The 72,089-nt window shown below is 35.8% G+C and overlaps 3 protein-coding genes and 1 long non-coding RNA gene across 9 annotated transcripts; 2 read left to right on the forward strand and 2 right to left on the reverse strand.

Annotated features, from left to right (window-relative positions):
- Positions 1-4,558: 4,558 nt before the first annotated feature.
- Positions 4,559-7,786, forward strand: LOC137488963 (uncharacterized). 4 transcript variants are annotated; one of them, XM_073937494.1, is made up of 3 exons: positions 4,559-4,742; positions 4,900-5,587; positions 5,690-7,786. In XM_073937494.1, exons 2-3 carry the CDS (start codon positions 4,911-4,913, stop codon positions 5,775-5,777), a joined length of 765 nt encoding a protein of 254 aa, XP_073793595.1. In that variant the 5' UTR covers positions 4,559-4,742; positions 4,900-4,910; the 3' UTR covers positions 5,778-7,786. The 4 variants fall into 4 exon arrangements, with proteins under 4 accessions (XP_073793595.1, XP_068072573.1, XP_068072574.2 ...); XM_068216472.2 differs by having other exon boundaries at positions 4,900-7,786; XM_068216473.2 differs by lacking the exon at positions 4,559-4,742 and having other exon boundaries at positions 4,762-5,587.
- A 21,485-nt stretch (positions 7,787-29,271) lies between these two features.
- Positions 29,272-33,166, reverse strand: jagn1b (jagunal homolog 1b). Of its 2 annotated transcripts, none has more exons than NM_001003584.2 (3): positions 33,047-33,152; positions 31,837-31,948; positions 29,272-30,713 (listed from the first exon to the last, which is right to left on the reverse strand). In NM_001003584.2, the coding sequence occupies exons 2-3, from the start codon at positions 31,923-31,925 to the stop codon at positions 30,251-30,253; spliced, it is 552 nt and encodes a 183-aa protein (NP_001003584.2). In that variant the 5' UTR covers positions 31,926-31,948; positions 33,047-33,152; the 3' UTR covers positions 29,272-30,250. The 2 variants fall into 2 exon arrangements, with proteins under 2 accessions (NP_001003584.2, XP_009294715.3); XM_009296440.5 differs by having other exon boundaries at positions 29,844-30,713; positions 33,079-33,166.
- On the forward strand, positions 31,897-38,734 carry LOC141380214 (uncharacterized). Its single transcript, XR_012397853.1, has 3 exons — positions 31,897-32,099; positions 32,417-32,458; positions 35,318-38,734. It is a non-coding gene; the product is annotated as an uncharacterized lncRNA (long non-coding RNA).
- On the reverse strand, positions 34,561-60,547 carry col8a1b (collagen, type VIII, alpha 1b). Of its 2 annotated transcripts, XM_005161783.6 has the most exons (4): positions 60,520-60,547; positions 55,823-55,973; positions 37,588-37,882; positions 34,561-37,219 (listed from the first exon to the last, which is right to left on the reverse strand). In XM_005161783.6, the coding sequence occupies exons 3-4, from the start codon at positions 37,877-37,879 to the stop codon at positions 35,310-35,312; spliced, it is 2,202 nt and encodes a 733-aa protein (XP_005161840.1). In that variant the 5' UTR covers positions 37,880-37,882; positions 55,823-55,973; positions 60,520-60,547; the 3' UTR covers positions 34,561-35,309. The 2 variants fall into 2 exon arrangements, with proteins under 2 accessions (XP_005161840.1, XP_690914.3); XM_685822.11 differs by lacking the exons at positions 55,823-55,973; positions 60,520-60,547 and adding an exon at positions 39,571-39,913.
- Positions 60,548-72,089: the final 11,542 nt, after the last annotated feature.

The following is a 72,089-nucleotide window of genomic DNA, read 5'->3' on the forward strand; positions in this document are numbered from 1 at the left end:
ATAATTTATATTTAGTTAATGTTAAATGCATTAACTTACATTAACTAATGGACCATTATCCTAAATTGTAACCATCAAGATAAAAAAAAAAATAGCAATAATATAAGTGGAAATTATAAAAATGCATTTTAATTTTCCAAATTTTAAAATTAAAATGTTTATAATATATCCTAAATTGTTCAATTAATTTAAAATTAAATCTAAAGTGTCATGAGTTTTAATATCAGTTTAAATGTACCCCAGCCGGCTATCATGGCGATGGTGTGGAAAGCTCGAGGTGGACCATTGAGGGCATTTCTAATGAGGAAAAACACATGAGCTGCATATAAGATGTTCCAGACAAATGTGGCCAGCAGGAAGTACTGCAGCAGGGCTGTGATTGCGGTACAAGGACCCTGATCAACCATCACTTGCAAATCTGTAGAAGGAATAACGTTCTGCTTTGAAACAGAAGCCTTTGAGTTCGGCTCTGGGTTGTTGATCCCAAAAATGAAGAGCAGGTAGTAGGTGGTCATGCAGACACAGATGTTCACTAACAGCATAGTGGAGTTGGCTCCTCTTCTTTTCCTGGTTTTATGAGTTTATTTAGACAAGAAATCAAGAGGATTACATTTTTGCAGGTTTTGTAATCATTATAGAGACAAAACTTATCAAATTTACTTTAGAAAATACTGATAATTAGGAAAGAAATTGTAGCATAGTGATATTTTAGTATTCTTTCACTTTAATTCAAAGAAAATGGGTACATTTCGTAAAATTCAATAAAATCACCAGTCTATTTTTTGTTTGTTCACTTTTAATGTAATTTACAAATTGTCAGGAGTACAACTGCAAGTGGTCTTCCTCATGAGTATGAGTGTACAGTAAAAAACTATCCTAGAGCACCATCTGCTGTTAAAAACTAGTATATAGTGATACAAAAGTAGCTTAGAGCATCATCTGCTGTTAAAAAACTAGCCTAGAGCGCCAACTACTGTCAAAAGCTAGCCTAGAGCGCCATCTGCAGTAAAAACTAGCCTAGAGAACCAACTACTGTTAAAAATTAGCCTACAGCGCCATCTGCAGTAAAAACTAGCCTAGAGCGCCAACTACTGTCAAAAACTAGCCTAAAGTGCCATCTGCAATAAAAATAGCATAGAACGCCATCTGCAGTAGAAACTTGCCTAGAGCGCCAACTACTGTCAAAAACTAGCTTAGAGCAGGGGTTTTCAAACTTTTCAGCCTGCAGCCCCTAAAATAACAACTCGAGTGCCTTGTGACCCCCACTATGTTTGGAGGTGGTAATAAGCATATAAATATTGCACATAATGATGCACACACACAACAATAGAAACTATATAAACATAAGCATATTGGCAACAAAAAAAAGTGCAACAGTCTTACAACCATATATTTTTATAATCATTATTCATTTGTTTAATTTAATATTAACCTTACTTAATGAGAATGGTGAGCACAATTTTTATAGCACAAGACTATTCTTGGTTTACTTTTGAAGACTTAGAGCCACAAGGAGATCATCCTTCTTGTTCAGTTGTGGCTTTAATTTTTAATGTATGTGAGTGGCATAAAAGTGTCAAAGTACTGCTGTGATGTTAATCCAGCATAAAAACCCCAGGGGTCACAAATAAAATATAATGATTAATAAATTATGATTATTCTAATAGTTTAATAAAATATATGAGATTTTTGGAAATCACAAAGCGACCTACTCTCATTGCCTTTATACCCCCACCCCCCATGGAGTCCCTACCTCGACTTTGAGAACTACTGGCTTAGAGCATAATCTGTTGTTAAAAACTAGCTTAGAGCATCATCTGCTGTTAAAAACTAGCTTAGAGCATTGTCTGCTATTAAAAACTAGCTTAGAGTGTCATCTGCTGCTGTTTAAAACTAGCTCAGAGCACTATATGCTGTTAAAAACTAGCCTAGAGCACTGTCAGCTGTTAAAAACTAACCTAGAGCACCATCTACTGTTAAACACTAGCCTAGAGCGCCATCTGCTGTAAAAACTAGACTAAAACACCATCTGCTGTTCTTAAAAACTAGCTTAGAGCATTATCTGCTGTCGTTAAAAACTAGCTTAGAGCATCATCTACTATTAAAAACTAGCCTAGAGCATCATCTGCTGTTAAAAACTAGCTTAGAGCGCAATTTGCTGTTAGAAGTAGCCTAGAGCACCACCTGCAGTTGTTAAAAACTAGCTTAAAGCATCATCTGCTGTTAAAAACTAGCCTAAAGTGCCATCTGCTAATAAAAGCTAGCCTAAAGCACCATATACTGTTAAAAACTACCCTACAGTGGCATCTGCTGTTAAAAACTAGTCTAGAACAAAGTCAGCTGTTAAAAACTAGCCCCATCTGCTGTTAAAAACTAGCCTAAAGAGCTGTCAGCTATTATAAACTATCCTAGAGCACCATCTGCTGTTAAAAATTAGCTGAGAGCATCATCAGCTGTTATAAACTAGCCCCATTTGTTGTTAAAATCTAGCCTAAAGTGATGTCTGCTGTATAAAAACTAGCCTAGGGTGCCATCTACTTTTAAAAGCTCAGAATTTCAAGAGAAAAACCACGCATTTTTAAAATCCCAGAATCTATGCAGAATCAATCTCTCAAATGATTTTTTTCAGCTCTGTGTATGTACTATAGATATGACATTATAATACAGTAAATGCTCATATATATTTAAAATGTATTCATGTTCTTTTTTTGAACGTACCTTGTTTTAATTTGATACATTGTTGTAAGGACCAAGCCCACAATGGATAAACTGCATCCCACAATGCTAATCCAGTTTAAAGCCTCAGAATAACTGTAATCTGCTCTGAAGCTCTACAGAAACAGAGAAACCTTAATGATTGATAAACATGCATCAGGAAATATTCAACTTAATACCACAGTAGGTAAATTGGCATAACCAACTTGAGCTGCGTCCCAAATGGCACACTGCACTTATGCACTATGTAGTTCTGTACACACTCAACAGCATAGTATATGAATCTAGTGTAGTCCCAAATGGAACACTATTGTTGTTGTTTTTTTTTTTTCAAATTCAAACCATTTCCCTGATAACGTTTGACCATTGCCAAATTAGTGAAATAAATGACCAAACTACCAAATAATACCTGCTATAAAAATAACTGCATTCACCATCGGATGGCGATATAATCACTCTTGTAGGAGATTTTTGCTTTCACAATCCATCATCCATCACAGTGCATCCTACGTGTATTTAAAGTGCACTTATTTTATTTAGAATAAAACAAATATTTCCGTGTGAACCGTGAACTGTACCTACACTATTTATACTACAAAATGGCATAAAAAGTGCATAAGTATGCGATTCGTCCTTATGTTAGCTTAGCATCATGCTAATGCCAGATTTCACTGATCTATGAGCTTTGTCTCTTGTGGTATTATTTACGAAGTAGCATTATTTACAGCACATATAAGCTGCGTCCCAAATTGCATACTTATGCACTATTCTACACCATTTAATAGTATAAATACTGCATTCACACTGAAAACTATAAAAAAATATATATTAAGTGCACTTTAATTACCTGGATGATGCACTTATTCAGCCGGTAAAATGAGGTGTGGAATGTTGGACACTTCACACTCGATTCAAACGGGGCTTCAGTCAATGCTTGACAGAGGGCGTGTCTGAAGTTGGGGCTTACACGATCATCATAGCAGCGTCAGCCAATGAAATTAGTCCACAATTGGCTACTGTCTAAACTGGTTTATTTGCATAAAATGATCTGATTGGCTGAAGTGTCCATTGGCGCTTGAAAAGTTGAGAAATACCCAACTTCTGCAGCGAGCAATGCCACTGAAGCGGCACCAACGGATCCACAATGCAGTTTGGCAATGCTTGATGTTAACCATTCAAAATGAATGGGAAGCGTTGATGCTGATGCCCCATGTGAATGGAGCGTTACACACTTAACGGACGCTTGCAGCTTTGCTCATGTAGTGGAAGGAGCAGAGCTTTCAGGCACTGATGTTAGATTACTTTGTTTATTTTGGATTGTGGAAGCAAAAGTGTGTGTGAATGTTTCGCAGAGATGGGTTGCGGCTGGAAGGGCATCTGCTGTGTAAAAATGTGCTGGATAAGTTGGCGGTTCATTCCGCTGTGGCAACCCCGCATTAATAAAGTTACTAAGCCAAAAAGAAAATGAATGAACGAATGAATGAATGGTCACTTGGTACTTTGGTCACTAATTTGGCAACCATCAAACATCATCTGGGAAATGGTTTTAATTCCTGCTAAGTAAAAAACAAAACATTAGTGATAATCTTTTAGACAGCTAAAAGATTTTATAGCAAGATGTCTGTCAAACTCACCACCAAAATTGCAAAGTTGGTGGTATGGTTGCATTTACAGTTGACACCAGAGTGATCTAGAACTTTGACACAGCCCTCTGTTCTCCAATCTCTCTTATTATAGTCCCAAAACACACATGCAAAGTCAAAGAGTGTCAGGCCGGATATATTCTGAAAACACAAACATAAAATCTAAATGAATTTTTACATTTAATGTATTATGCTCGAGTGACGTCACTGGCGTCACTGTCTCCGTTCGGTCACACACTGTGTGCTTGAAGTTTGGACTTGCTATTTACTCGCAATTTAAATCTTAATCATTAAATTCTTCCTCATTCGCTAAGTATTTGTCTCTCCTACTTAGGGTGACCAAACCCTTAATACATTTATACAAACAAAGCTGCTTTAAAAACGGTCTGTCCCTCGAGCATCCGCCTGTTGTTTGTAGCTTTAGCCTGCTAGCGCCGCTGGTCAGCTAAAGCTACCGACCTCTTTAACCATACACTTTTGACTTACTGGCTTTGCTCTTTACCCCGTAAAATGTCGCTTCCGTCTCTGTCCTTGTGTGCAGGAGAAGCATCGATGGAGGCGTTGGAGCTGGAGCTGGAAGAAGTGGAGTCCCAGATCCGCGCGCTGGTGGTAAGACGGTCGCGGCTACGGGAACGGCTTCTCGCCGTACCTAATGCTAAGGCCGTCTCATCACCTAAGGTACGTGGAAATTACAACCACATCATTCCCTCTACCTCAACCCCGCGTCCTTCTCTGTCCAGGCCCAGCGCACCCGGGGCGCGGCTCAGCCAGGCGTCGTTCACGCCGACACCCGGCTACCACGGCGCCTGGGTGCAGCCGCGCAAGGTGCTTCCCAGATCCCGGGGCAGAACGTCTCCGCCTGTGTTCGAGATCTCCACGGAGAACCGCTTCTCCCCTCTCCGCGAGTCGGGTCCCGATGTGGCCATCATCGGTGACTCGATCGTTCGTCACGTCCGTGCCGCCTCCTCAAAAGGTAATAAAGTACGTACTTTCTGCTTTCCTGGTGCCCGTGTGAAAAATATTTCTACACAGATTCCAACCATCCTGGGCGCTGCCGAGAGCCCTGGTGCCGTTGTCCTCCACGTGGGGACAAACGACACCGGGCTCCGGCAGTCGGAGATCCTGAAGAAGGACTTCAGGAGCCTGATCGAGACGGTTCGACGCACCTCGCCCGCCACGCAGATCATCGTTTCTGGGCCGCTTCCTACCTACCGCCGAGGAAATGAAAGGTTCAGTAGACTTTTAGCTTTGAATGAATGGCTAATAACATGGTGTAAAGAACAGAAATTGCTCTTTGCTAATAACTGGAATCTTTTCTGGGAGCGTCCTAGGCTCTTCCGTCCTGACGGCCTGCACCCCAGTCGAGCCGGAGCTGAACTCCTGTCGGACAACATCTCCAGACTACTTCGCACCATCTGACTAGCAGGTAAAAATTCACAAAATTCACACTATAGCCACCTAGACTCTTGTTCACCCCACTTAAACATCAGTAACGCATATCTGGCGAATCCTATAGAGACTGTGTCTGTTCCTCGTATTACTAGATTAAGAAATAAACGTACTGTGTGCTCCAGGAAAAATCTAGTAAGAATCAAACCAGAAAAACCAGTAGAAAGTGAAAATACAAATTTCGTAAAACTTGGTCTCCTAAACATCAGGTCACTTGCACCTAAAGCACTTATCATTAATGAAATAATAACAGAAAACAATCTTAATGCACTCTGTCTCACTGAAACCTGGCTGAAACAAAATGACTATATTAGCTTAAATGAAGCAACTCCTCCAGGATTCTTATATAAACATGAGGCTCGTCAAACTGGTCGTGGTGGTGGAGTTGCATCAATCTTTAGTGATTTCCTTAATATTAAACAGAGAAACGGACTTATGTTTAGCTCCTTTGAAGTATTATCGCTTAATGTTCAGCTTCCAGATACTATACAAAAACCTATGTTATCTCTCGCTTTAATCACCATATATAGACCCCCAGGACCCTATGTCAAATTTCTAAAAGAATTTTCTGATTTTATTTCTGACTTACTAGTCAAAACTGATAAAATGCTAATTGTAGGTGACTTTAACATCCACATAGATGACGCTAATGATACATTAGGGCTCGCGTTTATGGATTTAATACACTCACTTGGGATAAAGCAAAACGTTGTGGGTCCAACCCATCGCTTAAAGCATACATTAGATCTAATTCTGTCTTATGGAATCGAGGTTATAGACGTAGACATTATACCACAAAGTGATGATATTACAGATCACTACCTCTTACTATATAAGCTGTGTTTACCTGAAATCAGCAAACCCGCTCCAATACTCCGCCCTAGTAGAACTATTGTTCCGTCAACTAAAGATGAATTTATAAATAACTTACCTGATCTCTCTCTATTTCGTAATGCACCCGCAAACTCAAATGATCTTGATGTAGTAACCAGCAGTATGGATGCCATCTTTACTAGCACACTAAATACTGTGGCACCCATCAAATTAAAAAAGGCTAGAGAGATTAAAACTGTACCATGGTATAATAGTCATACTCGTGCGCTCAAAACAGCAACCCGCGCCCTGGAACGTAAATGGAAAAAAACTAATTTAGAGGTCTTTAGAATTGCGTACAAAGACAGTATGTCCAGCTATAGGAGGGCTCTAAAATCTGCCAGGACCGAGCACCTGCGCAAACTGATAGAAAATAATCATAACAATCCTAGATTTTTATTTAACACCATCTCTAAATTAGCAAATAATCGGTCATCCTTGGAACAAACTACTCCACCGCAAATTAGTAGTGATGACTTCATGAATTTTTTCAGTAATAAAATAGAAGGCTTTAGACAGAAAATAGGAGATGCCAAACTTTCTGCACCGGCTTATACTCCAAATCCTGTAAATATTTCATTAAATCATAATAATAACCTACACTGCTTCAAAATCATAGAACATGAAGAGTTAGTAAAAATTATAAATAGCTCTAAACCAGCTACGTGTATGCTGGACTCAATTCCAACAAAATTACTGAAAGAGCTGCTACCTGCTATAGGAGAACCTCTTCTTAACATTATCAACTCTTCTTTATCTATAGGCCATGTTCCAAACTCTTACAAGCTAGCTGTTATTAAGCCTATTATTAAGAAACCGCAACTAGACACCAACAACTTAGCTAACTATAGGCCTATTTCAAATCTTCCATTTATGTCTAAAATACTAGAAAAAGTTGTTTCCACTCAATTATGCTCTTATCTGCAGACGTACAATATTTTTGAAGTGTTTCAGTCAGGTTTCAGGGCTCACCACAGTACAGAAACCGCCTTAGTGAAAATAACCAACGATTTACTCTTAGCTGCTGACCGAGGGTGCGTCTCGCTATTAGTTTTACTCGATCTTAGTGCGGCATTTGATACCATTGACCACAATATCCTCATAAATCGTTTAAAGTCTACAGGTGTCCAGGGACAGGCTCTACAATGGTTTAAGTCATACTTAACTGACCGCTACCAGTTTGTAAATCTTAATGGACAGCCTTCACAAATCTGCCCAGTAAAGTATGGGGTGCCTCAAGGATCAGTTTTAGGCCCTTTACTGTTTACAATTTACATGCTACCTCTGGGAGACATTATTAGAAGACATGGGATCAGCTTTCACTGCTATGCAGATGATACTCAATTATATATTTCCACTAAACCTGACGAGACGTCTGAACTTTCTAAACTAACTGAGTGTATCAAAGACATCAAAGACTGGATGACCAACAATTTTCTTCTCTTAAACTCAGACAAAACAGAATTATTACTTATTGGGCCTAAATCTTGCACACAGCAGATCTCGCAACTCAATTTACAATTAGAGGGATACAAAGTTAGCTTTAGCGCTACTATAAAAGATCTGGGTGTCATATTAGACAGCAATCTAACTTTTAAAAACCATATATCCCATGTCACAAAAACTGCCTTCTTTCATCTGAGAAATATCGCTAAATTACGAAATATGCTATCCATCTCAGATGCAGAAAAGCTAGTCCATGCTTTTATGACTTCGAGACTGGATTACTGTAATGCTCTATTTGCTGGCTGCCCAGCATCCTCTATTAACAAACTTCAATTAGTACAAAATGCAGCAGCCAGAGTTCTGACCAGGTCTAGAAAATATGATCATATAACCCCAATTTTATCCTCCTTACACTGGCTGCCTGTTAAATTTCGTATTGAATTTAAAATATTACTTCTCACCTATAAAGCTCTAAATAATCTAGCTCCTGTTTATCTAACCAACCTTCTGTCTCGCTACGAACCAACTCGCTCCTTAAGATCTCAAAATTCAGGGCTTCTGGTAGTACCTAGAATAGCAAAATCAAGTAAAGGAGGTCGAGCCTTCTCTTTCATGGCTCCTACACTCTGGAATAGCCTTCCTGGTAATGTCCGAGGCTCAGACACACTCTCCCAGTTCAAAACTAGATTAAAGACCTATCTGTTTAGTAAAGCATACACTCAGTGCATCACCTAGCAGGTTCCACACTGGCTTCTACATCTTGCTTATATACACCATGAACAGCAGCTACGCTAATTATTCTCTTTATTCTCTATTTTCACCTGGGGATACTCATCCCGAGGTCCTCAGATTAGGCGGAGTCAATGATTGGATCCAAGACCAGCGACGTGATGATCCCAAGGATTCCATATCCGGGACCAGGCCATATCCTGAGCTGCTGCTGCGCTGATGGTCGTGGGGAGTGGAGAACATGAGTCTGATTCCAGCGACGCTCCAGGGACAGACGAGTCTTCATTGAGGCCATCTTCCAGCATAAACCACGGCGAATGAAGTTCTGCACTAGACTTTTGGCCAGCGGAGAAATTAAAATGGTCGTGCCCAACTGAGTCTGGTTCTCTCAAGGTTTTTTTTCTTCACTCCCATCAGGTGAAGTTTTTTTTCCCTCTCCGCTGTCGCCACTGCCTCGCATGGTTCAGGATTGGTAGAGCTACGCATCGATGAATTTGCTCTTCAGTGTTTGAACTCTCAGTAATGATTAAATCACACTGAACAGAGCTAAACTGAACTGAACTGAACTTAAACACTAAAACCTGAACCACACTGTTCCAGTTACTATGACCATTTATGTGAAGCTGCTTTGACACAATCTACATTGTAAAAGCGCTATACAAATAAAGCTGAATTGAATTGAATTGAATTATGTGTCTGCAATATGCTTGGATATATATATATATATATATATATATATATATATATATATATATATATATATATATATATATATATATATATATATATACCTTAATATTTGAATAGAGTTGTCTTAATTGAAACTGGTGGTATATACAGTACACTCACTGGCCACTTTATTAAGGACACCTTACTAGTACATGGCTGGACCTGCTTTTGTCTTCAGAACTGCCTTAATCTTTCATGACATAGATTCAGTGATGTAAAGTAACTAATTACAAACACTCAATTAACTGTAATTGAGTAGTTTTTGTTAAAAATGTAATTCCCTAAGAAATTGTACTTTTACTTTTCCTTGAGTACATTTTTGGTGCTGTATCTGTACTTTTACTTTACTACTTTCCTTCAACCTGCAGTCAGCACACTGCAGTAAATCACACATAGAATGTAAATTGCATCATAATGAACTACCTCAAGGCATGTGCACTTTACATTGCAGCAAACTGTTTGATGCATTAAAAGTGTAAAAGAAGAAATTCAAAATCTTTACACGCATTGACCCAGAGACTGTTTAGATCAGGGATCCCCAAACACAGTCCTGGAGGGCTGATATCCTGCAGATTTTAGCTCCAACTTGCCTCAACACACCTGCACAGATGTTTCTTGAAAGCCTAGTATGAGATTGATTAGAGAGCCCATGTGCGTCTGATTGAGATTGGAACTAAACTTTGCAGGACACCGGCCCTCCAGGGCCGAGTATGGGCACCCCTGGTTTAAATGCATGTCACCGATGAGAAGATGATGAAAATTTGCAGTATGATAACCAAAATGGCCTTAAACACCCAGCAGGCACAAGACGTCAACATGCCGTCAGATTGAAATTGTGCCCTAACATCGTGGAGATGCTGCATTTTGTTTGTAAATGAAAATCTGTAATCTGTGGTTTAGATCAGAACTCAATGTTAGCCCGATGTCAATGTCCAACGTCCAACCTAAAACCAACCAAATATCAACGTCTAATGATGTTACAGCTTAACGTTGTGTCGATGTTACCACTATGACACCTACAGTATCAGACGTTGAATTTTGGTTGCCATAACGGATTAATAAATGTCAGTATTAGACATCAGTAGGATGTTGGTTTAAGATGTTAGCTCGAAATTGGATTTTGGTCATTTTCTAACAACCTAAAATCAACCAAATATCAACATTATTTTATGTCACTATTGGACATCAATATAATGTTGTCCTTAGACGCTGGCTAGGCATTGAATTTAGGTCACCTGACATCAAAACCTAAACCTAACCTAATATTAACGTCTTAAAACAATGTGTGCCTGCTGGGCAATAACTAAATGCATTACAGAATGTTAGGTTAACACACACATCCACAAATTACATGTAAATGCATCAACTTTTAACAGCATAATACTCACTTCTCACTACTAATGAGTACTTTTAAAAGGGTTGCTTTTTACCCCTACTTTTAGTAATATTTACAACAGGTACTTTTACTCTACTCACACTACATCTTTAGGCAAGTAAGGGTACTTTTACTTAAGTATGCTTTTTTAGTACTCTTTCCACCACTGCATAGATTCAACAATATACTTTAAATAGATTTTGGTCAATGTTGACATGATAGCATCCCGCAGTTGCGGCAGATTTGTCGGCTGCACATCCATATTGCTAATCTGGTGATTGTGGAGGTCATTTGAGTACAGTCATGTTTAGGAAACCAGTACGAGATTATTCATGCTTTATGGCATGGCGAGTTTTCCTGCTGGAAGTAGCCGTCAGAAGATGGGTACATTGTGGTCATAAAGAGATGATCGGCAATAATTCTCAGGTAGGCTGTGGCATTGACATGATGCTCAATTGGTACTAATGGGCCCAAAGAGAGCAAGAAAATATCCCCCTGCTATTACACCACCACCAACACCACCATGATGAACCATTGATACAAGGCAGGATGGATCCATGCTTTCATGTTGTTGACGCCAATTCTGACTCCCTACTATCCGAAATCAGAAATTGAGACTTATCAGACCAGGCAATGTTTGTCCAATCTTCTATTGGCCAATTTTCACCTTTGTTCTGCATTCTGATGCTCGGTTTGAACAGCAGCAGATCTTCTTGATCATTCTTACATGCCTAAATGCATTGAGTTGCTGTCATGTGGTTGGCTGATTAGAAATTTGCAATAACGAGTAGTTAGATAGGTGTGGTTAATAAAGTGGCCGGTGTGTGTATACTCTTAGTATAATAGTAATTGTGCAAATGTGTCCAACATTGGTATTAATAACAATTTTCTCTTAGACATTAAATAATCATATTTGAAGGATTTTTAAAAGATCATGTGACACTGGAAACTGGACTAATGATGCTGAAAATGTAGTTGTAATCACAGAAATACATGGTTTATGAGTCAGTCATATTTCAAACTTATTTTAAACCGTGGTTTCATATGATTTTGACTAGTATTAAGATCTTTCTTTTCATACTTTTTCCAGTGTTCTAAACAACACTTTATTATCTTTTTTTATTCAAATTGTAATAAACAAAACTGGTCATTCCTGATCCTCACCACCCTGACAAGGTTTATTTTATGCTAACAACTCTATCGTTATTTCACATGTAGGTGTTGTATTGACTAATAACATGAATGATTCAGAATCTGCTTATTTTATGTAATAATAATGAATTTATGTTTGTTTACTGTACCTGAGGCCTGATGGCAAACTCCACGTTCTCAAGCATGTGTTTGTCTGTAAGGCTGGCAGAAACCACCCTTGTGGTTGTGTTTAGTTTGCTATCAAACTGTTTTGAATTGAAAAAATTATCGTTTTCATAAACCACCACTCCAATGCTGAGATTTCTGCTGTCTACAGAGAAAGAGAGATCAGACTCAATTTTAATCCTCAAAACCAAAACAACCACCTAAATATATAAACCTACCACGGTCATTCTGGGAATCGTTTTGCAGTTTGACCGTTAGCAAGAGATCGACGGGGTGTCCTAAAGAGGACGTCATGCTAGCAGCATCTCCGCCAAGACCGATTCTTTCAGGAGCTTTATCTGACAGTCCTGGTGAAAACTGCCTCCATTACAGTCTTTCTGTTATAAACAAATTAAATTTATAATTGGATTGGCTCTTTTCTGACCTGTTTGAGAGTAGAACTTCACTTGTGGGGTCCAGCTTGACAATTTGATGTTTTGAAGAGCAATGTTTGGTTGCACCAGTGGAGTCGTGCTTGTCATGGACAAAACAAAATCCTCCAAAGTCTTTGTGACACTGCAGATATAATACACATACAAAAGTGTAACATACGAACATGTTAGCCGAAAAACAACTAATACGTTTCAAAATAAAATGCATAAAATAACCAAATAAAAAAAAAAACACACACACATGTACACACAAATACTAAAATGAGTTTTATTTATGAGGGCTCTACAAAGATAAAATATCTTTATACTGTAAAACGATTATTATATGGCCTTACCCTATCCTTTATACCTAAACCCAACTCTCACAGGAAACATGAGGCAACAATGTAATGCCATAAATCCCTGTTAAGCATGATTTTCAAGCATTTTGTATTACAAGGACACAAAGCATGTCCTCGTAAACCAACTTAACATTGTCGTACCAACATCATACCATGTCATTATCCATTATATATAAAGTGTACACACACACACACACGACAGATTTTGTCATGGTTGTTTTTAAAATGTTTGTGAATAGCTGGAAAATTCTATTGTTCACAAAAAAAAAGTAAGCAGTAGAATCCATTTTAATAATAATGATTTAAAAAAAATTGTTGTTTAATTAAAATACACTCATTGAGTTTTATGTTTTGCTGTAAATTATTATTACATAAGTGGTGTTTATGTATTATGCAAATTATATATTATTTCTCATTGAAAAGATACCAAATCCTACACTGTAAAAAATGTGTTGCTCACTTAAATTTGTAAGTTGAATAAATTTAACTTCACAAGTCATTTTAACTTGCATCAATTAAGCTGACTTAAGTTGAAACATTTTCTAAACTTTCTAAATTAAATTGATTTGAAAACATGCACTCTAAAAAATGATCTTTGCTGTTTGTTTAAACTACTTATTTAAATTTAGGAGGGAGGGTGTTGGGGGAAGACCCATGCCAACAAGAGGAGAACATGCAAACTCCACACAGAAATGCCAACTGGCCCAGCCGGGACCCTAACTCAAACTAGCAACCTTCTTGCTGTGAAGCGACAGTGCTAATCACTAAGCCACTTTGCCAATCTTGTGACAACGTAATTGTTTTAAGTTCAATCCACTTAAATTAGTAAAAACTAATAAGTTACAAAATTCCTTCTTGTTGTACTAAAACAAATTGATTGTGTGGAACCAGCATTTCTTACAGTATAGGTTGTTTTATTATGTGATTTCTTTTTTAACAGTGTATGTAAAAATACCTCTGAAGAGCGTCATAAGTGTTTCCAGAGTGCTGCTGTTGATCAGTCTTCATGAGCTGACTGATGGTGGCCACCGCTGAGACGGCAACTGACTGCACAGATACAACAAACCTCAAAAACATCTCAGCGCTTTCATACATCAGTCAAACGCTCACATTATGCTGGATTCATTACATGTACCTTGGATTGATTACAAAGTACACATTTTATTCAGAGTGCTCTATTTTAATGATCTAGGTGCAAAGTATGAAGCGAATGGCGCAAAAGCAGCAGGATTTGTTCAAATCCACTTTTGCTATTTTAAAGAGGGAAAAATATGGTTTGTGCTTTGGCACATGGTCTAACAGTCTTGTGCTTATTCTCTTAGTGGGTTATGGTGTGTTTTGAGCATAACGTGCATTGAACCAATCAGAATCTCATCTCAGATCTGAATCTCAGATCATTTTGTCTTTTAGATCTGAACTCTTCACTAGCGAGAAAACAGTTAAACAAACCATCTGCAGCACAAGGATAAAGAACAAGCCTCCTCCATTCAGCCTCTTTACTTTCTCTTTACTTTTATTCTTTACTTTACTCCTTTACTTTCATGGATGAGGAAACGGTGTTGTACACACTCCACTGAAGACATCTATTAGCCTACATATTTAATTTTGTTTGTTAATCGCAAAGATTTGTTTCAAATTCATTTCTTTAATTTATTTCTAAATTCAGTTTTAATTTCCAGCAAACAAATAAATGAACAATAATAAAGAAGTGTGATCAAAAACAGTTATAGCCAATGTCCTACTTATGCCCAATGTGGTGATGCATATACTCCAAAAGTCTCCAAAATCTGACAGTTGGACAAATCAGAACTTGTTTTCATTAAAACAAGTATAAATAAGCTCATGATAAATAATACTGCTAATATTATTAAAATTGTACAAAAACTGCAAATTTTCACAAAAAACAAACAAAAAAACCCTTGCCATGAAGGCAGGGAGGAAATGTTTTTTTTTTATACTTATGTAGAAAATAATCATGTTTGTGTCATTTTAATCCTTAAAATGTATTTCATATGTAAATATATCTCTGAATTGCTGTACATCATGTGTAATAAGCGATGTGTATGTGTTTTGGACCTGCATAGGTGCATAACTAACATGCTCTGCGCTAGACTTGAGGCCAGCTTTTATTTGGTCAATGGCTCGGTCTATTTCAGTTCCTCAAAATAGCAACGTGCCAACAATGCATCTTAAAACACCTACTTTCTAGTCCAACACACCAAAAAGTCCACAAAGTTGTGCAAATGGATTTGCTATTTAAACAATGCGCAAAACATGAAAATTACTGTTGCAGTGGTTTCAAAATAGCAACAAATTGTGCCAAACACGTCTTGCACCTTATTGTGTCAGGTGTATAACAGAGCCCAGAAAAAGCAGGAAAAGAATTTTGGGAGAGTTATTACAACCCAACAGACACCTCCTGCTCACCATTTCTGTTTGTCATTAAAACTGACAACTGGAAGGGCGTGGTTAATTATGTTAGCCAAGTCCAATACCCTAGATAGACAAAATCTGAGAATTAAACTGAAAACAAACAGAATCTGGATTTTCAGGTTTAAATTTTAGATTTCAAGGGCAAACTTCTTTTTTTTTTCTTAATGACATGCTGAATTGTTCAAAAAATAGCATTGTGGCTAACAAATTAACAAAGCTAACAAATTTATGTGGTTAGTTTTGATTTCATTTGTATCTTAAAAGTACTGAAGGATACAGAATCTCAAAGTTAGACGAATAAATACATGTTTACTTTTAAGCTAGAATGACGGTAATCATTTAGACATGTCTTAGACACAACACATTTGCATTTTCTCATGATTTCACAGAAGCGTTTTCATGTCAAAAAATGGAAAAAAAAAAATAACTCAGATATTTTCTTGGACAATAAAAAGTAATGTGTTACTCTAAAATCATTACTCCAACACTGGAAGTAATCACAGATATTTATTATAAGTAATTTATTTATTGTTTAATGGCAGGTCAGTATCAAAGGCTATATTCATCGGAAACTGAAAGTGAAAAACATTGACAATATTTATGATGCAAATTTAATTTTAGTTTATTGTGAGATTATATATTTGTGTGTGTGTGTGTGTGTGTGTGTGTGTGTGTGTGTGTGTGTGTGTGTGTGTGTGTGTGTGTAACTACATAAATACATGTGAATTTTAGTAAATTGTTATCAGCGTATTGGCGTGCATGTAAAGTTGTTCACCGAAACTCAGATTCTTACCTCATTAAACATCCTGGAGGACAGCAGGTCTTGGACAATAATAGCCGCTGAGGTGATGTTTTCAGATGTTAACTCTCCAGGTTTGGATGTGAGTATCTCCACACTGGAGGCAACGCTCATATTCTCCTCCAGTGTCCTCTGAAAAATAAATAAATACAACGTTGTACAGAGTTCACAACACTGACTATACAATACAGTAAACAAGATGCAACAATTAATACAAATATGATGTTACAGTTTAAAAAAATATTTTATGTTTAATCATTCATTCATTTTCCTTTGGCTTAGTTGCTTTATTTATCTGGGGTCACCACAACGGAATGAACTGCCAACTTATCTAGCATATGTTTTACACAGCGGATGCCCTTCTAGCTGCAACCAAGTACTGGGAAACCTCCATACACACTCATTCACACACTTACACTACGGCCAATTTAGTTTATTCAATTTACCTATACCGCATGTCTTTGGACTGTGTGGGAATTAAGGGACCAAGCCAAAGGAAAATGAATGAAGGAATCAATGAGTGAGTGAGTGAGTGAGTGAGTAAGTGAATGAATGAATGAAAAATATAAATAAAATAAAATATGACTGGTGTTAATTGTTTTCGTTCAAAATTAATGTGAATGTTTCAAATTCTCTCCTATAATTATTCAAAGGTGGAAATACAGACATTGACTTTGCCTTCGAGCGCTTTCAGGTTCAGGTCACAGTCCAGACGTTTAAGTCCCCCGAATGCGTAGAATTGTGTGTAATTCAAACACTGAGCTGAAGCCATAGGAGTATCAGCTGAAGAAGACACAACAAACACACAAGTCCAGTTAAACATGTTACCCAATGAATGAAAAACACTGACATGGCTACACCAAAACAGTCACAATAACTTATTTTGATATGGATTTTCACTTCTTCTGACCCAACTCAAGTTAAAGCAATAGTATCTGGATGCAGCTTTTATGATGCAAGCTGAGATTGCATCACTCAGCGATGCAATGTCAGACATAATGCACTCAATGGAGTGACGGGTAGGGTATGGGGTGGGGTCAAGCGCATTAAAAAGCATTGATGCAGCTCAGATTGCACTGCACTGTCAATTCCTTTTTTTTTTTCTTTTTTTTTTTGATGAACACAAAAGAAGATATTTTGAAGAATGTTGGAAACCAAAATGTTGATGGTCCCCATTGACATCCATAGTAGAGAAGCCAGTTGTGACCAGAAATGGTTTAGTTACATAGGTTTTTCAAAATATCTTATTTTGTGTTCAACAGTAAAAAAAAAAAAATATATTCTCCAACTGCTCTCAGGGTGAGCATTCATTCATTCATTCATTAATTTTCTTGTCGGCTTAGTCCCTTTATTAATCCGGGGTCTCCACAGCGGAATGAACCGGCAACTTATCCAGCAAGTTTTTATGCAGCGGATGCCCTTCCGGCCGCAACCCATCTCTGGAAAAACATCCACACACACACTCATACACTACGGACAATTTAGCCTACCCAATTCACCTGTACCGCATGTCTTTGGACTGTGGGGGAAACCCACGCGAAGGCAGGGAGAACATGCAAACTCCAAACAAAGCCAACTGAGCCAAGGTTCGAACCAGCGACCCAGCGACCTTCTTGCTGTGAGGCGACAGCACTACCTACTGCGCCACTGCCTCGCCTCAGGGTGAGCAAATGATGACTAATTTTTTTTTATTTTGGAAAAATCGTCCCTTTACATTACTGTACAAATGTCACAACATTTCTGTTGCACAAATTAGCATTTAAGGTTTAACCCTGCAGGCACAGGACTTCAACAAGATGTCACATTGATGTTGTACCCAACCCAACTTTGTGGGGATGATGGATTTTGTTTGGAAATGAAAATCGTGCTGACGTCACAACCGAATGTCTGGCCGACGTCAATGTCCAACGTCCAACCTAAAATAAAATCAACTAAATATCAACGTCTAATCATGTTAAACCCTGATGTTGTGTGGACATTACCACTATGACATCTATCAGCCGGTGTATTTTGGTCACTTTCCAACACAACCAAAAATCAACCTAATATCAATGTGATTTGACATTGTTATTGGACATCAAAATAACGTTGTTCTTTGACTCTGGCTGGACATTGAATTTTGGCCACCTGATATAGTATTTCAAAATGTTTACATATTACCCAGTGCCTGAAAATAGCCCCCAGCTAGGTAACTTCCAACATTTCACACAAAATAGTTGCAGATAGTATAATTTGCAGCAAAGTTAGTTGATCATTATGCAAGAAAATGCATAATTCCTTGACATATCAGCCTAAACAATAGCAACATTTCATTTCTATCACTCTGAGTACACAATACATAAGACTCAACCTTTAAATAGGTAATGTATCATATTTAACTGTTTGCTCATTTTTCAGCAAGATGCGAATGGTCTAATCCATTGGTCTCAAACTTAATTCCTGGTGGGCCGCAGCTCTGCACAGTTTTGCTCTGTTTTTTAAACCCTGTTTAAACACAGCTGATTCAAATAATCGAGGTGATCAAAATAGTCTTGAACACCTTGATTGTTTGCATAAACTGTGTTTTGATTAGGGTTGGTGCAAAACTTTGGAGAGCTGCGGCCCTCCAGGAGTTTGAAACCTAACCCAATTCAATTATCTATGCTAAGCTAAAGGTGACCTACCAGATCCAGAGATTGGCTGTATGGATTTAAAAGTGGTAAAACTCATCTGTTTTTTTTTCTTTTTTTTTTTTTCTTTTCTTTTTTTTTTAAGTTGAGTGTTTCTTTGTCTTACACTTTAAGACATTTTCAGTGTAATGGAATCTTCCACTTTGTCCAACTCTTGTTTATAATTCATGTCCATGTATTAATTTACCATATTACATACCATTGACTGTTCCTGGAGGGCATTCCTGTGTTGAATAACTAATCTGGCCGACTGCAGTAACTGGAAAGGTCAAATTGTCAAGTGTTTGCTCTGAACACTTATTTCCTGCAATAAAAGCAATTTCAAAAATGTCATCCAAGACAAAAACATTCTTCAAGAGAACTCCTCTAAACACTGAATACCAAAACAGCGTGTTTTACTTAGAGTTTTTGCCTTGTTTCTAGTCCATATATATATATATATATATATATATATATATATATATATATATATATATATATATATATATATATATATATATATRTGTGTSTSTGTGTGTGTGTGTGTGTGTGTGTTTGCATGTGTGTGGCTGCATTTTGTCTTTTAAACAAATGCTACGGGGGATATGAAGCTGGTTTTTTTTGCGCTTACCAGCTGACTGCTTACCTCTGTCTGGACAGCTTTACCTCTGTTAAGTTTGTGTTTGTCCACTTAGCTCGGCATGTATGTCAGTGGACTTGAGACGCTGAGAGAAGCTGACCACGACGAAGGGGTTTGAGTCCGGTGAGTTTCAGAAGGCGGGTAAGACAATAACAGAATCCAAAAAATAAAATAAACAAATAAAGAGGTGAGAATGTGGTAAAATCTGAAAACGTGGTAAAAATCAGGCGAGGGCTTTTCTTTTTCTGGATTCCCTCTTAAAACTGTCACTTGGGTTTAGGGATGGGGGTGGGCAGGTAAATCCTTGTTTTTAAAACACAATTGGTTGGGTTTAGGAAAGGAGGAGCATGGGTCAGTCGATAGGCCGGTCAGTCAGTCAGTCAGTCAGTCAGTTAAACAGTCAGTCAACAGTGCCCTCTGGTGGATTTGCGTAAAAAGAGCAGGCATGAATGGCACTGGCAAGAGAAATTTGAGATCTCAAAAAACATACACAGGAACCTCTGGTGGATTTGAAAAAATAAAAACTGCAAAAAACGTAGCTCCTGGGACGTATATGGTGCTCTCCAGAAATGTATATAGAGGTACATTTTTAGAGTAAGCCAGGGTTTGTTTTGTGATTTTCTTACTTCTTTAGCAGATTGTTTTATTCGTTTTAATGATTAATCATTTAATTTATTAATTAATTTAAAAAAAACATGTTTTACTTGTCTAGAAAAGCTTCATAAATTTTTAGATATTTGGACTAGAAACAAGACAAAAAGTGAGAAATATTTTTGCAGTGAAATCCTTACCTGTAGGTTGAGGACTGGTTGAAAACTGATCAGGGTTGCTAGTTGATGTTAATGAAGTGGTCGAAATGGTAGTTTGGGTTGAACTGGTGGTCAGTATTGTGGTAATAGTGGTGGCAGATGAGGTAGAAGTGGTGGTAGGAGTGGTAGTGAATAAAGTACTAGTAGTAGAAGGGATGATAGTGGATAAAGCACTAGTAGTTGTAGAAGGGGTGGTAGTGGATAAAGCACTAATAGTTGTTGGGGTGTTTGTGGATAAAGCACTAGTAGTAATAGGGGTGGTGGATAAGGCACTAGAATTGGTAGTAGGGATGGTAGTGGATACAGCACTAACAGTAGTAGAGGTATTAGTGGATAAAGCACTAGTAGTTGTTGTAGGGGTAGTAGTGGATACAGCATTAGTAGTAGTAGAGGTGTTAGTGGATAAAGCACTAGTAGTAGTAGGGGTGGTAGTGGATACAGCACTAGTAGTAGTGGTAGCATTAATGGTGGTAGAGGTGCTAGAAGGTGTAGTAGTAATGGTGGTAGTAGAAGAGTTGCTTGAACTGGCATTAATAGCAGCGGTAGTCACAGTATTGTATGTGATGTTCCACAAAGGGTAAGCAGGAGAAAACTGGGCTGTAGTGCTAGTTAGAAAAGCTGTTCAAAAAGAAATCTATTCAGTTCGGTAGAGTGAGATTGCATGTATTCTTCTTTATAGCATAGATTTGCTATTAGTTTACATTCTTACGCTAATAGTAAAACAACATCAAATTGACCAATGTTGGGTAAAAAAGTTATATATTACAATTTTACTCTTTAAAGAATATAATAAAATGTGAAAATAACATAACACATATGTTCACATTACTTTCCTTAAAAAGTAACCAACACTGTAAAAAATGGTGGGTTCCACACAATTCCCTCATGTTGTCTATACAAATCGATTAAGTTAACATAATTGTTTTTGTTTGTTTGTTTCTATACTTTATTGCCCCTCAAGGGAAAATTTTCTGTGGACTTACAGAGCACTTCAGCAATTTCTGACACAATAAAAACTATAAAATAAGAAAACATGCAAAAGAATTACATACAGGAAAAAACATAAGCACACTATTGATGATCAGTGTTCAATAGTCTGATTGACACTGGAATAAAAGAGTTCTTAAGTCTGTTCAGCTTCCAGCGGAACGTTCTGTGTCTTCTACCAGAAGTTAAAAGATTTTAAAATGGGAAGAGTACATGAGATGGAATGTTTAAAATAATTTTCGCTTTATTTAGAGTGCATTTCTCGTAAAGTGTTTGAATACTAGTACAACTTTCAGATTCTATTAGTCTCGTAGCAGTTCTGATAATATAAACAATTTTTGATTTCAGATTTAAAGAAAGATTGCCATATCATGTAGATACAGTACACCATACCTGATGACACTCTCAAATACAGCCTGAATAAATAAGTACATGATTATCTTATCAACACCATAGAACCATAACTTTCGTCGAAAAGTCTTTGGTGAAGCTTTTCACAGATCCAGTTTATGTGAGTGTCCCATGTTAGAGACCTGTCTATGTAAATTCCCATATACTTGTATGACTGTACCTGAGTGATGTCTTGATTATGTACAAACACTGGTAAATGCTCGACAACAAACTTGGGATCAAAGATTATTTTCTTAGTTTGTTTGTGTTTGTTTACTTTTTAAAAAATTCATCACACCACTCAACAAATGAATCAATTTTAGAAAAATAAAAAGAAACAGGATCTTCTTTGTTCGGCAAACTTAAAATTACCATATCATCTGAGTATTTAAGAATACAATTCTGTGAGTGCCTGCTTGAGTATATTGAGTAAATGGAAGTGATGAGCTCCCATAACCCTGAGGGACACCAGAACTACTATATTTAACTTGGGACAAACTATTATTTACTTTGCCTGAGTTTGGTTTGTTAAAAAGGAGTGATAGCATGCAATAACTGTAGCATTTACTTCTAACTTTTTTAGTTTTCTAAGTAAAACGTGGTTGAACCGTATTAAAAGCTGAGCTTAAATAAAAAAAAAAGTACCTGTGCATATACATAATTACTGTGCATATACATGATTACTAATGTTCTCTCTTAACACTGACACCATATATTTTTCAAAGCATTTCAATACAACTGATGTGAGAGCAATTGGTCTAAAATTATTGTCATCTAAAGGACTGCCAATTTTAGGCACAGGCATAATAAAAGATATTTTCCAGATTGCTGGGACTACCGTCAAATTAATAGATTTAAAATAAAGAACACCACAGTGGTGACAGTTCTTCTATGCATACTTTTAGTAATAGGCCCGAGAGACCATCAGGACCAGCAGATTTTTTGGACATATCTACTTAAATGATAGTTGAACTTGATCACAGTCAATCAGCAAATTGCTTTCTGTTGATTCAATAGTATAAATTGAGTTTATTTCTATTTAATTGTCTGAATTTATACTGTGAGTGCACCTTTTTAAGTGGATGGAACAGAAAACAAGTTGTCCCCTAAATAACTCAAGAACTGAGTTGAGTTGGTTCATTTTAAGTAGTTTGAACAAGCAGCAAAGCCATATAACTGCTGCTTTTTTTAAGTGACTGTAGATTGTATTATATATTACGCTTTAAATGTCACACATCACATGGCAAAAAAAAAACACTTCAAAAATGTAAACAAATTTAATGTCAAACTTTGATGTCGATTTGACCACCAAAAATAATGACAAAAAAAAAAAATTCTAAGAAAAAAAATATTCATTTGAAAGTCTACAAATTTTGTTTTTTTTACCTTATGATGCATGCAAACTATCTTGATGTAAAAACATTGGCATGAAAAAAAAATCTATTACAGTAATCTTGTACTGTAGATGTTTCAGGTTTTTGTTTTTACGATTTCTGACAGTCCAGGAATTGATTTGTGACGTGTTTTTTTATGCCAATGTTAGATATCAATTTGATGCTGTTTTGAAATGAATGTAGTCGACTGACATCAAACCGATTTAAATTGTAGTGTGTTTTTTAAACCATTTTGACATTAAGGTGCAATCTGGGATTAAAAATTTAAATAATTAAAGTATTTCTTTAGCTGAAATTTGTAAAATTATATAATACATGCAAAACAAAGTTATTACCAAAGGTTCTTGGTGAAATATTGAAGTTCTACAAAACAAAATGACCAGAAAGTGAACTGAATCATTGTAAATGCACTGTTTGCAGAGGCTGTTGAGTAAAATGTTAATACACACACACACACACACACACACACAAAAGATTTTTGCTGCTTGTTCAAACAACTTATTTGAAATTAACTAAATCAACACATTTCCCAGTGTTGGGTTGTGGCTGGAAGGGCATCCGCTAAGTAAAACATGCTTGATAAGTTGGTGGTTTATTCGACTGTGGTGACTGAAAAGAAAATGACGACGTAATTTTTTCATGTTCAATTCACTTAAATTTGTCTTAACAATTATGTTAACTTAATCGATTTGTGTTAGGACAACATGAAAGGACTGGGTGGAACCAAGCACTTTTTACATTGTTCGATTTTTATTAAAGTCTGATCACATTTCTACAAATATTCAAATCATTTAGGTCATTTTTTTAATTCTGTATAGCTTTATATAAAGATGGGACTTTTTTATATGTGTGCATTATTACTGTACATCCTTGTCAATGTCAGTAATGAAAGCTAGAGAGTTATATAATAAAACACAATATTTTTTATTTATTTATTTTTTGGGGTCTGAAAAGGAAGGCCACTGTATCTGTAAAGTTGTTAAAAAATCACCACATAACATCTATTTTTATGAAAGATAATCTGTATTGTTACAAAAACAAATCCCTTACCTGCCAGAAATATGAGCATCAGCACTGAGTGATCCATCATCATCCTCTTAATGATCCACATCTCCTCCTCACACATTGTTTGGTTCTGTCTTTTGTAGTCGGAACTCAGATGTTTGACATGATATTTGCATTTTCAGGAGGCATGCTTATGGACACGGTATTTGTGGTATTGGGAATGTTTTGCAAAAACCAAAATGACAAGATACGTGCAGGGTCAGAAAGGTTTGTTCCATTTGTATCTGCTGAGCTCTTATATGCGAATTAATAATGAATTTCTTCTATATATATATATATATTTTTATATTTTATATATTTTTTATATTTAAAAAAAAATAATATATATATATATATATATATATATATATATATATATATATATATATATATATATATATATAGATAGATATATATCTTTTTTTTTTTTTTACATTGATAAGATGCATAGCAATAGGCCAGTGTTAAAATAAATTTTAAAAACCTAAATTATTTAAATGTAAATATAATCCATTATTAATCTCAGATATAAACAAATATTTAGTTGGACAACGCAATCATGTCCATGTTTGGGATGACATGAGGTGAGTAAATGCTTTTAAATTTCAGTGGCTTAACCTTTGAATCAATCTCAGTCGATAAGTCAACATATTACCTAACAACGTAAAAATTTGTATAAACATCATAACATCCCTTTACATAAAATAATTGGATGTAAAAACCCTGAAGAGATTCAAAGTAGGATAGAAAACACGCGAGCACAATCACGATATGACATCAGTGCCAAACAAACCGTTTTGACGTGTAAATAAACACTTCATTGTGTGAAAGATTGGCGTATGTCACGCTTTTAAAGATAAATTACCTTTTTTTCTCAACTTCATTTTGTTATTCAAAGTCAGCATTGTATTGGATGCAAATTACACTACTGGCATTCACTCGTTTCAGATACGCCATGCAACAGGCAAATTAACGGCTCATATGTGGACAAGCAAAAACCTGAAAAGTAGACCCACTAGAAAAAAATACATACTATACTGTAGCATTTACTAAAATGAAATATAGTATTTACCGAAGCATAATGGTAAATACTATATCGATAAATCGATAAACTGTAGAAATCATTTTAGGCCTATAGCATACTACTTTACAAATTACTAGTAAACTGGATACTCTGTAATATTAAAGTATTCTGTTTTTTTACACGTTCACTTCCATTGGCCTGTTATAGAAAACTGTTGTAAACTGAAATTTGGAAAGAGGTGCTTTAAGGTAAAGCATAGTGTGCAATGTAGTAAAACATATCTTAGCAAACACTCAAGGCAAATCTGTCTCTTTTCACCAGGAAATTGAAATATCAAATATAAAAAAACATGGCTTTAAAGCTTATGAAGGCAAAAATTCCACTAAATACCATTTTTATATTTTTCCTTATTTTATATTATTCCTTATTCCTTATTATTAACCCCACAAGAAACAATTCTATAGTAATTTATAGCGAAAAGTGTTTTTGCACTTGAAACTATACTATATTAAAGTACTTAAGTTAGTATGTTGTTGTCTTGTTACTATGTAATACAACAAACCAATACTTCAAGTTTATTTATAAACACACACACACACACACACACACACACACACACACACACACACACACACACACACACACACACACACACACACACACACACACACACACACACACACACACACACACACACACACACACACACACACACACACACACACACACACACACACACACACACACACGCACACACACACATATATGGTCACACTTTACAATAAGATTCATTAGTTAATTAATGCATTTACTAACATGGACAAACAATGAACAATACATTTACTACTGTATTTGTTCATGTTAGTTAATGTTAGTTAATGAAAATACAGTAGTTCATTGTTAGTTCATGTTAACTCATGGCTCATTAACTAATGTTAACAAGCATGGACTTGGATGTTAATAATGCATTAGTAAATGTTCAATTATGATTAATAAATGCTGTACATGTGTTGTTCATGATTAGTTCGTGTTAGTTTTATATATATATATATATATATATATATATATATATATATATATATATATATATATATATATATATATATATATAAAACTAACACGAACTAATCATGTATATATATTACGGTATAATACAATAACTATAATATGGTTCAAAAATACTATAGTATTTTTATTACACTATTTACTTAAAATTACTATAGTATTTTTTTTTCATGTAGGCGTAGTTACATCAAAAACAAAAGTTGCTCATACTGCAGTTGCAAAAAATAAACTATATTAATTAATGATTTGTTTAACCTATATGGAGTAATTACTACATCAAATTCCTACATCATTGCAATTTACTGGTTTAACAACAAGATTCAACAACCCTACAATATTTACCACAAGAAATGTAATACATTCTATAGCAAACGTTCTGTAAAATATAGTGTCTTTATTTCATATGGAAAGCTATCATGAAAACAAATGTTTATTGTACCATGAATACTTCGTATCCTAAACCTGTTTTAAATATTTTTATTTTTATTTTTATATTTTTTATGATCTTATTTCTTTTATTCTTATGTAAAACACTTTGAATTACCATTGTGTATGAAATGTGCTATTTAAATAAACTTGCCTTGCCTATACTTTCTGAACACTTGGCTGATTATTATTTGAACATTTTTCGGCAAGGTTTCCATGCCAACAGGTTCATCTTCTTCCATATTGTACTCCATTTTACAAATGAGGTCTCTCTTAACCAAAGGGTACATGCTTTGGGCATGGTTATATTAGCTTTATGGTAAGCTAATTCAAACAGCTTTTAAAAAACACTGAACCAAGATGCTAACAATTTTGTTAACATACTTTGTTGACAGTGTGTTTGGAGTGAAGACTGAAATGTGTTGCTCAAGAACTTAAACCAGAAAAGTATACAGCTAAACAGTGCAAAGGTTAAACACACTAATCTTTGTAAGCTAATAAAGCTAATTTAGAACCCGTATATCCATAAGACTGATGGTGATGCACACTTACTTATTTTAAAAGAGGGAGACCTAGAGAAATGATCATCCCTATAAGAGCTGCATAGTACATCGTTTCAGCATCGATATCGTTATGTGATCACTCACAATGGTAGCATCACTTGTATACACAATGTTGGGATTATAATTGATGATTTTGCAAAATTATTTTTAAGGCCTGTAACTGTGTGAGGAATTTAAAAGCATTCAGGTGTAAGAAAAGGTACTGTTTGCAACGTTAAAAAATGATTAACAATTAGATTTATGGAATTGTTTATAAAACGAAGACAATGCAGTATTGTTTTACATTTGATTATTTAGTTACTGTATACCTGAATACATTTTGAATCTTCAAAATACAAATGCTATTTATGTAATTACATATTTTTCTTTATTATATATGTTTATAGATTGTTATATTTTATGCACTCCCCTACAGAATCATCCCCAATCAATCTAAAATTATAGATTCTTTACATTTATTCCATGTATCTGTGAAACTATATTAATATCGTGATGTATATCGCAAATAAAAACAAAACATGCACACCTAGAAACCTATTTTCAAAGCAGAGACCTAGAGAAATAATCATCCATATTAGGGCTGCACAAATAGTTTTAGCATCAATATCGTTATGTGATCACTCGTAATGGTGACATGCCGAAATATACGCAATGTTGAATTTGAATTATAATTGATTATTTTGCAAGGGTTTTTTGAGGGTTGTAAAATCATTTGGCGAAAAAAAAATTACCGTTTGTAACATTGAAAAATTAATGATTAATTTTATGGAATTATTTATAAAGCGAAGACAATGCCGTATTATTTTACATTTGATTATTTAATTACTGTACCTGAATACATTTCTACTCTTCAGAATACAATAAAACACTTTATGTATTTAGCATATTTTTCTTTATTGAATATGTTTATAGATTATTATATTTTAGGCACTCCCTTATGGAATCATCCCTAATTAATCTAAAATTATAGATTTTTTACAAACATTTATTCAACTTAACTAGTAAAATTGTATTCATATTGCAATATACAGTTAAAGTCAGAATTAATAGCCCCCTTCAATTTTTTATTTATTTATTTTTTTAATTGTACCCCAAATGATGTTTAACAAAGCAAGGAAATTTTTCCAGTATGTCTGATGTTTTTTTTTTTTCTAAAGAAAGTCTTTTGTTTTTTTATTTCGGCTAGAATAAAAGCAGTTTTTAATATTTTTAAACACAATTTTAGGGACAAAATTATTACCCCCTCTGAGATATTTTTTTTCAATAATCTACATAACAAACCATTGTTATACAATAACTTGCCCAATTACCCTAACCTGCCTAGTTAACCTTATTAACCTAGTTAAGCCTTAAAATGTCACTTTAAGCTGTATAGAAGTGTCTTCAAAAATATCTAGTCAATTATTATTTAAAAATCTCTCCAATAAACTTTTTGGGGAAATTAAAATTAGTATTTTGTTTCCAGAATTAATTTTAAAACTGAAAAAAAGCCACAAATAAAGATTCTGCTTGGCACATTTGAAAATTTTCAACAGTACAACACTTATTCATTCATTCATTCATTCTCCTTTAGCTAAAGGGCGTCACAAACAGTGCGCACATGACAGTTGAAAGTATCGCACACTAGGCGTGCACATTTGCATATTTTAAAATGAAACTATTCAGATGGCGCTCTGTGGCAAGGCACAAATACAAACAGTGTTCTGAGTTGTAGCTGGGCACTGTGGACAGCCACCGGTGTGTGTACACTGATAAAAAAGTCTATGTTTAGAATTCTAAAATGCACTGCGTGCCGCCGATCGGCGCATGTGGTGTGTGACCCCCTTTAGTCCTTTTATTCATCAGGGGTCATCACAGTGGAATGAACTGCTAACTTATCCAGCACTACATCACTTAATTTTATTTTAATTGACGTATATGCACGACAAGTCAATGCTTCTTATGAATGGTTTGGCATGCAACCTTTTAATAAATAAAATGTTTATAAATAATTCCCTTGGGTTTTTTGATTCAAAGAAATAAAATTATTTATTTATTGTAGAATGTAAAAATAAAAGACATGGCAACATTTATACTGTACACATACAGGAGAAAAAAATATAGTATTTTACCAATTAATTTCAATGACCAATATTGCTCCTACTGTATATCACAACATATTTTGGTAACACTTAATGTTAGTTAATGTGTTAAGTAACATGAACCATTGTTATTGTTTAAATTCTTCAAAATGGTCTATTACAGTATTTATTAATTGTTAATAAAAATTCATGTTAACAGTTCATTAACTAAAGTTAGCAAGCATTAATTTTTAGAATGCTACTTTATTTATTTCATAATGCATTAGTAAATGTTGAACTGTGAATAATAAATGCTGTACTAGTCTAGTACTGTTTGTTCTTAGTTCAAACTAAATTCAAACCATATTGTAAATTGAGCAATATTTCTTCTCATTATTATTATTATTATTTTGAAATATATGTTATATATATGTTATATCATTTAGCATTTAGATCTGTTACATGACTGCAATCATAAATTTGTCTGTGAATTTAAACAAGAATATTCAAAAATTGTTAAAGATTACATTTTATTGGCATTTTATTGTTAGCAAATTACTGGGGGGAGAAAAAAATATGAAACTATTTCATTAAATGAATAACTGTGGATCTTCTGAGTTTGATTCATAAGACATGAGGTATATGAAAAGACAGCGTGAAGAAAACATGGTGAAAACAGATAGAGATTACAAAGCCAGCAGTTCAAACCCAAGCAGAAACGGACATCAGTGACGTCTTGATCTGGGCTGAGAGCCAGTGGATGAGAAGCTTGACAGACACCGAACATCCTGGTTTAACAAATCTGATCTCCTTTTCGGATCAATTCAGTTAATCATAACAATTATTTGATTGCAGAGCCTTTAGGAAACAAAATAAAGACACAAAAACTTATTTTACACTAAACATCCACCAGAAGTCCCTTATTTTTTCTTTTTGTCTTGTGTGTTGGTGAACCAGGCATCCAGCAGCTTTTTACTGTAGTAGATCTGCCAGCCGTGTACCTGAACTGAAATAATCAAGACTAAGTACATTATAGACACGGCAGAGAAGCCAAAGATGAACCTATAAGCTTTGCCGTGGCGATAAAGCTGCTGAGCCACAGGGAACATCTCCATTCCCCCGTAAAGAATAGGGCCGATGCAGAAAAGCCCTCCGCTGATCATTGAGATGACCAGATAGCTGATGTTGTTTTTCGGTAAAGCCATGAAACTGAAGACAGTAGGTATGATGCTCAGGAGATATGTGTATTCCCACTGGTATGGAGAGGCCACTACTTTATGAGACACCAGGTTAAGTTGGCTGACAAGCACCTGTGCTGCGACAAGAAACCAGACCACTGCATGAGCGATGTTCAATTTCTTGATCTCAGACTTCAGGGCCACACTGTAGAGATTGAGAAGAGTCAGTTCAACAGGACCAGGCGAACTCTGTAACCTAATGCTGTCATAAGCCCCTTTCACACATACAGACCTTTCTGGAAAGTTACCGGCAATTTTCCGGAAAGGTTGTATGTGTGAACAGATCCTTTTTGAAAATACCGGTAAATTCGTTCTGGCTATTTTCCGGAAAGAGAAGTTTTAACATTACCGGTAATTTGCCGGAATACTGCGCTGTGTGAATGCAGAAGGAAGATTGTCGGAAAGAGCGCGTGCACGTCTAGAACGTGCTGACATGAGACGTCTGCTTTAGCCAATCAGAACAGTCATTCGCATTTACGTCCGTGCGGTTTATGAGAATAAAAGCCTTTAAATATTTTCCCAGACGCATTTAGCTGCTAGAAGTTAGTCAGGTAACGTTTATATGTTCTTCTTAATGCCAACTGTGTAAATAATCATCGATAAGATGCTTATGATAAGCCGCTGTTTGTTTACCTTCAAGCTTTGCGTGTGCCAGCACAGACACATATTATGAACATCTTGATATGCGAAAGTGATCCTCCATATGTTTTTATCGAAGTTGTTCTCAATACTGATCATCCACAGAGTTTGTATTGAACTCAAATGTTTACAACTACAAGCGGGTTAGATAAATGATTGGTTTGAAGTGAAGAATGAGTAAAGAATTATAGCAAAACATTTTTTGTTTCTTTCTTCTGTTGAATATAATATAAACATTTTTTTTACTTTTTTATTTTTTTTGATTGAACTATCACTTATACATTTATTTTTTTTATTTTAATAAAAAAATATTTGAATACATTTTTTCGGATTTTAGAATTTTCCTGAACATATTGGCATATTGAGTTCTCAAGCTTAATGGAACAGAAAACCTGTTTCATGCATTTATATCATAAAACATAATATAAAACAGTAACGTTAGTTTAAACCAACGTCTGATTTCTAAATCCAAAATCTGCCTTTGAAACGAGATTTGACTTTTATCCTAAAAAAATTATTAATGAAAGAATTACTGTGAATGGTCATATCTCCAGAAATTTTGTAAAATGTTAAAATATATTTCTATTACTAATATTTCATTACATTAACCCCAATTAAAAAAAATGTACCTCATCTGATAGTGTGACGCGACGCGCTCACGGTGCTGGTAGTCGCTGCCGTCTGTTCCTGTGGCCCGTGGTCCTGCTCGTGATGCCATGGCAAACCACCTCCGTCGACAACCTGAGGTAAAAGTGAACTCAAAATGTACCTTACTTCTTCGACGTATTAGTAATTTTGAGGCAAGGCAGGCTAAAGTTAAGGTTCAACATAAAGACATATTAGTATACAAAATTCGAGCCATAATGTTTGGAACTGACAGACTTCAACGGAGGTAAAGTTGGTTTTATATTCACAACATTCAGACTTTCTCCTTAATATATTTTCAAAAAAGCATTCGTTGCACATTCTAAATAGAGAGATAATATTAGCAGTCAATGACTATCAAAGTACAACATTGGACACAGTCAATTAAATATTGCTAATGTCGTTTTGAAGTCATGCTTACATGCTATAACTGACCGAATGTTCATAGTATGGTAAACAATATAGGGACCCTGTCACAGTTGTCACTGAACGTTGTGTGAATATAAAACCAACAACTACAATCAGACTTCAATATATTTACTAACACCATCTTTATTTTTACAGAATGTGACTGACAGCAACTGTCAAAAAAGACATAAAAAGGGAGTAAGTTAAGTTATGACACAACTTTACCTACACACTTTCTGTCGCGATATTACTAAATTTGTGGCATTTTAAGAATTATAACAACTTGACAAAACACCCGAATAGCAATGTTAACCAAACCTCTAAAGTTACACTTCAGTAATACTCTTCGTTTTTGTTACATTTTATTGACTTTATCCAAACTACACCAAACAATATCTAAAGCCATTTTTAATTCGAATAACTTATTTACAGAATCTGTAACTTATACATCTTTGCAGCAGTATTTGCTTGTTTATGAGTTCACGACCTTGTAAAAACTTGGTTGTTACTATAATCATCCACCCATCCACAGGTTTAACAATATTGTTAAATACATTTATTCAATATTAACGCCGTTTTGATTCTAAAATAACGTATTATCAGATAACGACTAGTCAACAACTTCTGCAGCTTTTGCTGACGCTTCCTTAACATTACAGCTGAAGTAACAGTGACTCTTTATGAGGCACTATAGGTTTATTCAAACTGTCAGCTTTTCAAATACACAGCCGCGCATTTATATATCAAACCTGCGAATATACTAAAACTGTAATATTTAACTCCTACCTTATTTTGACATGAACCAGCAAACTACTCACACACAGACAGCAGAAACGTGAGCAAAAGTATCTCTTCTTCTATACATGTGGCAGTCCTGACAGACCAGAACATCGCCCTCATTGGTGTGGAGCGAGAACGATTAATGAATACGTAAATATCATTCTGCTTTGAAAAGGATTGATAAATATAATAAGTTATTCAATTATGCATTACATTGATGATATTAGTAAAATAGTGTTAAATTTCTGCTGTCTTTGTTAGTCTGTTTGAGAGACTTGGAAGCACATTTGTTGTGTAGATTAATGGGTACAGAGAGAATTAGACATTGACAATCAGGGGATCAAGTTATTTTGTGTAACAAAATCAATCAAACGAATTTATTTAAATGATATCTATTTTATTAATTAAACAAATTTAAGTTTTCTTTGTTTTGTGGGATATTTAGTGTATTCTGACCTACAGTATCCTCTATTTTAGAGGTTACATCAAACTATATAAACCATGCAGCTAATCGTAGAAACAAACACCTATTTTACAAGAAAAAAAAAAAGTGTAAAAACTTATCATGTCTCTCAGCGTAGATTGATTGATGCGATTATGAATTCACAATAGTATAATCCATTATAGGGGTGGTCAAATTTAAATTTATATCATCTATTATTTTAAGTAGTAACATTAATATTTAAGATGCAGATCAGAGCAAACTATTTTTCACTATTTATATTTACCCCCATACATTTTGCTTTGATGTCTTTCAGGGGAGATCAAGCATTAATTGGGGGGGGGGGTCAATCCCCCCAAACCCCCTTTTAATTCGCAGCCCTATATGTGTGAGCAATTCCAGCGTTATGGATGTAACATTTTCAGCAAAAACTTAAATACACTGAGAAAGTTTATGTTAACTTTATAATGAAACATCTGTTTATATTTTCCAAAAGAGCTAACCACAGAGTTATGTGATCAGAAATGAATCTGTAAATGTTTTTAATATCTTAAATGAGGAAAATAAGCATGTGTTATAAATGTGACCAAAAAATGTGAGTTTACAGTCTACAACATACTTTGAAAAAATTATGTGAATTAAACTTTACAACCCAAAAGAAAAACTGCTAATTAAAAGGATCAGGGTTGGCTCTCTCTACAGAACAAACATGATTGATTTTATTTTATTTGACAATTTTTTTGCATTTATGAGGAAAAGCCTCATTATGTTACACAGTATTATAAGCAGCATCAACAATAATTTTACAACTATATATAATATCATATATAGTTGTAAAAACTATTCCAAAACTAGTTATAAGTTGTGCTTATGTAATTGCACACTGAATTGAGTAAACACAGAATGATACGTTCAATCATGCACTTATTATGGAGTTAATTACTTAATATTGTGAGGTATGCATTGATTTAATATCAAGCTAGGTATTACTGATTATCACAAAATTCCATGAATGTTCAGTATCAAGATTTAAAACATTTTTTTTTTTCCTGTGGACCTAATAACAAATTCACACAACTTCAGTAAATACATTTTATTAAAAAAAAAAACTGACATAAAATTTTAATTAATATTTGTTTGACAGTTTAGCACCACAATAACATAGAAATGAACAAAGAATAAACTCCCTCTGTTGTGTGCTCCACTGTCTCTGTGCGCATATACAAATTTATTCATTCAGTAGTAAAAATTAAAATAAATTACAGACATTTACCTAGGACTGTTTGAGTGTTTATGTGGCCATATACACATTTAAAACTGAAAATGAACTCACTGACAAACAATACAACTGAGTTATATTTTGATAAATTGGGTTTTAAATAAGCTTTTGTAAATGAAAGTTTCAGGAAGTTTTTAGATATGTATTTTACTTATGCTGTTAGTTAATGAGATAACCTGTTTGCATGTGCTCACATACTTTCCTGAAATTTATTGAGATGGTTAAAAGAAAAACTAAGACAGCAGAAAAATAGTGCATATCCAACAATGTGAACATTCCTTATTATGGCAATATCACATCATATTACACTGATGTGCAGTCAATGTCAATTACAATCATTATACTGTCATATGCAAATAAATAATGTGATAACAAAGTGCTTACCATATGGTTGAACAAATACCTAAAGTTACTGTGAAATGGTTTTCAAATTATGTGTACGTGTAATCATATATTTAGCATTGTCTTATTTTCTACTAAGAACCATTGCCTTTGTGGTACTAGAAACATGTAAAAACATGTGATTGTTTATGCATTTTTTCACATATTCACATAGGATATAACAAATACCCAGAGAATGATGAGTGGACGTAAGGACCAGCATAAAGTCCTGCTGCTTGCTCTGATGGTAACTGAACGTGAACAGTGTCTCCAAAGTTTAAGGGCAGTACAGCACTCCCTGATGCCTGATCCAGGTAACTTTTCTTGTATTCATCATATGTATACATAACTGGCTCATTGTTTCTGTATAAACCCACCCATACATTGTTTCCTTTGCAATTAACATGGTAGACAAAGTAGTAAATTCCAGGTATTTTGCATGTGAAGATGCCAGTTTGCAAGTTGTAATTTTGGTTTCCATTATGCAAAATTTTGTTGAAGACAACAGGTTGTCCAACTTGGGGAAATGGGGTTGTCAGCTGAGCTGTAAATGCAGGCATTTCTAGGCCATGCCTACCAATAATAGCTCCTCCAGGCTTTTCTTTCTTATAACCACCTTTTTCCCCATCAAGCCCAGGACCTGTCTCAGGAAGTATTTGCCCAAAAAATGAAGCTTGAGCACGAGGTCCAGGTAGCCCAGGTGGGCCAGGAGGACCAGGTATTCCAGGCGGACCATGGGGCCCACTCGGTCCAGGTATACCAGCAGGACCTGTTGGGCCTGGAAATCCTGGTTTTCCTTCACCTGGGATTCCAGGTTTTCCTGGTGGTCCATATTCTCCTTTTGGACCAGGTAGACCAGGAGGGCCTATTGGTCCTGCTGGACCTATTAATCCTGGTATTCCCATAGGCCCTGGATGACCTTTCTCACCTGGAAATCCAAGTTCTCCTTTTGTACCAGGCTTTCCAGGCACTCCAGGCAGCCCGGGTAAGCCTTTGTGTCCACTTTCACCTTTTGGTCCTAAGGGACCAGTTAAACCTCTAGGTCCTGGTTGCCCCAATTCTCCTGGGAATCCTGGCTTGCCAGGAAGACCTTGAGGTCCTGGTTCACCTTTTGGACCCAATAGTCCTTTTGGTCCCACTGCACCACCTTCTCCTTTTGGACCAGGAAATCCAATGCCTCCAGGGGGTCCCATAAGACCTGGAGGACCTGGGAGGCCACTTGGCCCTTGCAGTCCAATCATTCCAGGTAGACCACCATGACCTTTTTCACCTTTTGGGCCTATTGGCCCAGGCAATCCACCATGCCCTTTTTCACCTTTAGGGCCAGGATAACCAGGCTTGCCAAATCCAGGCAAGCCTGGACCCCCAGTTAAACCCGTTTGACCTGGCTCGCCCCTTCCACCTGGTAGACCTGGTTTCCCTGGTAAGCCATCTAAACCTGGTTTGCCAAAGCCTGGCAATCCCGGTGGTCCAATTTGTCCTCTCTCCCCAGGTACTCCAGCTAGCCCTGGTTCTCCAGGTGCACCAGGTTTACCTTGCCCCCCAGGAACCCCAGGTAGTCCATTCAGTCCTGGTTTGCCAATTCCTGGTAGTCCAACTTGTCCTGGTGGTCCAGGCAATCCTGGAAGTCCCTTTACGCCTGGCAATCCTGGGAGACCAAAACCATTCTCACCTTTTGGCCCTTGGAGGCCAGGGATGCCAGGGAAGCCCTTTTGTCCAGGTTCACCCCGAGGGCCAGGTTGTCCAGGGAGTCCTTGTCCCCCTGGTTTCGCCACACCTGGCAAGCCATGTGGCCCCGGAAGACCTGGAGGTCCTGGTAGTCCTATTGGTCCTTCACCACCAATTGGTCCTAACTCACCCTTTGGCCCTGGTAAACCTATACCTCCTGGTTTTCCGGGCAAACCTGCCATACCTGGCTTTCCAATTCCAGGAAGGCCTGGTGGGCCCTGAGGACCAGGTTTACCTGTAGGCCCTGGGATACCATGACCAGGAAGTCCCGGAGGGCCCCGAGGCCCTTGAAGCCCTATCGGACCGGGCTCTCCAGGAGGACCTTTCTGTCCTCTTGGAACTGTTTCACCTGAAAAAAAAAACAAAGAATAGAAAGAATAGAAACAAGAAAGCATTGTTTAAAACAGTCAAATAGGATGTTAAAATGAATGGATAAAAATGACATGGTCAAAAATATAAACAGTATGAAATATTTTTAATACATATATAATTCACCAGATGTATATTATGGAAAAAATATGGAAAAATCTGATTAAATATGACGACAGGTGTTTTTAAGTGGTTCATCCATTAAAATGCTTTCTTTAAATAAACATTGCATTGCATTTACAGTTCATTTAAATTATCCAGGCAACCCTGAGAAAATAATTTACCAATATTCTATTAAAGCTTTAAGTGAATATAAAGTAATGTAAAGTGTTTAGCAAAATTACCAACCTTTTCTTGCAATCGGTATGCCCATATGCATGGGAAACTGTGGACGTTCCTTCCCATACTGTGGAAGCAAAGGCATCTCATTTCCAAAGGGAAGTTGAGGGATTTCCTTTCCATGGTAATGGTGTTGTGTTATTCCTTCATTGCCATGTGGTAGAAGAGGTAACTGTGGCAGAGGCTGGCGCTTTTGAGGCAATGGTTTGTGTCCATAAAATGCCCCCGCATGGATATGATGTAGCAGGCACAAATGCTCCACCAGTACAAACAAGCAGGCAGAGAGGAGAGGCCCAGCCATGTCCTGTTGAATAGAGCATAGACATTTGTAATTAGTAGGCTTCTAAAATTCAGGAAAGTTAGTAGTCAGGGTCCAGATCAAAGGTTAGCAAAATCCCTTTTTATTTATTTTTTTACTGAAACAGCTCATTGTTATATGTCTGGTTGAAGAGCTGATACCCATAAGTTTATTGGTTTGTCTCCCTACCAGAACTAAGCAATCAACAATCAGTAAAAGACTGAGTTTTAGATAAACATTTTAACTTACTATGTGGCTGTTCTCGTTGCTGAGAAATGTTATCTTCTTTATGTTGGTTACAGTTTATAATGTCATAATACCCACTTCAAGAACATTTCTGTGACTGGACTGTAGTAGAATATAGAGTTTGTAATTAGAGTAAAAAAAAATGTCAGTACAATAAAAACAGCATTGAAATTACTTTTTGTTTTAATAGCATTATTCAAAAGAAGATTCAGAGTGTTCGGTGTTACACACAAGGAAAAGCACAAGGGTTGTGGATTCCAATCAATCTTTTTATTGAATCTTTTTCAAGCCATTTCAGTGCCTTCTGGTTTATACACTAGTTGCCTATTAAACTGAATTGTCCCTTTAACAGGGAATAGAATAAGGAAGTGTCAGTATGTTTGAAACAAAGAAAACAAACAGAGAATGTTAAAATGGTTTATCAACTGTTTCTAGTTGATGACAAAATTAAATTCAAATCAGCCCTAAATGTCACATTAGGACTTTCTGCAGTATAATCATGATGTTTTAATGAGTATTGTATTATAGCTCTACCTTGAATCTAGACATAATAAACAACTATTGTGCACTGTTCCCTATATAGTATATATATATAAAAACATAGTCACATGCAAAAAAGAAAAAAAAAGATAAAAACAACATTCAAGGCTTAGGTTAAGAATGTTTTCTCTTAAATCTTTTTAAATAATTATATACTAAAAGAAATAATTAATTTTTTAAACTTCAATCTGACCACTAGAGGTCAGGGACTTACCACAAAACTGACTACAAGACACCCAGAGCAACCAAATAAAAGCTGCACTTGCTTATACTCCAGTTCTTATGCTTTGTTTCTTATTCCATGCCATTATTATGTAGTAAGTGTTTTGTGTAGAGACATTCAAAACCGAACGAATTATCACATTCTATTAGATCAACAAATTATACAAACATGTAGACCAGGGGTGCTCAATCATGTTCCTGGAGATCTACATTCCTGCAGATTTCAGTTGCTACCCATATCAAACACTCCTGCCTGTAATTATCAAGTGGTGTTCAGGTCCTAATTAATTGGTTCAGGTGTGTTTGATTTGGGTAGCAACTGAAATCTGTAGGAAGGTAGATCTCCAGGAACAGGATTGAGCACCCCTGATGTAGACAATAACATGATACCATTTTCTGCCAGTGACACAAATGTGCAAAAGATCCACTGTGGCACAAATGACTTGATGTGTTTCGTATTTCTTTTGTTCGTCTTGAAAGCCACATCCTCTAAAGTGATGTCCCAAAAACTGCAATGAACAGAAAACTGAGCACCTCAGATGGAAACATCTGTGCTAAAATCCAAATCGTGAGTCTAAACCAAAGCAAGCCCATAAAGGAGAGGGCATCCTGCTTTGATTGAGGGTGGAAAATTTGTAAAAGCTGGAATGCTTTTTAAAGAATGGGTTTTTGATTCTAATACATACCGACGTATTGGGATCAGCATGTGAGTAGGAGGCCGAAGCCTTGACTCCCTTTTGTGAGCTACTGTAAACAGAGATCTTGATTAATCTAGCATGAATAGAACAAAAAGACAAAGTATCACATAAACCATTGTTATTGAGATGCTACCAGCCAGGTTGATTGTGCCTCCAAAGATATAGTTTCCACCTATTTCATAAATCTGAAACTTCTCCATTTTATCATTCCTTCATAGCTTACACTAGTCTTTATATATTCAGTTCCTCTCACTGAGACAGCAGACATTTTTTACATACTAGGTTGTACATGCGTCACAACTATTCACATTCATTCATTCATTCATTCATTTCCCTTATTTAATAGGCACCGGAAACAAACCAGACAGTTCATTTCTCAGAAATGAAATTCATTCCTTGGAAATGTTTAATTTATAACTCCACCCAAAGATTTGTTTTCAGTGGATCTAGTGTCATTCTTACTGCTGACTATATGTGCACCCTAGAACTCAACTTTTGAAAAATAACTCTGAAAAGGACTGGCAAGTCAGAGTGAATGGCCGTCCAATGTTCTCCATATCCAAAACGTTTGTGGACATCAAAACAAATTCGTTCCACTGGAACATTTCTCAATTACTGCTGGCCCTGTCTGAAAGATATCAAGTGCTACAGAATATCATAATCAATAGCTCTCTTTTGTGTCCATGATCATACCACCCAGCATAAATCACCATAGAGATGCCAACACGATCCCAGGAGAAGCAGTTCAGGAGATTTAATTTCCATGGGAAGAATATGGCTCATGAAGGCATCTGTTCATTCTGAACCCGACAGTTTATAACCTGGCCCGCTGTATCTCCGTGCTTGTTTATCAGGTTCACGAGGCTGAAACAAACTTGTTTCCTCTGTTCTGTGTTGGATATTTGAGCATGCCAGAAAAAATCTGCTGCAAGCTTTTGGTGCTCAAGCCAACGGTCAAACAAAACAAATATTGAGAAGCGAGGGTCAAAATCACAAGGACAAGCAGGACATAACAACAGCAACCCTACACGTCCAATGCAGAGAGCAGGAACTAATGTTTTTCCTCATGTCTTTTTGGCCAAAATTTACTACCGCAGCATTTGTCTGCTTGGTTTCATGCCACTGCTCTTTTATCGCCCTGCCCCGATTCTAATATAATCAAATTTCCATTCCTACTTTTCTGACTGCTTCCAGATGTTTCACTTCTGTTCACAATAAACAAATAAAGAGCATGCTGGGTGTCAACTTCGTAGTTAGAGTTATACACTCAATGTTGTTATTACCTGTTCAACCTAAAACCTTATGATTTTCTGTCAATAGCATACATCAACATATATATATATAGGTTATATAAATTCAAATTTTTGAAGATATATATATGCACTTTATAAATGCTTGGCTTTTTCAACCTAAATTTGGGTAAAATATGGACAAACCCAGCTGAAAAATATTTCATTAAATTATAGTTTAAACCTTAAGGTTATTCTTAATTACAAAAATCATCATTAGCCTAATCTTTTTAAGATGACATTTGGTTTGATATCTTGCATATTGTCCAATGACATTCATTCATTCATTCATTCATTCATTCATTCATTCATTCATTCATTCATTCATTCATTCATTCATTCAGTCATTCATTCATTCATTCATTTTTCTTTGGCTTAGTCTCTTTATTCATCAGAGGTCACCACAGTGGAATAAACTGCCAACTTATCCAGCATAGGTTTAACACAGCGGATGCCCTTCCAGCTGCAACCCAGCACTGGAAAACATCCATACACACTCATCCACAATCATACATACGGCCAATTTAGTTTATTCAATTCACCTATTCTGCATTTCTTCATAACTGTGTGACTGCATGACTTTAGGGGAAACCAAAGCAGCCAGAGTAAACCAATGTGAACATGGGGAGTACATGCAAACTCCACACTGAAACACCAACTTACCCAGCTGGGACTCGAACCAGTGACCTTTTTGTTGGGAGGTGACTAAGTCACCATGTCTCATCCAGCTGCTAAATATTTAAGAAAATTATAGTTTAACCCTTAAGGGTTTTCTTAATTACAAAAATCATTATTAATCAAATGTTTTTAAGATGGCGTTTGGTTTGATATCTTGCATATTGTGAAATGATATTTAAATATATATATATATATATTATAAAATTTTTTAAATAACTTTAAATTACATCTCCAAATGCAACATAAAATTAAGGGCTTGTGCAGGACCTGAACTCAGCAGTTTTTATTTCTTTTCTTTTTGTTTTTTGCATTAAGATACTTTTAGGATTTATGTGTTCTTGAAAAACCTTGGACTGTGGGGGTCCATGCAAACACGAGGAGAACATGCAAACTCCACACAGAAATGCTAACTGACCCAGCTGGGGCTAGAACCAGCGACTTTCTTGCTGTAAGGCGACAGTGCTAACCACTGAGCCACATTGTCACCTCAAAGGAAACCTATTGTGCAAAATTTACTCATATAAGGGATTTAAACAGTGTGGCAACAGTGAATATAACCAGTTTCTAATAGTAAAAATGTAATGTAATTTTTTTTTATAAACACTTCATAACAACCATCTGTAAAAACACTTTGATTGACATTCTCCCTCTCCATTAGAAGGGTAAATCCTCACCCATTAGCATAGGATGTTAGACTTGTTTTTGAATCTGCCACTATGCTGACACACATGAATTTGTAGCTCCACCCTATTTTGAAAATAGCACAATATAATTAGAATTTAAAGTAACAGTCACCAAAATGGCACAACTATTTCATTTTTATTATATTTGTGAGGTATTTTGAGCTGAAACTGCACATACACAAGTCTAGAGACATCAGAGACTTAAGGGGGACACACACTGGATGCGCCGTTCAGCGCCGCGACACAGTGCGCACATGACAGTTAAAAGTATCGCACACCAGACACGCACATTTGCATGATATTTAACATAAAACTATTCAGATGGCGCTCTGTGGTGCAGCAGAAATATGAACAGTGTCCTGAGTCTGTCAGCCTTGGACAGAAAACAGAGAGGTTGCAGTTTAAATAGAGAGAGTTTATTCAATAATTATGATGAACAAAGGCTGCTGCCGTTCTTCAACCACCCTTGGGAGAACGCAGACTGGGAGGTGAGCAACAGAAAATCCATCTGGCGAGCACAGGTGAGAAGCTGGGTTTAAACCGTGAGGAGGCTGTGCAGATCATAGGTTAGCAAAATGAAATTAATTACAAGTCAGGTGTTGGACTTGACTAGACTGGGGTTAAAGAAAGGTTTGCTTAGAGCGAGAAAGAATGTCCAAAGACTTTAATGAACAGAATAATCCGACAAAGTGTAACAAAACGGGGCAGGTATATATAGAGAGGTAAATAGGATCAAATAGAAACAGGTGAGCAATGCATGCGCGCCAGCGCTGATTAAAAGGAGGGACAGCTGAGGTGAACAACACAGAAGATTAGATCAAACCTGACTCCTGACAAAGTCGTGGCTGGGAGCCATGGACAGCCACCGACTTGCGGCGTCAATGTGTGTACCCTGATAGAAACCTATGTTTATAATTCTGAAATGCATGGCGCTGTGACACTGATCAGATCTGTTCTATGACTGTGTAAACAAGAAAAAAGACGCATGCATTCAGATATTCAGAGATCGGTTTCAGGCCTCCTTCATATGTGGAAATAAATCAGATATAAATCGGATATGTGACTATGCGACTATCATGTAAACAGGCAGATCGGATTTATTTAGGCATTCCGTTTCGTACGTTATTAAACTTGCAACATTGTGTTACTTCTCTGCAGTTTAATGACGCAGAAGGAAGAGTGTGTGTGGAGACGCTGATGCGGTAAACAACAGCAGAGGAAACATGGAAGAGGAAAGTGGTCAGTTACCACAATTTGCTACCACCAGACCTGAGTTCTCACTCGTACCCGCAAATTCCTCTGAATGGCGGAGGACACCATGTATAAATCATAGGCGCAAGTTGCGATGACGTCCCTTTCCCTCCAATGTTGGGCAAACTTTGCATATTTCGCAGAGCTAAAAGCAAAACATTTTCTTCCATCATGGCTAGTGAGGCGCAGATGCTAGAACCCACCTTTACACATCCTCGACGTTGTAAATTGTATAGCAAGTGTAAACACATTAATCGGATATGGGTCACAATTAAAAGATTGTGTTAATGGACAGGCAAAAAAATCAGATATAGGTAACAAATCGAAATTGGGCATCAAAATATGTCTCTTTTAAATGCAAAAACAGATGAAATGTATAATTTAAATTCCAATAATGTCTGCAAACAAGTGAAAAAAAGAGGTCAGTTTAGGGTGCTGTTTTTCAAAATGCTAACAAATAGATTCATGATGCAGTATTCTGGAGCTGCTGGAGCTTTACCATCAGCATGACGGTGATAATGAGGTGCCGACAGTAAACAGGAGAAGATGCCAGAAAACACACTCAAACATACACAAACACAGGTTCGACGAAATATGTGTTAATGAAAATCCCAACCTGCACTGTTTTTGTACATGACTAACTATTCTTGAAACTATTGGTGTTCAACAACTTCTAGAAACCCAGGAAACCAAAGTGTTGTGAAAAATCAAGATACACAGAAATACAACAAAAGATGCACTTTATTTCTTGTTGTGTTTATCGAAATATATCATGTTTATGTCATTCTGACTTTCAGGTTCTGAGTGATACCCTTATGAAACTACATGGATAATTTTACAGATATTTAGGCTTTGGATTTCAAGTTTTATTTAAAAGGATTAATCAAAACTACATTTGTTTACTTTTTAGGAGGGAATTAAAACACTAATGGTATGAATTAGAATCATGCACAAAGACAAATGATAAAAGTCATTTTTCTCTTGGGACTTGTGGAGCATCTATGGATTGCTCTCCAGTGCTTGGACATTCAGCAGTGAAAATTAAACCACACTGAACTGAACTAAACTGAACTTCAGGTCTAAAACTGGACTGACATAGTTTCAGTTTACGAGAACTTCTATGTTAAGCTGCTTTGACACAATCTACATTGTAAAAGCACTTTAGAAATAAAGATGAATTGAATTTAATTGAATTGAACTCAACATTCAATTTTGGATTGCTTTCACCAAACCATATTGTATAAGCCCAGAAAACTTGGAATACACGACGTGCTACAAAGAACCATTCATTGACACTTCTGCTTCCTAAAGAAAAACGTATTAATGGTAGCTATGCACAACTATAAGCAAAACCTTATTCACCCGAAAAAGAAAGAACGGAAACATGATAAGTAGCCTTAAAAGTCTATACTGTAACATGAATGTCTACCATTTTTATATAAGGCTAGTTGTAAATACTTCTGACTTTTGTTCTTTGTACTTTGAATTCTTAAAATTTCGGACACATTTTTTTTTCATATTTTTATCCGCAAAAAATAATCAGACATAGAAAAAATTGCATAATGCACCACATCTGTATTAATTATTGTTACTAAAAATATAAAACGTGTACAAATCAATTCAAGCAGTGATGCTTTGTTCTCAAAGCAACGTGAGCTACTGAGCAAACTGATCACGTCAGAAATGTTGTCTATATGGAGATTGTTAAGGTGCTGTGTGGTACTTATTTGGTGTCGTTCGAAGAACTACACAAAAATAATCCATTATTCATGGGTAACATGTCTCTGTACACATCTTTCGTGTGAAAAGTAGCAAAAATGTTTATGTCATACTGCCTCGTATCTTTAATTTAACCTAAAAAATGCAGTCAAACATATCAAAGTATAAACCACAAAAATGTAGGCTGAATCACGTATTCCTAATGCTGATGTTGCACTCAACAATTCACCATGCCTGTGTTCAGATGAGGGGTCAAAACAGGACATAAAAAAGTCTACTACTATTATGTACTTTTGTTGAAGTAAAATTTTGATAACATTACAAGTGGATATCGGAGAAGAGTACAAAATAATTAAAAGCCAGCTCGTGACCCTCTTGTAGTGATATTAAGTATGGTGTTCTTGCTCATGTGATATTGTTCAAATACACTGAGGTCGAGTTGCAACGGAATGTAGAATCAGCTGACAGAACCGACCGAGAGCCAGAACTGCTGTAAAACACATTCTCTCACTCGCTCAGTAACTCACACACACTCGCTCTCCCTCACAGGGAAGTGTTTCATGTTACCATATGTTTTAGTCCATGGGGAATAAGAGATTTCGGGCAGTATATTAACGATGATGAGGTAGCAGAAAGACACTCTTTCACCTCTATTAAAATAAAATGGGTGCCCCATTGGTGCATTAAAAGGAAAAATATTTTTTATACCTCTTATCATTTTATTTGGAAAAGCTATTGCAAACATTTCAAAGGAAGATATATATTTCTATCTCAAGCAATTGGTACCAAAACTGTCCATTGAGGTAGTTTTGAGAACTCAAATGTTGTAATAAAATAATACAAAATTAAGTAGATGAAACAACATTTGTATTTAAGGCATGTTTGTAAAATCAACAATCAGTTTGTATTCATTGCCATGTTTGAAAGTTTAATTCAAAATCAAAAGCCAAATTTAAGACCACTAGGTTTTAAGCTGGTCCAAAATACACAGACACAAACTCGTGTATGTAGGTATCTTGATAGACACTCCCCATGGATCTAACAATTGTATGATGTACAGATTGTACATTCTATGCCCATACCCTTAAATCTAAAGCTTACAGTAAACAATCTACATTTTTACATTTTTAAAATATGTCATTCTGTGTGATTTATGAGCTGTTTTCCTCATGGGGACCAAAAAAATCTCCACACAAGGCCAAAGTTACTGGTATTGTAAATCATGTGGGGACATACTTACAACAAGTACACACATACTTGTAAATGTGGTGTACTCCATAGGCAAAATGTACTTTATGCTGTAAAAATACTTTTTATATGGCCTTACACCAATACATTTAAACCCAACATTCACTGGAAAGCTGTGGCAAATTTTGAATGTCAAAAGACCTGAAGTATAATTTTTAAGCAATATAGCATGAATTATGAGAACACAAGTATGTCCTCAGAAACAACCTTAGCATTGTCATACCAGCTTAATACCCAATCATTGTACATTTTTATACAAATTTGTGTCCTCGTAAACCGCATGAATAAGCACACACACATGCACAAACACACACACAGTATAATTATATACAACATTATTCGATTTAGGTTTAATTTAAATGGTAATTTATGTGTGTTATAAACTTTTTGGAATTTTTGTATATTTTTAGCTGGAAAAATAGAATTAAATTTAAATAAAATATTTATTTTAATTTGTTGCAAATAAAAGTTTCTCATCAAGAGAATGAGATAGGCTGACTAACATTATCTCCATTTTGGTGTTTAAAATCATAATTAATTTTTAATTACATTAAATTTTCTCAGATGACTCTCATTGTTCGAGCAAGACACTGATGCAGGTGATTTATATCACTGCAAACACATGTCAGGATCAGAGGTGTGCCGATGTTTTTGTGAATGTATGTGTCACATTCCAAGCCCACACTCCCTAGTTCTGCTCATGCTCAGAGACGAGTGGCTTCCAGCCTTCACACCGTCTCTACACTTTGGTTCTGTCAGTTCTTCCACTGTGAGAACCAAAAAAGAGGCCTGGCCAAACTTGAAGGCCCTACAATACAAGGCTTTTAATGATTTTTGTGTATTAATCACTTTTATATTCACAATATATGAAAATCTTTAAGCCAACAGCCTAGATTTTAATAAACAGGACTTATTTGTATCATGGCTGTTGCAAATTGTTTAGTTATTTAATGGAAATCCCAATGTGGACTGTTTTTGTGCATGAGTAACTGTCCTTAAAACTAGTGTTCAACAACTCCTAGAAACCTATGAAAAGCAAAGTGTTGTGAGAAATCAAGATAAACAAGAATCCAAAAAAAAAAAAAAATGAAGCTGTTTATTTTCTTTTTTGTTTATCTGTCATCTGTCATTTCAACTTTCTTCTGATAACCACATTTCAGGTTCAGAGTGATACTCTGTGATGAAACTACATGGATAATTGTACAGATTCCTTGGCATTTCGTTTGGAGCTTTATTAAGTAGACGAATTACCATGTTTGTAAACATTCATGATGCGCGCACAGGGAGTTGGCAGAAACAACCAGGAGCGCTAACATTTACATCAAGGGAATGACATCCGATGCGGTACAGAGTTTTTTGTTGTCATAAAAATAAGTTATATTGATTACATATTCTATATATTATTTACATAGTGCTTTCAGCGTATTATAGCAGCTTGTCACCCAGTGATAAGCACAGTGATTCGGCAAAATTAATGTTAAAGTGAGCGGTGTTCGTCTGAAAGGTCCATTTGCGATAGCACCCTCCCAATGAATGACCAAGCATCCAGCCTGAAAAATACAGTTTCATAGACGCTCCAAGTGATTTTACAAGAGAGAAGTTAAAGGCCTACAAGTCTTTGGATGCCAACAATGTTGTTCTGTGTGGTCACGTGCATGAAATAATGTTCCATGATTACCAGATTCAACACTATGTATTGTTAAAAACCGTGGTTCTGCATAGACAAAGACAAGGAAAGAAGACGGAACTGTACAAGGCCTGGGTAATTGATCATCAAGTAAAACAACTGCATTCTGGCAGTGAAATGCACCTGTACGACACATAATGTGAATTTGCACATAAAGGTAAAGTTGGTTTTTTATTTACACATTCGGACTTTCTCCTTAATAATATAATTTCATAAAAGTATTATTTGCAAACTCTAAATAGCGAAATCATATTAGCAGCCAATGACTATCAAAGTACAACATTGTTCACAATCAAATAAGCAGTGTTAATGTTGTTTTCAAGTCTCACTAGCGGGTTATTTCAGACAGAATATTCAAAGTGCCGTGGTAAACAATATAGGGAGTGTGTCACATCTTGTCACTGAATAAATGTGTGAATATAAAATCAACTTTACCTTAATAACTTACACATTAACGTTTTATTCTTAGCATTTAGTGTTGGCAGTTAAATTAACCATGTTTAACTGTTTTTGCTGAAATCATTACTGCAATCAAAAACGAGTAACGTGTATGATTTAGCATAGCTTGAACATACCTGACATAACATATGAACTGCAGAGTCGAGCATTTCTAATTAGGTTGTCACTTCATTTAGCTCCTATTTAGCCAAAAATGTCTGCAGTTTGCTTTAAAGCAGTGTGGTGTTTGGTAAAAGCTAAGTTTTCTATTTTTTGACTTTGGCATCCTACAGCACAACACGACATGTTTGCTTTTGCAACTGGGGACCTGTGTGACTCATGTGTGACGTAGGTTGGTAATTCGTCTATAGGGTTTATCAAAACACGCTATAGTTGTTTAATCTTTAGGACTAAATTACAATGATATGAATTAGAAACATGCACAAAGACAAATGGCCAAGGTTAGGACTTCCTCAACACATTCAATTTTGTATTGTTTTCACCAAACCATACTGTATAAGCCCAGAAAACTTGGAAAACCTGTTTTAAAATGTTTTGAAATGCATTTTTTTTAAATATTTTTTTTATTTAGATTGGCGGTTTGGTCTATTATGGTGACCCCTGATAAACCAGGGACTAAGCTAAAGAATAGAGAGTGAGTGTATTTAGATTACACAATCATGTAATTTTCCCTCAGAATTCTGACTTTGTTGCAAGTCTACAGGATGTCTATAAGAATTTTAGGAGTTAGCATCTCACAATTCTGCCTCTTTTTACTTATAAATGCAATTTAGGTCTCTACCGAAGCGTACTTTGAGTCTTTTTTTCAAGTACTTATAAGTTTACATCTCACAATTCTAGCTTTTTTTTTCACAAAATTGTGAGTTTACAATATATTTATGCATTTCCTAACTTGAGATGCAATGTTTTTCTAATTAGTTTATATTTATATATTATTTTTCTCAGAATTGCTATTTTAATGCACATTTACAGTCAATTCTTACTCTATAGTTCTAAAATGCCAGAACTAAATGTTTGATTCCTAAAACCATGAATCTTGTAGAATCGATAAGATCAAACAAAGATGTGTTTAATTAAATTGTCCAAGGGCGAAGAAGTGGCGCAGTAGGTAGTGCTGTTGCCTCACAGCAAGAAGGTAACTGGTTCAAGCCTCGGCTCAGTTGGCATTTCTGTGTGGAGTTTGCATGTTCTCCCTGCGTTCGCGTGGGTTTCCCCCGGGTGCTCCGGTTTCCCCCACAGTCCAAAGACATGTGATACAGGTGAATTGGGTAGGCTTAATTGTCCGTAGTGCATGAGTGTGTGTCTGTGGATGTTTCCCAGAGATTGTGGCTGGAAGGGCATCTGCTGTGTAAAAACTTTCTGGATAAGTTGGCGGTTAATTCTGCTGTGGCGACTCCGGATTAATAAAGGGACTCAGCCGACAAGAAAATGAATAAATTGCCCAATTTGTTTCATTTTGTGTAAAAAAGGCGCTGTATTTTCTTTATATTATATATTTTTAAGCACAAAATCAATGTTTTAACTTACTTAAAATATGCCTGAGTTAAGAAATAAATGTTTAAGTTGTAATTGTTTGATCACAACAATGAAAACATTTGACAATCTGATTGCTATTATAGGGAAAATTTTCCAAATGATAATATTCTTGTTTGAAAAATTGCAGAAATTTTATCAGACCTTTATAAAATAAAACTAATATAGACAATATACTCAAACACACACACGCATACTATAAATATAACACACAAAATCACTCTTACACCGTATCCTGACCTTTTCCATGGAAAGTCCACATAATAAATGCATAAACTGTTGATTAGCCCTGAGTGTTGTCAGCCTTGCAAATATCTGCCGTCTTGCAAACCAAATCTCAGAGCTGAGCCAAACCCCTCTTTAACCCAATGGGTCGCCACATTTTGGTGTTCATGTTTCAGTATGACGTTGATTTGACATGAGAAACTCCTGCCAGGGAAGACTTGAAATTCAATATTCCAAAATGAAGAAGATTTGAATAGTAAATTGCTTTTGGTCTCCGCATAAAAGTCAGGACAATAGCAGCATTCATGATGCCAACTAGACCCTCAATACGCTGGAATAAAACGAAAAAGAAAATCCTAATAATACATAGTCACAACGAAATTTCTTTGGAATGAAGCGATCTGATATCCTTCAAAGTCTCAGGCAAGGCCTACTTTCCCTTTTATTTCTTTTGTTTCCTATTTGTGTAAGAGAGCACGGCTTTCATTCAGATCAGAAACATAGTTATAAAGCATCAATCTGTTAATAGCCGGGGGAAACTGAAGGAGGTGCATTCACAGGTCATGGCTTCATCTGCGACTGGTTAATGAAAGAAAATCAAAGAAAAGTTACAAATAATGGACGAAAAAGAGACAGCAGGGATACCAGGTTTATAATGAGACAAAAGATGTTCTGTAGCTAACTAAATAATAATAAATTGACAATGAGGTCTAATGATTCGCTCTCTGGATCGATCTGGATCAGTTTGAACTGTTCTTACGTTGTGTTAGACACATTGAGAACAGTTTAAATAATGGTACTTCAATTATAAAAATTAAAAAAATATTCAATTAAACAAGGTTTATTGTGTAATGGATTAAATTCATTTATTTCCTCAAAATTCAACACAATACCCCATAATGACAATGTGAAAAAATATTTTTGAAATTGTAGCAAACCTATTAAAAAATAAAAAACCTGAAGAATCACATGTACATAAGTATTCACAGCTTTTGCTGTAAAGGCCTAAATTGAGCTCAGGTACATTCTGTTTTCACTGATCATTCTTGAGATGTTTCAGCAGTTTCATTAGAGTTCACTTGTGGGAAATGCATTTGATTGGACATGATTTGAAAAGGAATACACCTGTCTATATAAGGTCCCAGGGTTGGTAGTGCATGTCAAAGCACAAACCAAGCTGTAAGACAAAGAAACTGTCTGAAGACTTCCGAAACAGGATTTTCTTAAGGCACAAGGATGTGGAAGGTTACAGAAAAAAATCTGCAGCTCTGAAAGTTTCAATGAGCACAGTGGCCTCCATCAACCGTAAGTTGAAGATGTTTGGAACCACAAGGACTTTTCCTAAAGCTGTCCGGCCATCTAAGCTGAGTGATCGGGGTGAAGGGTATTAGTCAGGGAGGTGAACAATAAGTCGATTGTCTTTCTGTCTAAACTCCAGCATTCTTCTGTTGAGAGAGGAGCAATATCAGAAGGACAACCATCTGTGCAGCAATCCACCAATCAGACCTGTATGATAGAGTGGCCAGACGGAAGCCACACCCTGCCAGGAATTTGACAAAAGGCATCTGAAGGACTCTCAGACCATAAGGAACAAAATTCTCTGGTCTGATGAGACTAAAATTAAACTCTTTGGAGTGAATGTCAGGCATTACGTTTAGAGAAAATCAGGCACAGTGAAGCATGGTGGTGGCAGCATCATGCTGTGGGGATGTTTTTCAGCAGCAGGAACTGGAAGACTAGTCAGGATAGAGGGAAAGATGAATGCAGAAATGTACAGAGACATCCTGAATAAAAACCTGCTTCAGAGTGCTCTTGACCTCAGGCTGGGGCGACGGTTCATCCTCCAGCAGGGCAGGGACAAGTCAAATCTGACCGATTTACAACTTAAATCACTCATACATATTGTGATTTACATCTGATTGCCTCAATGCCTTATGATATCCTCCACACTATGCATCTGAACATATAAAAGTAATGATAATCTCTTTCATTGAATTTTGAGTGTTTTAATCAACTTTGTTACACCTGTGGATCACTCACTCACTCATTTCCGACTGAACAATGGCTTTAGCAAGTACACATCTCTTTTACGCGCTTATGTGCTGATCCTCCAGCCTGATGTCACAATTAAACATTTTAGGAAACTATTTTATGTTTTGTCAGTTTAGTGGCTAATTTATACGAGTTCGGGCGTACAAAATTGTATGATTTTTAAAAGGAGGCGTGGCACCCAAACTCACCCCTAAACCCAATCATCATTAGAGATAAGCAAATTGTGCAAAACTGTATGAATGAGATCATAAAAATTCATATGGATTAGCTACTAAACCAATAAGTTATGAATTGCCATGAAAGTGTTGAATCCTCCAACGTGAATCAACTTCCTGATAAAACAGTGTATCATATCTTCACAGTCTAGGTGTCTGTTATGTGACTCTACCTGTTTCTTTCTTTCTTTCTTTCTTTCTTTCTTTCTTTCTTTCTTTCTTTCTTTCTTTCTTTCTTTCTTTCTTTCTTTCTTTCTTTCTTTCTTAGCAGGAGCACTTTTGGCTTAGCTTAGCAACAGTTATTGAATTATATTAGACCGTTATCATCTCACTCAAAAATGACCAAAGTATAACTAGTGCTAGTTCTGTTTCCATGCTCACCGTATATACCCTCAGACACTATTCCCTATATTAGTACACTTGAAGGACTGAAAATTTGATCACTCAGAACACGTGAAAGGATAGCATTTTGTTTGTGCTTTGCTGGTTGATAAATCATTCAGATGAATTAAAATTTTAATTTCTTTGGTCAGGCCCTGTGAAAGTTATTTTAGCGTGCTGTCTATTATTAATGAAACAATATATTTAGACTTTTGTCATTTGTTGTTCATTTTGTAATATATTTTCAGCGCCTATTTTTATTTTCGTTGCAGTTATTTTGTCTAATTCTGTAAATTCATGTTAAACACTACTTTGAGACATTGTTCACAGGTAAGAATGTTGAATAAAAAATTTGTGGAGGAAAATTATTTTTGTGCTAATATAAGAACAGTTAAAACAGATCGGTCAATTTTGACCGGGAACACTTAAGTAGGGGGCAGGATGTGAACACGACAGGAGAGTTAAAAGCACTAGTCACTGACAAACCATCTATCAATATGGCAATTCTTATTACAAACACAGCTTCTACACCAAGAAACATCTTCTAAATCCAGACATACATGCTGGATACACCCCGATCAAATTAAATTGACAGTTTAATCACTCTAGCGATCAGTGTCTGGCCCAGAGTGGGGAAATTTTTTATTTTTATTTTTTCAATAAAACTGGACTAGAGAAACAGATGAAGGGAAAAGGAAGGAAAAAGAGCTCTGCCTGGTCTTGTGCCCACAGGAATTATTCTTCTGAACATCCAGCACTGATCGCTGTAGGAAGCAGGAAAAAATGGCAGGGCTCAGAATTTTGCCCGGTGCCAGGAAAATCAAAGTGAAAGTAAAGTGAATGTGGCTCTAGAAATATACAAAGCCCTTGAGCAGAGCTGGAGAAAGACTCTTACACAACAGCAGGTGCAGCATGAAGCAGGATATGAACTAGATTGAATCTGCTGCACGACTTTATATTCAATCCAAAATCAAATCAAAATTTGTTTAAAGGATTGAACACCCGCTTGAGCTTGTTACTAATCCACATTAGTATAAAATGTTACACACTGAACAGCTGAAATTAGAATTATTAGCCCCCCTGTTTATTTTTTCCCCAATTTCTGTTTAATTGTAGGAAGATTTTTTCAACACATTTCTAAACATATTTTTAATAATTAAATAAGTATGAAACATATTTTAGTAATTTTAATAACAATTTCTTTTATCTTTGCCATTATGACAATACATAATATTTGACCAGATATTTTTCAGGACACCTAGTATTCAGCTTAAAGGACAATTTAAAAGCTTAACTCGTTTAATTGGGCTAATTACTGTAGGCAGGTTAGGGTGATTATGCAAGTCATTGTATATCAATAGTTTGCTCTGTAAACAATTGGAAAATATATATATATATATATATATATATATATATATATATATATATATATATATATATATATATATATATATATATATATATATATATATATATATATATATATATATAGCTTAAGGGGCTAATAGTAATATTGACCTTAAAATGACTTAAAAAAATTCAACTGCTTTTATCCTAGCCGAAATAAAACAAATAAAACTTTATATAGAAGAAATAATATTATTGAAAATACTGTAAACATTTCCTTGCTCTGATAAACATCATTTGGAAAAAGAGACAAAAAAATTAAAAAGGGCACTAATATATCTGAATTAAATAAAATGTCTAAACAGTAGATTATATGGTTTTCATCTCTTTTGAATGACAAATTATAAATTTGATTAAATATTTTATATATGTTAATATTTGTAAATCACAGTATTATATATTAAAATAACATGTAATATAATTAACAGTAACTTACCAAATATAGTGGAAATTCATAATTTGTCCAATATGCATAAAATGTCTTAATATTTTCTGAATATTTTATATATTATTACATTGTGTACCTTACAATTTTCTTACAATTTCAGGGCATTAGACAAACATTTCCTAACATTATAGCGTCAAAAAAACAGATAATATTTTTGTTGAGTATATTTCTTAAAGTTAGGACCAATAATTGTTCAAATACCCCAAATGCTACTAAATTGAATAATTTAGGAGCTATATAAAATTGTAAAAAAATGCTACAGAAATTACTCATCTTTTATACACAGTGTTAGGGTGTATGAATAAAAAATGCATGTAACATTAATTTACCACTTTTTGCGCTCTGAAAAAAATTCACCATAAAATGTTTTCATATTTTATTACACAACCTAATTTTGTTATAGTTTTAAGATAATTTACAAAATGTAATACTAATTTTCCAAAAACTGCTTGCCAAGAAAAAAATATATTTGTTTAGTATATTTGTTAAGTATAAATTTAGGACCAAGTTTTGTATGTTAATAAATCAGTAGTGAATTCAAGAAATATAGGTGAAAAATGTAATATGAAAGCAAATCATTACAGTTCTTGAAATGTTTTCTAAAATTGGCCAAACAAATGCAACAAGATCATAATATTAATATAATTCTGAAATATCTGAGCAACATTAAAATATTTACTATCTGGTATATTCACTTTTTGTTTAAATTAAATGCAATACTATTTTAGGGCTGAAAATCATATAAAATCATATATACATATTTAAAAAAAACTTCACAATAAAGACAGATCTTTAAATGTTGGCGAAATAATTTACCTACCAAAATTACCCCAAAATAACAATACATAAGGACATAATGACATAATAAATCACAAATATGTTGCACACTCCCATTCAGATCAACATCAATTCGTTTATCAATTTTATTTCCTGTTCAGCACACATTATACACATACAGCACTCACCTCTCTCTCTCTCTCTCTCTCTGTCTCTGCCTCTGCTTTTCTCTCTCTCTGAGTGAGAAGTGAAGGAAGAAGATCCAGAAGACAGAAGCAGAAATTTGGTTCGGGGCTTCATGCTTTCCACTTATATGGGCAGGTAGGAGGAGCGAGGCAACTTCTCAAAGGAGGTGGGCAGAGGGGAAAAGAAAGAGAGAGAAAAACGAAAAAGAAAGAGGAAAAAAATCACGTCAGCCTTTAGGTTTAGAGCTGACAGTCACACACAGTAGCTGATGTTTATGCAGGCCAATTAAAGGGTAATTAAAAAAAAAACTATTTGACTCACAATGACACCAAAAGAACATTTCAATCAAATGTGGTTTTTAGGTAAAGTATCCTTGTAAGGTTAGTAATGTGTTTGCTATTGTCATTTACAGGATTCATTAGCCGCTTTAAAAGCTTGTTACCTTTTTTCTCAGGTACACTCATGGTGTTCAAAAAAAAAGAAAAAAATGTTCGATGGGTTATTTCAATGCAATTTTGGGTAAAATATGGACAAAGACATAGGTTAATTTCCTAAGCATTGTGCTTTAGCCCTGTTGTAAATTTTAGAAAAGTCCAAAGGTCACTTTTCTGCCCTAAAACTGATCTTGACACTTTGCCAGATGGTAGTTCAATTCAATTCAAATTAAGTGTATTTGTAGCGCTTTTCACAATAGTTATTGTTTCAAAGCAGCTTTACAAAAGGTGCACATTATTATATTACAATAAATAAATAACATTTTTAAGTGATTAATTACCTTTATTAGTTACTGTATACCCTAATAATTGAGACTACTTAAATAATTTGAGGAAAGTGTTTCCCTCAGTTTGAATAATAATCGACAACTCAATTAATTGAGTTGACCAAATGCGGTCTCTTTATTGAATTAACTTAAATGTTTAATTACAGATACCCTAAATGTTTAATGTTAAAAAGGCTAATAGATTAAACTTCAAAATTTTTCAGCTTTTATATTCTTTACTTACTTACTCCCAGGGGCGTTTATATCAAAGTTGATATTAAGCCACACTATGGTGTTTCGTGACATCTAATTTTTTTCGAGGTGGGTCGTTAGCCCATCGCTCAACCTTTCATCAGATGGGTTTAGGTAGTGACTCTGTCCTGCTGCGCTTCAGCAAAATTGAGCATCACAAGCAAAATGACCACCATCAGCGTGGTTGTCAAGGCAAAATTTCAAGCACAATCAATCATTTTAAACAGAAACATGGTGAATCATTTAAAGAAATTAAAATGTTATGTTCAATGAACTTAAAATAACAATTATTTATATTAACATCTATTTGTGTATTAGGTGCATTTGTTGTCCTTGAAGTTAGAAATGGTTGGCATCATCTCTTCACAGGTCTTGGATTTCATCAAGAGGCGTTGGACAATCACTAGAGGCCTTGGGATGGGCATCCCAAAGTGCAAATAGAGAACAAAAAAGTAATTATAGCGTAGCTGCTGTTCATTATGTATTTGAACAAGAGATATTAAATGTAGCATACACCCCGATTGACGCCCATTAATCGGCCTGATGGTGGCAATACAGAAGGCACTGTCATCAGATCCGGCTGTCACCTTGGTAAAAATTTTTAAATGGCCCTACAAAACATCCCCAACGTTTACCCATATTTCACCCAAATTGAGTTGATTCTGTCCTATTTGTCCTGCTCATAGGAAAAAAAACTGTTTCAATAAGTGGATTATAGACACTGAAGCAAATACCCACTGATATGACTGGCTTATGGCTTGAATAATTACGTTTTGTGCAGCTGTACGCCCACCATTACAGCTGTATGCCCACCTGCATGTAAACTCTGCATGTTTGACAGCCTATACTTCATAGATAGTTGCTGTTACTGCTGTAATTTAGGTTAAAAATAAATATTCAGTATATTTTAATTATCTGTACTGATAGACAAAGCAATAGCTGTACTGGATTTTGTGTAGTTTGTAAATGAAAATGCAGTAAAATTAAATGAACAAGGGCAAAGTTTTTACTAAGACAACTTGAATCATTCTAACTTTATAGTGGTCAATACAAAATCTGTGTTTTCTCCCACAGTATTTTGTTGTCTTTAAAGCATTTTTAATTTTGGTTTCACCTCTCGTTATATACCTACTGCAGTGTAATCAGCAGTGAAGCTAAACATGCAGTGATTTACTTCTGTGGAGACATACTGTATTTCATATTGACTCAATACACAGCCTGCTAATTTAGCAGACTGGCTTCACTAAAATCATCATTGACTTCATTGACTAAAGAGAAAGATTTGAGTTCTGAAACTTACAGGATGCGTTTATAGCGCAATTACCTTGTATATGTCAAAAGATCAAGGACATTTTTATTTCTCAGTTCATATCCCATTAAAAGCAGTCTGTGTTTTAATCATTAATCATGGTGCATCAAAAAAAAAAAGGCTAGACTGTTTGTATAACTTCACAAGTAAATATAATTTAAAATCCAGAGCAGTGCAGTTATTGTCTTTTTTCAATGTTTTGTTTATAAGGATTTCAGTGCTAGGAGTAGATGACCGAATATTGGAACTTGGTTCTAATGGGCCACATTGTTTTACACAAGAAATGTGTCTTGAACTTGTATTACCATTTTGCATATAGCAAATCAACAACTTTAATGTCGTCTTCCAGTAACGTTAAAATACTCTCTGTTCAAGGCTAATTGTATGGGTAGCACAAAGGTAAGTGCAGTGGGTAGCACAATCACCTTACAGAAAACAGGTCACTGGTTTAAGCCTCAGATAAGTCAGTTGGCATTTTTGTGAGGCATTTGCATGTTCTCCCCGTGCATGTGTGGGTTTCTATCGGGTGCTCCAGTTTCCCCCACAGTCCAAAGACATGCAGTATAGGTGAATTGAATAAGCTAAAATTGGTCGTACTGTATGTGTGTGAATGTTAGAGTGTATGGGTCTTTCCCAGTGTTGGGTTGCGGCTGGAAGGAAATCAACTGCATAAAACATATGCTGGATAAGTTGGCGGTTCATTTTCCTGTGGCTACCCCTAATAAATAAAGGGACTAGGCCAAAAAGTTAGTGAATGACTGAATGAATAAGCATTTTGACCAAATTCCTTATGTAAATTATTCACTTTCTCATTTGTTGAGCTCCTAAATCCTTATTTATAAATGAATGCTTCAGGGAATGATTAATTTAGCTATCTCTGCCATATGAAGATAAAAGAGGAATAGGAAAAAGCAATACTCCCTAATGAATTTACTCACTATTGTGCCCTTTTTCCCGAACTAAATGAATCAAAAAAACAATCACCTGTCGCCACCTACTGGCCTAATGATGAATTCTACAAAAAAGTTTCATCAAAAACTCTATTTTTCTTGTGTGTTCTTTTAAGTTAAATCAAGTTAAGCATTAATTAATCATTTTGTTACCATAACCACCTAAGTTTTGAATATATACTAGCAAAAAGTGGTTACTAAACGTTTAGCTATAAGTAACCATTGTTCATTTTCTTAGCAGGCATAATCATTAGCTATGTTTTGATCAAAACAAATTATTTTGAAACGATCCTTATTAGTGTTGTCTTTCCTGCTGTAAAATTAAATTACTTTAATCTGTGAGATTGGCGGCTGAATCCGGTGACTCACGCTAGCAGGTGGATGTAAACCTCCGGTTATTTCCCCTGTTTTGCAACAGTGTCAACTGACTGAGACGTCTGAACTATTTCTGCCACACAGCGGAAAAAGCAAACTTTTCAGGAGGTCGGGAACATTTTGTGAGCCAGGAGTCCTTGACATCTGTTCAAAAACAACTCGAAAATATTTGACTGAAATTACGTGTATTTATTTATCATTTCAAGCAAGTGACTGAGTCTGCTATTGAATTTGTTCGCTGCCCCCCTTTCACTGCAGAAACAGGAGAACACTGTTTCCAACACTTTTCCAGAGCGTGGCAAAAATCTTTCTTTTGGAAAAACAAATGTGCCAGATTTACAAGCAACAGCATTCCCTTTAAGCGGCTTATGCTATTGTGTCTTGTGGAATTTGGCCTTGTATGGTGGGATTTTATTTTCTGTTGCCTAGCTCTGCCAAACACGAGCCGTGTTTAATCATGTTGTTTAGATTCACATTGACTTAAACAGCAAAATCTTGTGTAGTGCTAACAATACTCAAATTAACAAATCATTCTTATGTGGAAAAACTATTTTATGGTGACTTACAGTGAGATAGTTTACATTCTCAAAATTCAGAGAGAGAGAGAGAGAGAGAGAGAGAGAGAGAGAGAGAAAGAAAGAGTTAAAATCAAAAACTGTAAAAAATGGTTGGTATTCATGATAACAGCTGCTGCTCATATAGTATAAAAGAGCGTTTCACAAATAAAAATGTTGTTGAGTAAATACACAAGCCTTTTAATGACTTTCCCTGTTGAGTCTAAACAGATGTTGTTGTACTGCAATTGTATTTAAACATTTTGCAAAACAAAATATTTTTCACATCATTCAGGTTTAGCCTACTTGACATCTTGATAAAAGCATGGATTGAATATTAGCCTTGATCATATATAAGTTAGGGCTTTAAGCTAATATGTGATGCATGAGTATTTTTGCATTTATAGATCACATTTAATTTATTAACATGAAAAAAACTGGACCTGAAAGGGATAGTTCACCCAAAAATGAAAACTCTGTCATAATTTACTTGTTTTACCTTCTATGGAAGTCAATAGTTGAGCTACTATTGGATTTGAGTTTTCTTTAAAATATATACACTCACGCTCCATTTTATTAGGTACACCTGTCTAATTGCTCGTATATGCAAATTTGTAATCAGCCAATAACATGGCTGCAACTTAATGCATTTAGACATAGTCAAGACAACCTGCTGCAGTTCAAACAGAGCATCAAAATGAGGTAGAAAGGCGATTGGTTGATTGGTTGTCGTGCCAGACAGGCTGGTCTGAGCATTTCAGAAACTGCTGATGTACTTAGATTTTAATGCACAACAATCTCTAGGGTTTATAGAGAATGGTCCGAAAAAGAGAATATATCTAGTGAGTAACTCAAATAACCACTCGGTACATCCGAGGTATTCAGAAGAGCATCTCTGAACGCACAACACTTAGAACCTTGAGGATGATGGGCTACAGCAGCAGAAGACCACACCGGGTGGCACTCCTGTCAGCTAAGAACAGACAATTGATGCTACAAATTACACAGGCTCACTAAAATTGGACAATAGAAGATTGAAAAATGTAGCCTGGTCTGATGAGTCTCGATTTCTGCTGCGACATTCAGCAGTCGGGTCAGAATTTGGCATCAACAACATGAAGGCATGGATCCATCCTGCTTTGTATCATCGGTTCAGGTTGCTGCTGGTGGTGTAATGGTGTGGGGGATATTTTCTTGGCACACTTTGGTCCATTAGTACCAATTGAGCATCATTTGACCGCAACCTGATTACTTTTGCTGACTATGTCCATCTCTTCATGACCATAGTGTACCCATCTTCTGATGGCTACTTCCAGCCAGATAACGTGCAATGTTATGAAGAGCAAATTATCTCAGACGGGTTTCTTGAACATGACAATGAGTTCACTTTACATAAATGGCCTCCACAGACACCAGAACTCAGTCCAACAGCACCTTTGGAATGTGGTGGAACAGGAGATTCAGATAATGGATGTGCAGCTGACAAATCCGTAGCAACTGTGTGATGCTATCATGCCAATATGGCCCAAAATCTCTGAGGTACATTTTCAATATCTTGTTGAATGTTTGTCATGAAGAATTTTGGCAGTTCTGAATGCAAAAAGGGGTCCAACCCAATAAGGCGTACACAATAAAGTGGCCAGTAAGTGTATCTTTTTGTGTTTAACAGAGAAATGAAACAAAGGTTTGAAACACACAAGGGTGAGTAAATGGTGAGTAAATTTTCTTTTTTTGGGGCGAACAATGCCTTTAACATTCATATTTATATCATAACCAAATATACAGTCTTATTCTTGCTTAATTGTTATGGTAATCATAGCAGTATTGAGCAAAATTTTTTTGATATGATAGTATAAAAAATCCTACAAGAGTATACAAATAGTTTATTAAATGAAAACTAAATATTTATTCAACAGACTAAGTAACAAATGCCATGTACTATTTTAAATAAAAAATAAAGATTAATAGATACTGAAATGTAAACAGATTTATGCATGTACTATTGACCTTATTCTGCGATGCAGATGTCCACTCGTTTTCGGGATTGTTTTAGAACTTCCTATTCAGTCGCCGATAGGAGAAATGACTAGAAATAATAAACAGCAGACAACAGTTAAACTGCCTTCTCTACAAACAAGTGTGTTCATGACCATACATAAAAAGTAGAATAATATACTAAGAAAATATCAGTCTGCAACAACAGATCGAGCTGTTTTTAATGTCTAAAAATGCAAGTGAATTCAATTCAATTAAATTCAGCTTTATTTGTATAGCGCTTTTACAATGTAGACTGTGTCAAAACAGCTTCACATAAATGGTCATAGTAACTGGATCAGGGTAGTTCAGTTTTTAGTGTTTAAGTTCAGTTCAGTTTAGCTCAGTTCAGTGTGGTTAGAAGTCATTATTGAGAGTCCAAACACTGAAGAGCAAAATCATCGATGAGTAGCTTTTCATATTCTGAACCATGCAAGCCAGTGGCGACAGCGGAGAGGGAAAAAAACTTAACCAATAGGAGAGTAAAGAAAAAAAAACCTTGAGAGAACCAGACTCAGTTGGGCACGACCATTTTAATTTCTCCGCTGGCCAAAAGTCTTGTGCAGAGCTGCAGTCTCAGCAGTGGAGGCTGGAAGCTGGCCTCAGCAAAGACTCGTCTGTCCCTGGAGCGTCACTGGAATCAGTCTCATGCTCTCCACTCCCCCATGATCACCAGCGCAGCAGTAGCTCAGGATACAGCCTGGTCCCGGATATGGACACTTTGGGATCATCTTATCGCTGGTGTTGAGTCCAATCAGTGACTCCGCACAATCTGAGGACCTCGGGATGAGTATCCCCAGGTGGAAATGGAGAATAAAGAGAATAATTTGCGTAGCTGCTGTTCATAGTGTATATAAACAAGATGTAGAAATTTGTGTGGAAACCCGCTAAGTGATGCATTGAGTGTATTCTTTACTAAACAGATAGGTCTTTAATCTAGTTTTGTACTTACAGAGTGTGTCTGAGCCTCGGATTTTAACAGGTAGGCTATTCCAGAGTTTAGGAGCCATAAAGGAGAAGGCTCTACCTCCCTTACTCCACTTTGCTATTCTAGGTACTACCAGAAGCCCTGAGTTTTGAGATCTTAAAGAGCGAGCTGGATTGTAGCAAGACAGAAGGTTGGTTAGATAAACAGGGGCTAGATTATTTAGAGCTTTATAGGTGAGAAGTAATATTTTAAATTCAATACGAAACTTAACAGGCAGCCAGTGTAAGGAGGATAAAATTGGGGTTATATGATCATATTTTCTAGACCTGGTAAGAACTCTGGCAGCTGCATTTTGTACTAATTGAAGTTTGTTAATAGAGGATGCTGGGCAGCCAGCAAATAGAGCATTACAGTAATCCAGCCTAGAAGTCATAAAAGCATGGACTAGCTTTTTTGCATCTGAGATGAATAGCATACTTCGTAATTTAGCGATATTTCTCAGATGAAAGAAAGCTGTTTTTGTGACATGGGATATATGGTTTTCAAAAGTTTGATTGCTGTCTAATATGACACCCAGATCTTTATAGTAGAGATAACGCTAACTTTGTATCCCTCTAATTGTAGATTGAGTTACAAGATCTGCTGTGTACAGGATTTAGGCCCATTGAGTAATAATTCTGTTTTGTCTGAGTTTAAGAGAAGAAAATTGTTGGTTATCCAGTCTCTAACATCTCTAATACACTCAGTTAGCTTAGATAGTTCAGACATCTCATCAGGTTTAGTCGAAATATATAATTGAGTATCATCTGCATAGCAGTGAAAGCTGATCCCACGTCTTCTAATAATGTCTCCCAGTGGTAGCATGTAAAATTAAACAGCAAAGGGCCTAAAACTGATCCTTGAGGCACCCCATCATTTACTGGGCTGACTTGTGAAGGCTGTCCATTAATATTCACAAACTGGTAATGGTCAGTTAAGTATGACTTAAACCATTGTAGAGCCTGTCCCTGGACACCTGTAGACTTTAAGCGATTTATGAGGATATTGTGGTCAATGGTGTCAAATGCCGCACTAAGATCGAGTAGAGCTAATAGCGAGATGCACCCTTGGTCAGCAGCTAAGAGTAAATCGTTGGTTATTTTCACTAATGCGGTTTCTGTACTGTGATGACCCCTGAAACCTGACTGAAACACTTCAAAAATATTGTTGGTCTGCAGAAAGGAGCATTGAGTAGAAACAACTTTTTCTAGCATTTTAGACATAAATGGAAGATTTGAAATAGGCCTATAATTAGCTAAGTTGTTGGTGTCTAGTTGCGGATTCTTAATAATAGGCTTAATAACAGCTAGCTTGTAAGAGTTTGGAACATGGCCTATAGATAAAGAAGAGTTGATAATGTTAAGAAGAGGTTCTTCTATAGCAGGCAGTAATTCTTTGAGTAATTTTGTTGGAATCGAGTCCAGCATCCACGTAGCTGGTTTAGAGCTATTTATAATTTTATCTAGCTATTGCTGTTCTATGATTTTGAAGCACTTTAGGTTATTATTATTATTATGACTCAGTAAAATGTTTATAGGATTTGGAGTATAAGCCGGTGCAGAAAGTTTAGCATCTACTAAGTCATCACTATTAATTTGTGGTGGAACATTATGTTCCAAGGATGACCGATTATTTGCTAATTTAGCAATGGTGTTAAATAAAAATGTAGGATTGTTATGATTATTTTCTATCAGTTTGCGCAGGTGCTCAGCCCTGGCAGATTTTAGAGCCCTCCTATAGCTGGACATACTGTCTTTGTGCGCAATTCTAAAGACCTCTAAATTAGTTTTTTTCCATTTACGTCCCAGGGCACGAGTTGCTGTTTTGAGAGCACGAGTATGACTATTATACCATTGTGTAGTTTTAATCTCTCTAGCCTTTTTTAATTTGATGGGTGCCACAGTATTTAGTGTGCTAGTAAAGATGGCATCCGTACTGCTGGTTACTACATCAAGTTCATTTGAGTTTGCGGGTGCATTACGAAATAGAGAAAGAGCGGAAGTCGTAAGTCTATAAGGTCAATAGTGCGGGTTATATATGACACTCTTAAAAATAAAGGTGACAGGAAGAACAAAAAATAGGTTTTCACAATAATGCCATTTGGTTTTCCAAAGAGCCGTTCACAAAATTTATTCTAAACAAACATTTTTGACTATAAAGAACATTTTGTGGAATAAAAAGGATGTTGTTTTATGGATGTTCACAGAACAATACACACCAACAAAGAAACTTACATTAGGAATTTGTTTAAATCTTTTGTTTAAATCGGGGTAAGGTTGACATTAAATCCCATAAACGTTGTCATAATTAAAAAATAGGTGATCATTAGAGTCCCCTTCTGTCAAAAATAATGCATCTTCATTATCTACACCTGCACCTAAAAACCAGGTGTGCCCAAACTCCTGCATAGTTTAGCTCCAACTTCCTTCAACGCATCTGCCTGAAAGTTTTTGTATACCTAGAAAGAACTTGATTAGCTGGTTCAGGTGTGTTAATTGGGGTTAGAATTAAAATATGCAGGGTACCGCCCCTCCAGGACCAAGTTCGGTCACCCCTTGTGTAGACACATTCAGAGAATCTACATTCATCCCAGACTCTACAAAAGAACATATTAGTGCTATTTCACAAACATAGTCTCTTTCAGCTGTCTGGCCAGAGATAAAAAATCTAAGTTTGTCCTATTACAAAGTACTACAATTCAACAATATTCCACTAATCCAAAGGAAGGCATTATTGAGGAAACATGTTTACAATCATGTCAGTTGTGATGTACTGTATCAAGATGGTGGTAGCTTGTAATAGAAATCAAAATGATAGTTCACCTCATCATTTACTCACCCTCATTTACTCAAAATTAACATTTTTGTAAAAACTATCCCTTTAAGAACAATTTGCATTCAAATTTAAGAACATTAGCATTAAAATAAGAAAAAGTCAACATGGAAATGCATAAATTAAGTTGTTTTTGTACAGAGCTTTTTCTGTGAGTGTGAAAATACAATGTGTCTCTGCTTTGTAGTTGCACTGGATACAGAGCAGCTGTGGAAATATTTGAGATCATTTCCTAGTTCTAATTCTCGCAATTCTTGCTTTCTCAGCGCAAACACGGCACCTGAAGAAAGTCCATAAAACAGTCAGCAGACATTTCAGCGTCTGTACTTTTAAAATAGACAGTGAGAGTCACTTATTCAAAATTTGGTGAGGTAAACAGACAGCTCTGAATGAAAAAGCTTAGCAGACGAATTGCTGCTAACAACGCAACACTATTGCTTTAAACTGTTTTTTTTTTTTTTTCCAACAGAGTTACCAAACAGGCTGGCAAATCTTCTTCCTTTAGTTCACTGGCTGAGGAACTAAAAACTTTTTTTGTGTGGCCTATATTTACTAAAGAATCAAGGTTCGGCTATTTGGCATGGAAAGAAAGGTTAGAACTGCTAGCAACAGGCTGGCAAATTTTCTTGGCTACAGAACTGAAAAAGTTAAACTTTGTCACCAGATAATCAGAGTTTGGCTATTCAGTAGGATGAGTAAAGAACGGCATGCTAACAGCACATTACTACTCCTAAAAGATTTCTCTCTGCAGAAGGTAACCAAATAGGCTGACAAATCTTTTTACGTTGTTTCATTTGCTACAGAACAAAAAAATTATGGTTTAGGCTATATTTACCTGTACGTTTTAAGCTAATAAATAATCAGAGGAACAACTGCTAGCAATAGCACACTATCAAACCGAGCTTTTTCCTGCACATTGAATCTAATCAGACAGGCAGGTCCCCTTCCTTTTTTGGAATATATTTATAAGCTTAACAGAATGAAAGACGGAACTTGGTAACAATTTACAATAACCGTACATGACTAATTCTGTATTAATTAATGTATTAATATGTTACTTTTAACTAAACGTAACCAACATGAACTCATGAACTGTAAATGTATAATTATGGCATGACTTTACTTGGAGGGGTACATTATCGTTAACTCATTCTAACTATTCACGAACTCCAGTTTAAACTGTTCATGTTGACGTTGACAGATCACTTTCCTGTTATTATTCAGTGTAAGCGCACTAGAAAGATATGCATAAGGTGCCAACAGAAAAAACACAACACAAACAAGGAGTCCTCGATCTGAGAAAGCTCCAGCCGAGCACAACATATAGGACAAGACAGAACTAGTGTCTGGACTCTGCCACCAAAACAAGAATTTAAAAGACCGGAGTGGCAGGACCCTGAAATATACATTAACATATCATTCTCTTATGATGTTTAAATTAAGCATAAACTAATGTGTTAATTAATGCATTGATTAGCAAACAAACATGTACTAACAAGTAATTAAGGTAGCCATTATTTACACATGAACTCATGTGACTCATGCTGTAGTTAAAGTTAATTCATGATATGCTCATGTGTTAATTCATCATTAGTTCATAAGTAAATAATAATTAGTTTACATATTAATACATCATTATTCATGTACTGTTGTTGCAAAAAGGGTTACCCAGAACTTTCAAACACTTTCATAAAATATGTTAGCATTCGGATAATATATTACTGCCACAAATGGCTACAACATTTTAGCTGTTGCTAACAGGTTATAGCCCACACATTTAGCCTGTTGTAGTACAGTATAAACTTGCCAGCCTATAATGTAATGTGTATTTATATAGTGCATTTGCTGTGTATGGTCATACCCAGAGTGCTTCACAATCATTTGGGGGGTGGGGGATCTCTCCACACCTACACCAGTGTGCAGTATCCACCTAGATGTTGTGACGACATCCACAGGACAACAGCGCCAGTGCGCTCACCATACACCTCCTATAGGGGGAGTGGAGAGACAGTGATAGAGCCAATAGACCTTTATCACAGCGGAATTGAACACCGGAAGAGCCCTTCGAAGCAATGTATCGCTATTTCTGGTTTCGCTAGGAGTTGCAGAAACATGACAGCCTCAGGACAGCGGATGACTTTCTCACTGTTAACTTTGCCATAATTTGGACAGGAAGACGTTGTTCGGTGAATGTGTAAAACTGATGTAGCCTAAATAAAACAGCATTTAAAAGATGATACAGATTTGCAGAATTTGTGCAGAAAATGTGTCTTACACAAAGCGTTTGCAACGTTAGGTTACAGTAAGGTGCGCAGCCAACAGCAAAAGATCTGCTTATTTAAGCCATTCGTAAGTAAGATTGACTTGGCTATTTAACATCCAGCAGGATTAATTTTATGTTAGTAGTCCAGTCTGTAAACTGTGCTAACCCCCTCCTTCCTTTTTATTCAGAGTCAGATATAGTGAATGGCGAGGTAGTTGTATAGGCAAGTTGCTATTGGTCAATGCGGGAGCTCCATAAATTACAGGTTGTTTAATGCTTGTGAGGTTTTCTCAAATCTGCAAACATTTGTTGGCTCCTACTCGTGGAAAAAAATAACATTTTAGTATTTATTTGAAGAGCAGCAAATAACATTTTACAATACAAAAAAAAACATGCCAGGGGGTAATTATAAATAAAATACAAATATACAAAGTGTAATATAACATATGTAATAATTAAATACATTGTAGAGTTCACACATTTTTAAAGTGGGTCTGGCTTTCTTGTTTAGAGAGTCTCTGATTCTGGTATAATACAAGGCAAGGAAAGTTTATTTATATAGCACATTTCATACACAGTGGCAATTCAAAGTGCTTTACAGAAACAAGAATAAAAGAGATAAGTGTAAGAAAATGAAAACAAATAATAAAAATAAAAAACAAATAATAAGAATGATAAAAATAAGAATAAAAATAGATAAAACAGATAAAAATGTGTTAAAATATGTTATGAGATAATGTAAAAAAAAAGAGAAAAACATAGTAGTGCGATCTGTCGGACGCAGCACAGTGCTCATTCAGTATACATACTTATACAATTCAGTCTTGATTTGAATGTGCCTAATGTTGGAGCACATCTGATCATTTCTGGAAGCTGATTTCAACAGTGAGGGGCATAGTTGCTAAAGCTGATTCACCCTGCTTTGACTGAACTCTTGGAACTTCTAGTTTTACATGATCCTAAAGATCTGAGTGATCTGTTAGGTTTGTATTCAGTCAGCATATCTGTAATGTATTGAGGTCCTAGGCCATTTAGTGATTTATAGACCAGTAATAATACTTTAAAGTCTATTCTGAATGTAACTGGGAGCCAGTGTAGAGACCTGAGGACAGGTTTGATGTGCTCTGATTTCCTGGTTCTAGTCAGAATCCTGGCCGCAGCGTTCTGGATGAGCTGTAACTGTCTGACTGTCTTTTTGGGAAGGCCAGTGAGGAGGCCGTTAACAGTAATCCACCATACTGCTGATAAAAGCATGGACAAGTTTCTCTAAGTCTTCACTGGAAACAAAGCATCTGATTCTTGCAATGTTTCTGAGATGATAGTATGCTGATTTACTTACTGCTTTGACATGACTATTGAAACTCATATCTGACTCCAGAGTCACACCAAGATTCTTGAACTTATTTTTTTGTCGTTTAGATTAGTTTTTTTCTCATTATTTGGCTCAGAGGGAGCATATAAAGGTTGAACAGGAGAGGTGCCAAAATCGAGCCTCCACATGTCATGGGTGTCCACCTTGACCTATGGTCACCTATACTGACATAGTAACCTCTCCCTTCAAGTCAAGATGTGAACCATTTGAGGACTGTCCCAGATAGCCCAACCCAGTTTTCCAGAGTTTCCAGAAGTATGCTGTGATCGACAGTGTCACTGAGATCGAGCAATACAGCACTGATAGTTTGCCTGAATATGCATATATCATTGTATATCATTGATATTTGCGTATATCATTGATTATCTTTAAGGGCGCTCTCTGTACTGTGATGTGCTCTGAAACCAGATTGAAAATTGTCACCCCTTTAGGTTTAAAAACTTGTTAAGCTGGTTGAAAACAACTTTTCCAATGATATTGCCAATGAGAGGGAGATTTGAGATTGGCCTGTAATTGCTCATAATGTCTGATTTCTTAAGTTGTGGTTGAGCTTGTCAGACGTCGACACAACTTGGCTGATTGGATGAGCTGATTGCCTTTCTGATATTATTGATCTTGTCAGTAAAGAAATGAGCAAACTCATTACATAGCATATTTCAGTCATCAATACCTTAAAATTTGGTTTTCTTATTAGTAAATTCACATTTATGAATGTACAATTTTGTTAACAACATAAGCAAATTAAATAAATAAAACAATTTTCCTCTTATAGGATAATCAAGGAAAGCCCAAATGTACATATTTTCCATAATGATGAAAGAGGTTTTGAACACAAAGGAATTTTTACTGATACATTTTTGCACCTCACCCCATAAGCTGACTATGTGCAATGCCAGAATAAGTGCAAAATTATCTCCTCATATTCATTACAAAAAAATATTTTACTGTTTGTCTATTTTCAATCCCACTTTTAAATTTATGCAAATAAAGTTTTGCTGGATAAAACCTGTGGATACGTTTATAGGATATTTCTTTAATTCTATTTCTAACATGATATTTCTGGGGTAACAGCCACACTATTCTTCAATTCACCCTTTAATAAAGACATCCAATAAAATTGAATATAAGGTACAGTACTGATTTCTTTTTGGAAAAGAGTATGAATAGCTCTATTATTACTCTTGGTATTTACTGTAAAACAAAATTTGCCAACATAAAATTTAGTAATATCAAAAGGTGATGCATCAGAAGGATAGTCTTGATTAATAACTCTAAATAACTTCAATAAATAACATGTCTCTGAAGGAATTGAACCAATAACAGTTGAAAACTTGCTGGGTTATTAAGATTTAGTAATGAGAAAGGACTTCATTTTAAGAAAAGTATACCATCTTGTCAAACCAATAAAAAGGAATTTGCGTTTGTATGAATTGTCTATTATTCCAAAATAAACAACAATGTGGGGAGAAATTTGGGTGCAGCGATATTGCCCCATACTCCTCAACATTAGATGGCGGTAGTGACTCTTGTTCCTCTAAACTCCCCTGTAATGAGCTTAATCACCACTACCTGTTCTTTGCTTTATATAAGACTGTTTTTTAATCCTGCTCTGTGTTCAGTCCTGAACCCTACCTCTTGCTGCCTCGTCCAGTGTCCTTTCTCCCGTATTTTACAGTTATATCATCCCGTAAAGGTATTTTCCCGTCTTTCTCACGTATTTTCAGTCTTTCTCTAAAGGGTGGCAAATAAACATTCAAGAGCCGAGCCTCCTTATACACAACCCATACCGCCGAACCAACAGGGGACACTCCTTGCTCTTAAATGTGAGTTTGTTCTTTGCTTTCACTTTGTTTAGGCACGAAAATAATTTGAAATAATTATACAGGTGCCTTCACCCCTCCTATGCAATCCTCAAAACAGTATAATGGTGCATGACTGTCAGCTGACGCGCTCCACAATGATAAATAGACGCTGTTTCATAAACAGACCCCGTACACGCGATTTGAAGCGGAGCGAAAGTCTGGCTTTTGAGTGTGTGTTTTAACAGACATATACACATAATTAATAATAATAATAATAAAAATACCAAAAAAATGTTGATCTTGCTGTTTTTTTTTTTTTTTTTCAAACAACTTAGTTCATCCTAAATTAGCATAAAATCATAAAAATGAGCATGGATCTCTTATTATTGTGGGCATATCCCTTACTTTCACATTCCAAAGTTGACAGGTATGGTCCAGTGTCTAGTAAAGTTATTCTCAAGACTTTTTGCTTGCTATTTTCCCATTTGATTGTTTTGAGACCCTTGAGTCTATTTTATTTTGTATGTATTTTAGGAAGCTCTGCTTTCCTATTTATGTTAGACTTTTTCAACCCTAGCTGTAGAGAAATATTGTCTCTCCTTTTTGTAAAATACTCTTCAGTAAAAACTGTATTATTTTTTGCCATTCATACATTGTGAACTAACTTTCTTCCTCCTCTGCTCTTGGGCCTACAGTTGCTGACTTAGCTCAGGTAGTGAGAACTACTGCTAACCACATCGTAAACCCAGGTCTGATCCCCACTCAGATCCTTACAAAATTATGCTTATTGATTAATGAT

This window comes from Danio rerio, chromosome 22 (genome assembly GCF_049306965.1).
Source record: "Danio rerio strain Tuebingen ecotype United States chromosome 22, GRCz12tu, whole genome shotgun sequence".
NCBI classification, from domain to species: domain Eukaryota; kingdom Metazoa; phylum Chordata; class Actinopteri; order Cypriniformes; family Danionidae; genus Danio; species Danio rerio.

Excerpts from the sequence above, each read along its gene's own strand:
- jagn1b (XM_009296440.5), bottom strand. The coding sequence starts at position 33,160 with ATGAGGGCGATGTTCTGGTCTGTCAGGACTGCCACATGTATAGAAGAA. Across the intron at positions 31,949-33,078 it reads CACGTTTCTGCTGTCTGTGT|GTTGTCGACGGAGGTGGTTT; the intron begins GTGAGTAGTTTG and ends CTTTTACCTCAG. Across the intron at positions 30,714-31,836 it reads GCGTCACACTATCAGATGAG|TGTGGCCCTGAAGTCTGAGA; the intron begins GTACATTTTTTT and ends CAATCTCTACAG.
- col8a1b (XM_005161783.6), bottom strand. The coding sequence starts at position 37,879 with ATGGCTGGGCCTCTCCTCTCTGCCTGCTTGTTTGTACTGGTGGAGCAT. Across the intron at positions 37,220-37,587 it reads CATACCGATTGCAAGAAAAG|GTGAAACAGTTCCAAGAGGA; the intron begins GTTGGTAATTTT and ends TTTTTTTTTCAG.
- LOC137488963 (XM_068216472.2), top strand. The coding sequence starts at position 4,911 with ATGGAGGCGTTGGAGCTGGAGCTGGAAGAAGTGGAGTCCCAGATCCGC.